Source organism: Lolium perenne, chromosome 4, assembly GCF_019359855.2.
Source record: "Lolium perenne isolate Kyuss_39 chromosome 4, Kyuss_2.0, whole genome shotgun sequence".
Classification (NCBI taxonomy): Eukaryota; Viridiplantae; Streptophyta; class Magnoliopsida; order Poales; family Poaceae; genus Lolium; species Lolium perenne.
Genome location: NC_067247.2, coordinates 180,876,648 through 180,948,484, shown reverse-complemented (window position 1 = coordinate 180,948,484; position 71,837 = coordinate 180,876,648). Strand labels below are relative to the sequence as shown.

At 45.9% G+C, this 71,837-nt stretch overlaps 4 protein-coding genes across 10 annotated transcripts in view; 1 reads left to right on the top strand and 3 right to left on the bottom strand.

Moving 5' to 3' along the window:
- Positions 1-41,238: 41,238 nt before the first annotated feature.
- LOC127294476 (uncharacterized) lies at positions 41,239-49,190 on the bottom strand. The gene is made up of 11 exons (XM_051324304.2): positions 48,968-49,190; positions 48,702-48,881; positions 48,417-48,548; positions 47,535-47,674; positions 46,480-46,569; positions 46,179-46,301; positions 45,322-45,471; positions 43,972-44,058; positions 42,048-42,218; positions 41,867-41,946; positions 41,239-41,705 (listed from the first exon to the last, which is right to left on the bottom strand). Exons 1-11 carry the CDS (start codon positions 49,128-49,130, stop codon positions 41,618-41,620), a joined length of 1,404 nt encoding a protein of 467 aa, XP_051180264.1. The 5' UTR covers positions 49,131-49,190; the 3' UTR covers positions 41,239-41,617.
- Positions 49,191-50,972: 1,782 nt separating this feature from the next.
- Positions 50,973-57,164, bottom strand: LOC127294477 (uncharacterized). Its single transcript, XM_051324305.2, has 11 exons — positions 56,903-57,164; positions 56,615-56,794; positions 56,323-56,454; positions 55,736-55,872; positions 54,787-54,876; positions 54,520-54,642; positions 53,759-53,908; positions 52,769-52,855; positions 51,770-51,940; positions 51,568-51,647; positions 50,973-51,332 (listed from the first exon to the last, which is right to left on the bottom strand). The coding sequence occupies exons 1-11, from the start codon at positions 57,051-57,053 to the stop codon at positions 51,245-51,247; spliced, it is 1,389 nt and encodes a 462-aa protein (XP_051180265.1). The 5' UTR covers positions 57,054-57,164; the 3' UTR covers positions 50,973-51,244.
- An 11,380-nt stretch (positions 57,165-68,544) lies between these two features.
- On the top strand, positions 68,545-69,350 carry LOC127347364 (AP2/ERF and B3 domain-containing transcription factor ARF14-like). Its single transcript, XM_051373556.1, has 2 exons — positions 68,545-68,940; positions 69,339-69,350. The coding sequence occupies exons 1-2, from the start codon at positions 68,545-68,547 to the stop codon at positions 69,348-69,350; spliced, it is 408 nt and encodes a 135-aa protein (XP_051229516.1).
- A 1,450-nt stretch (positions 69,351-70,800) lies between these two features.
- Positions 70,801-71,837, bottom strand: part of LOC127294474 (pentatricopeptide repeat-containing protein At1g43980, mitochondrial) — a 4,694-nt gene continuing 3,657 nt past the window's right edge. For 2 of the 7 annotated variants that reach the window (XM_051324300.1, XM_051324298.1), the window contains exons 2-3: positions 71,632-71,699; positions 70,801-71,201 (exon numbers count right to left, since the gene is read on the bottom strand). The gene's annotated coding sequence lies outside the window, so the exon portion shown is untranslated. The other 5 variants (XM_051324296.1, XM_051324295.1, XM_071818943.1 and 2 more) reach the window with 4 other exon arrangements.

Here is a 71,837-nt window from a genome sequence, read left to right as displayed (position 1 = left end):
TGCCGCCGCCGAGAACCAGGGAGCGTACGCCGGAACCACGTCGAAGCCGGCACAACGAGCACGAGCCTGAGCCCAGGAGGAGCCGGAACGCGGAACGTTAGCCGGAGCCCCGCCGAAGCCGGAACGACGGAGGAGACTATCACCAAGGTGAAGGTAGCCACCGGAGCCGGAGCGAGCCACGGGAAGATCGCCGGGAGTCAGAGGGCGGAAGCAAAAAATCTGACAGGCCCCCTCGCAGATCTCCCTCACCACCACCTAGTGGCGGAGGCGGAGGCGGAGGCGGTGGCCGGAGATCTCGTTCTCGCTCAAAAACCCCGGGCGGCGGCCCACGCGATGCCCGAGAACGCCTCAATGAGTACAGATCTGACTACATTGGCCCAAAATGCTTTGGCAGGATGATTCGAGAGGAACCAAAGCCAAGGATGAACCTCAAGCTACCCGGAAACCTGAAGAATTATGATGGCACGGAAAGGCCGGATACCTGGATTGAGGACTACTATAATGCAGTAACCTTCACCGGAGGAACCCCTAATATCGCCTGCCGCATGCTTCAGTTGTACCTTGTAGGTCCAGCCCGGATCTGGCTCAGTGACCTCGAGAAGAACTCCATCTTTTGCTGGTTTGACCTGAAGAACGCCTTCGAGAAACACTTCAGGGGCACCTACAAGAGACCTGCCACAACAAGCGACCTGCAGGCATGTATCCAGAAGAAGGGTGAAACATCGAGGAATTTCCTCACCCGATGGTTGGCATGCAGAAACGAGTGCGAGAACTTCGATAACCGCACAGCAATGCACGCCTTCATTGGTGGCTTGCAGAGAGGAGGACTGCTGCGGCACAAGCTGACCTGCTTGGTCAATGCAAATAAACTGACTTTGGATGACATGATCACCATCGCCAGTGATCATACTGCCGCCGATGACGATGCAGGCGGAGATCTAGCAGCTACAGCAACCCCCCTGCATCAGCAAAAGAAGAACCGTGACAACAGTAGCAGCAGCGGCACCAAGCGGAAAAACCCCCCTGATGACCAAAAGAGTGGCGGATCCGACTTGATCGCCATGGCCTTCCAGCGCGGAGGCCAAGGAGGCGGAAGAGGCCGCGGTGGCGGAGCTGGAAGGGGCCAGCAGCGTGGTGATGAGGTCACCGCTTCCGGAACCCGCGCCCCCCAAACTTATGAAGAGTACAGAGACATGCCCTGCCTGGCCCACCTGGATCCGGCTACAGGGAAGTCCACTCACACCAACCGCAATTGCAAGTGGGTCAATGATCTAAAATTTGACCAGGAAGCAGGATACAAGTGAGCCCGGAAGCACCGCCCACGCGTTAAAGGAGGCAAGGGCAAGAACAAGGACAAGGAGGAAGACAGTTCCGAGGCGATGGACGAGGATGACGCTTCGCCGGATCCCAAAGCCGGATCCACAGCTAAACCCAACCCCTTCAATAAAAAGAGTGCGGGCGCATACCACACTTTCCTTGGAACTCCAACAGTCCGTGCAAGCAAATCAGCTCTCCGGATCCTGAACGCCACAGTTCCCGCTGTGCCGCAGTATGTCAGGTGGTCGGAAACTCCGTGTACGTTTGATAGGCAGGATCATCCTACTGTCATTCCGAAAGAGTGCTACGCCTTGGTCGTAAGTCCCCACATCGATGGGTATGACTTCTCCAAGTGCCTTATGGACGGCGGAGCCAGCCTGAACATCATGTACCTGGAAACTCTGGAGCGGATGAACCTTACCAAGGAACAGCTAAAGCACAGCACCACTGAATTTCATGGTGTGGTTCCGGGTAAAAAGGCAAATTCCTTGGGCAGCATCAGACTTCCCGTGGCCTTCGGCGATGCAAATAATTTCCGCCAAGAGATGATCACGTTTGAGGTCATGCCCTTCAAGAGCTCCTACCACGTCATTTTCGGCAGGCCCACCTACCACAAGTTTCACGCAAGAGCGTGCTACATCTACAACAAACTCAAGATCCCGGGTCCAAAAGGTATGATTACCGTATCCGGCGACTACAAGAAGGCTCATGAATGCGAGTTAGGCGAAGCCGCCTTCGCAGAGTCTATGATATCTGGAGAGGAGCTGCAAGGCTACAGAGCCGCGGTGGATCCGACTGAGATGCAGACCACCAAGAAGCAGATCTCCGAACAGAAGACCTCGTTCAAGGCCGCGATAGAAACCAAGAAGCATGACCTCATCGTAGGAGACGCCTCCAAAGAGGTTTCAGTCGGAGCCAACATGGACCCCAAATAGGAAGACGTGCTCGTCGAGTTCCTTCGCGCTAACATGGATATCTTCGCATGGCAACCTTCTGACATGTCCGGAGTACCTAGGGAACTCGCCGAGCACTACCTCAACATAAATCCGGGGGCTAAACCGGTGAAGCAAGCTATGCGACGCTTTGGAGATAAGAAGCGCCGCGCCATAGGAATGGAACTAGCTAAATTACTAGAGGCAGGTTTTGTAGTAGAAGTTATCCATACTGATTGGGTCGCAAATCCCGTCCTTGTACCCAAAAAGAACACTGAAATACTAAGAATTTGCATCGATTACTCCGGCTTGAACAAGCATTGTCCGAAGGATCCGTTCCCCCTGCCGCGCATTGACCAAGTCATTGATTCGACGGCGGGGGCGGAACTTCTGTGTTTTCTTGACGCATATTCCGGGTATCATCAGATCCGGATGAAGGAGTCTGACCAAAAGGCGACATCGTTCATCACCACTTTCGGCACTTACTGCTATGTCACCATGCCTTTTGGTTTGAAAAATGCAGGTGCCACCTACCAACGTACGATGCAGCGATGCCTGAAGGACCAAATTTGCCGGAACGTGCACGCCTACGTCGACGACATCGCGGTCATGACTCGGAAAGGATCCGACTTGATCAGCGACCTCACAGAAACCTTCGAAAATCTCCATCGGTACAAGATGATGTTGAATCCGCTGAAATGCGTCTTTGGCGTGCCAGCCGGAAAACTCCTTGGCTTCATAGTCTCTCATAGAGGCATTGAGGTTAACCCGGAAAAAATCAAGGCAATCCTGTGTATAAAACGGCCAACTTGTCTCAAAGATGTGCAACGACTAACTGGTTGTGTCGCAGCAATCAGTAGGTTTGTTAGCCGTCTTGGCGAGAAGGCGCTACCTTTGTACAAACTGTTGAAGAAAACAGACAAATTCGTCTGGGATGACGCAGCAGATACGGCACTTCAGGGGCTGAAGGAAATACTCACCTCCCCACCTATCTTGGCGGCCCCAGTAGAGTCAGAGCCAATGCTCCTTTACCTAGCAGCCACCAACAAAGTCATCAGTCTCGTCATCGTGGTGGAGCGAAAGGAAGAAGGTCATGAGTATGACGTCCAAAGACCAGTCTATTACATTAGCGAGGTACTAACGGAGTCAAAGCAAAGATACCCTCACTTTCAGAAGCTTGCTTATGGAGTGTTCCTAGGCAGCCGGAAGCTGAGACACTACTTCCAAGAGCACACAGTAACAGTCGTGAGCAAGGCTCCGCTGTCAACAATTCTCAACAACGCTGACGCAACAGGACGCACAGCAAAATGGGGCATCGAGTTATCTGCCTTCGACATCGCTTACAAGCCTAGGACCGCGGTTAAATCCCAAGTCTTGGCAGATTTCGTCGCAGATTGGACAGAGGCTCCAGATGCAGATTTGGAGCCGGAACCAGAAACGTGGGTCATGCACTTCGACGGATCCAAGCAGCATCAAGGCTCAGGAGCCGGAGTCACCCTGAAGTCCCCTACCGGAGAAGAATTGTAGTATGTTCTGCAGATTCACTTTGAAGCTACAAACAACATGGCGGAATACGAGGCTCTACTACACGGTTTGCGCATCACTAAGGAAATTGGGATCAAGCACATAATTTGCTGCGGGGATTCCGACCTGGTGGCACAACAAGTAGCCGGAACCTGGAACGCCAGAAACTCCGTCATGGCGGCCTATAGAGATGAAGTTGACGAGATCGCCAAGTGCTTCCTCGGATACGAAGTCAAATACGTCAGACGCGACGATAACACAGCGGCAGATATGCTATCCAAGCTCGGATCCGGCAGAAAACCAATTCCGCCTGGTATTTTCCTAGAGCACCTACGGATACCCTCAGTCAAGGGCGCTAACCCGGAAAACCCAGAGGTGGCAGTATCTCCGGCAAAGGAAGTGATGGTTATCATTCCGGCCTGGACGCAGCCTTTCCTGGACTACCTCATTGATCAGAAGTTGCCAGAGGACGAGGTCCTCGCACGACAGATCATCAGACGAGCAAGATCCTACACAATAGTTGATGGACAGCTCTACAAACGAAGTGCAACCGGAGTTTTTCTCAAATGCGTCTCCAATCAAGATGGCATTGAAATCCTCAGAGAAATCCACGCAGGGGATTGCGGGCATCACGCCGCTCCCAGGTCCCTCGTTGCTAAAGCTTTTCGGCTTGGATTTTACTGGCTCACAGCTAAAGAAGATGCTGATAAGTTGGTAAAAACCTGCCGAGGTTGTCAGTACTACGCCACTCAACCAAATGCTCCGGCCCAAGAGCTGAAGACCATCCCTATCACCTGGCCGTTTGCGGTCTGGGGGCTCGATATGGTTGGTAAGTTAAAGAAATCATCTCCTGGCGGTTTTGAGTACCTCCTGGTCGCTATTGATAAATTCAGTAAATGGATCGAGGCAAAGCCAGTGAGAAAAGCCGATGGTGCTACGGCACTCAAATTTGTCTGCAGCCTCATGACAAGATTTGGCATCCCGCACAGCATAATCAGATAATGGTACTAACTTCGCCCAAGGAGAATTGAAGGATTACTGCCATGACGTTGGGATCCGACTAGACCTGGCATCAGTGGCTCATCCGCAGTCCAATGGTCAGGTCGAACGAGCCAACAGACTCCTCTTATCCGGAATAAAACCACGCCTTGAAGAACCGATGCGCCGCGCAGCCGGAGCTTGGGCTGAGGAGTTAGACTCCGTCTTGTGGAGTTTACGGACTACCCCCAACAGGTCAACAGGATTCACTCCGTTCTTCCTGGTATATGGATCCGAAGCTGTGCTCCCCTCCGACATCATCCACGATTCACCGCGAGTCTCCGCCTATGATGAAGAAACTGCTGACGAGGCCAGACAGCTATCTGTGGACCTGATCGAAGAAGCTCGGAACTTAGCAGACCAACGCTCCACCATTTACCAGCAGAAGCTCCGACGCTATCATAGTCGTCGAGTCCGGAATCGCTCGTTCATGGCCGGAGACCTAGTTCTCCGCCTTCGCCAGGTGAAAGACCACAAGTTGCAATCTCCATGGGAAGGACCCTTCGTCGTTAGCAAAGTGCTTCATAACGGATCATACTATCTTGTCGACTTCCGAGAGCTAAAGGATAGACCTGCCAATTGGCGCCGGAAACGCAAGAGGGAGGATCCGGGTGACATCTACGATGAAACAGAGCGTCCTTGGAACATTGCACAGCTACGTCCTTTCCACACTTAGCATAGATTTACATACTTTGTAACAGTTATACATGATCAATGAAATAAAGCTTTTGGTTCACTCTTTGAGTCTTTTACCTCCTTTACTTGTTCATTTTAGATCATGTATGTTGTCCGACTAAAACCGCAGAGCTGGATATTTCCGCCTAGGCGTGTATGAAAGTTGTGATTTCAAAATCGTCCTGTAGGACGTAAGCTTAAGTTTTCTGATGGAAATATTTTCAATTGCGAATTCGTGGATTCCTAGTAGCGACTTCTGGCACCTTGGCTGGGGGCTTGTTTCCGCGGTTATTGACGGATTGCCATTGGGCTTCGTCACCGCTGGCGAGCGTTTCCGGCTAAAGGTCTTCCGGCTCGCGGAAGGTGAAGCGAGTAAGCCGGAAAAAATAGAAATCAGCACTTTCTTTCCAACAAAACGAAACATGCAAATAATTTTAAAGGATTGCAGGATAAGTTGTTTCCGCACATGCATAATCGTTTCGTTCCTAGCTACTTAAAAATTTAAGTTATATTACAAACCCACTCCGGGGCCAAAATGATGCATCAGTTTTGATTGTTTCACAGGTGCTACTCGGAGGATTGGTCCTCATCAGAAGCAACGTAGGCGGAGCCATCGCCAGAATCATCACCGAAGTCTTCTTCCTCATGATCCGCGCTCGACCCGGAGCCTTCCTCAGCGAAATCATCTTCGGGAGGTCCTCTTCATCTTCATCCTCCGCGTCAGAGAATCCCGCGGGAAGATCATGCTTGTTGTACCAGAACGAGTGGTTAACTCGTCCGACAAAGAGCCGTTCATACCCCTGGGTCTCCACGAGAAGGAGCCTCATGTTGGTGCCCTTGGGGGCTCCGCGTGCGACATCAGCGAAGTTCATGGTTGGGAAGTGCGCTTTGCACGTCGCCAACACAAGGGAAGCAACTCCGCGGGCGGAAGATTCCTGCCAATCCTTGATGAGTTCCGGCACCTGCTTGATAAGTTTGGTCATGGTGTCGATCACCGTAGTTCCGGCTCTCTTCAGGGATAGCGATTTGGCGACTTTGCGACATGCTTCAAAGAGGTTATCAATAGAGCTCTGCGCCTCCTCGTACGCTTCAGTTCTCTTGAAGGTGGCATCTTTCATCCACTCAAAACCAAGGCTCGCTGCGAAAAATATGATCAGTTTTTTCCGCGAACAGAAGCACAAGTCTGGAGAGGTCGGAGTCGCAAAGAAAGAAAAAAGAGAGGTCCTTACGGAAGATAATCTTGTCAATTGCCTCCGCCTCCGCCTCGTAGTTCTTGTTTTTGGCGGCCAAGGTCTGCATTCTCTGCTGACTCCTTTTGAGCTTCTCAGCGAGATCCGATAGTTCTTGGGTATGCTTCTCCAAGAGTTCTTTTTTCCTTTTGGCCTCCTCCTCGGAGGATTCCTTCAGGAACTTCTTGAGGGATTCATTTTCCGCCTCAAGAACCTCGATCTTGGCGGAAAGGGAGTCGATGGAGGGGCGTTTGGCAATTTCATCTGGAACTCGGAATTTCAACAACAAAAGTTAATATAGTTACATTGACGATACTGGGGGCTCAGTCGGAGTTATTACCTTCAAAACCCTTGATGCGGGTCTCCAGCAGCGCAATGGCCTTCTGATTATCTGCGTCCCTGGTTTGAAGCAGCTCAATTTCTTGTCTCTGCTCCAGCACATGGGTGCGCAAATCTTCGTGCAGTTTCTGCGTGTTCTGTGAGAGCAGTTTAAGGATTAGACGGAAATTCAAACTTGTGGGGGCTGGACGGAAGTTAAAATGTTTAGCATGTGAAAAATTTGATTTTCCGCTACAATCTACAGTTCAAGACATTGGCTCATACATGTTACTCAGAAAAATGCATAAACCAATGCCTGGGGGCTGGTGTTACCTGACGGACATTCTTGTGCTTGGCGAAAAACACCTTGATGCCGCCCTCAAGCTCATTCAGCTCCTGCTCCTCCGTGTTCGCAGGTCCCCACACTTGCTCCATCATGGCGGAAATTTCCGTGTGGTGCTGTGAAAGGGAGACTTTTTGCAGAACTGGGAAGAAGTGGGGATGAGTCTGGGGCGTTCCGGTGGCGCCGCTCAAGAGGAGTTTCCGCTCAACTAGTTCAGGCGGAACTTCAGTGGAGGTAGCCGTGGGTTGCTCAGGCGGAGGTGCAGATGAGGAGGCGCCCTTGCCGGAATCGCCCTTGTCAAATTCGACAATTGGATCCTCCGGAAGGTCATCAATGTCCCTTGGGATCCGACTTGGCAGCGGAAGAGGCCTTGGGCGGAACCTCCACTTCTGGGGTAACTGGAATAGAAGCCGGAGATGGCTTGACCTTCTTCTTGGTGATCTTGGGGGCTTGGCTTCCGGAGCTTCTGCTGCAATAAAAAAATAAGGAGCATAAACAAGTTAGTGTATGTTAACTCACAGCAGCAAAAAGATCTTGTTACGGAAACCAAATGCTTACCCAGTTGGTATAAAGAATTGCTGGATGTTGGGTTGAGCGCAGTTGCTGGTATCGATAAGCTTGAGGCGTTTCTTCTCCGCCTCCAACTTACGGGTAGCCGCGATGCTGGGCGCTTCACGGGCACGTTTGGCTGCAGGGCTGGAGGGGGCAGCCTTCTTCCTCTTGGAAAGACGCAGAGCTTCGGGAGCTTCCGCCTCAGACGCGGCTTCCGGGTCGGTATTGCCGGTTTGCGGGGCCCGGAGGAGAGTTCCGAGTTCGCCTTTCTCGAGGGCTTCGAGCTTTGTTACCAAACCAAGACTTAGACAAAATTTAAGGTATGAAGGAATTGACAGGCACGTCAAGATAATGTACCGAGGTCCCGGAACCGTTGGTGTGGATGTCTTTGTTACACACGTGAACGTGAAGTTCACGCGGAATCTTGATGAGGAGCCGGATCCTCTTATCGATAGCGTCGGTGGAGAGGTTGTCTTTTGTGGCGCACATCGGATCGTCGCGCCCCGTGTAATGGAACATCAGGCGGTCCCGATGCTGAAGTGGTTGGATCCGCTTGGTGACCAAGACATGGTAAGATCCTTCCCCGATAGGCCCTCCTCCGTGAGCTTGCAGATCCGCCTAACAGCGCGGGTCAGCTGAGGTGACTCGGAGAGGTGAGGGCATTGCGTCTATGCCGGAGTTTCGCTGGCGGGGCTGTTCTTGAATAATGGCAAGTTCCTCTTGCTCGCTGGGTCGGAGAAGTCCTTCAGGTAGAAGAAGCCTCCGGACCAGTACCGCGCGGATTCGTGGCAGTCGGTATGGGGGTAGACGCGGCCGGGGCGGAGCATGAAGGTGATGGACCCGCATGTTGCCAACTCAGAGGTTTGGCGGATCTTCTCCTTCTTGACGGAGAAATAATATTGGAAAAGAGGGAGTTTGGGAATTGCCCGGAGATGGCCCTCGCAGAGAGTGACGTGGTTGCTGATCGCCAGGACGCTGTTTGGCGATATGTTGTGGGGCTGGAGCCCGTACGCCTTTAGGATTTCCGAGAAGAAATCCGATGGCGGAAAAGAAAAACCTCGCTCCACCAGCGCCTTAGTTACCACCATTTCGCCATCCTGAGGGGCTGGAGCTAGGGCACCCGGAACTGTTCGCCAGCTTCCGGGAAGCAGGAAACCTTCCGCTTCCAAGTTCTTCAGTTCTGTTTCAGTGGTGGTGCAGGGCCACCATTTCCCTTTGGCTTCAGAATCTCGCTGACGAGCTTTGGATTTCTTGGTGGCGATTTCTTCCGCTTTTTGTTCTGCCTGTTCCTCCCCGGAGGCTTTCTCCGGGTTAGCAGAGGTTCCTTCGGTGTCCTTACCGAAGTCCTTGGTCGGACCCAGGTGGACCGGGACGAAGGGAGGAGGGGCGGAGGAGATAGGGGTTGCCATGATTGGCTCGGAGGTTGGAGGCGGAGTCGCAGAAGACATCTGAAAATGAATCAGTGGCGGAAAACATGACTTAGTTGGATCCACATCGTCGTCCTAAAAATTCATCTCTACCAACTACGGCGCAAGGACGAAGCTTGAAGACTCACCGTAATGGTTTCCGCGGTGGTCGGAGTCGCCGGCGACGAGGTTTTTGCGCGGTGGCTCGCCGAAGTTAAGAACAGGATGAACTCGGTGCGGTGGTGAAGCAGCTCCGGCGAAACTCTGGCGGAATTCCGGCAGACTCTGGCATGGCGGGGAGAGGGCTCGACGGCGGCGCTGCGCAGAGAGGTGAAAAGGGGGGTGAATGAGATGATTAGGGGTCGACGGTGGATATTTATAGGCCGTGGGAGGAGATTCCTGTTCCGCATCCTGTGGTCGGAACGCAAGCGTCGCACCGTTTGATGTGCGACACGTGTCGAAACCCTAAACGGTAAAAATGGCTAAGGATAAGTTACCGCTCAAATCGCGCGAAAATGGCGCCAGAATTGGCGGAACCGTTTGAATCTTTTAAGGTTCCGGGTTGCAGCGCAAAGATAAATCAGATCCTTGTCCGCTGCAGGGGAGTAACCCGGAGACATGCTGTGCGCTGTCGATGGATGAAGTCCCGCGGGATGGGGAGATTTTCCGACTAAAGGTTGGGAAAGAAGAAAGTGTGAAGTTGGAGTTCATCAAGTTTCTCCGCGTAACCAACATTGCCGGAGACCATAAGGCGCTAGCAAGGCGGAAACAGGAGGTGAAACTCGGAGAACTCTGGGGGCTACTGTTGTGGGTATACTTCATGGGTGTACCATCGACAGTGCCTAGATCCGGCAAGCCCGGGTGGCCCATAGACGGTGATGTGGCATGTGGCCCATCGGGCGGCCCAGTTGCTGTTGATCATGAAGGATGAAGTCCGGCCCAGGATCAGTAAGCCGGATCCGCACCGACCTTCGGAGGAACCCGGATCCGAGGAGGCCCATGAGGAACCCGGATCCGGTACGACGTATATGGAAGGCGGATCCTTGACGTGCACGGCAAGACATTGTACCGTAGTTAGGCAATCTGTAATCCGGCTAGGACTCTCCATGTAAACCCTAGATCCGTGCGCCTTTATAAGCCGGATCCCGGGAGCCCTAGAGGCACAACCACAACTCATTGTAACAACGCGAAAGCACCCAGATAATTCCAGACAAGCAGCAGTAGGCCCTGTCCTCGTGCAGGTGTTCCGAAGCTGGGTAAATCGCGTACCACCGTCCCGTGTGCACTCCGCCCTATGGCCCCTACTTCTTCTCCCCCTCGTGAGGATCCCTCCTCCGAGGTACCGTCGAATAGGCAACGACAATGGTGTTCAAAGCATTCATACTAATAACATTGCCATTAGCATGCATATAAACTTCCATAGGTTTTTTTAATTTTCTCTTCAAACACCTCATGTCCTAACTCAAGATAAATACTATAAAGATCTCTAATATTTTTGTTGTTTTCCATTAAGCCTAACTAGTGAAAATAAAAACAAGAGACAAAAAGATATAATTGCAGAATCTAAAGGAGATACCTTCGAGCACTCACACACCGGCAAGAGTGCTAGGAAATAGCTTAGTAGTCGGGGGATGTGAATACCTTTTACCTTACCTCCCCGGCAACGGCGCCAGAAAATAGCTTGATGTCTACGCACGCTTCTATTCGTGTAGACAGTGTTGGGCCTCCAAGAGCAGAGGTTTGTAGAACAGCAGCAAGTTTCCCTTAAGTGAATCACCCAAGGTTTATCGAACTCAGGGAGGTAGAGGTCAGAGATATTCCTCTCAAGCAATCCTGCAATTAAGATACAAGAAGTTTCTTAGAAATCTCAACACACCTAATACACTTGTCAGATGTATAGGTGCACTAGTTCGGCGAAGAGATATTAAAACGCAGGTGGTATAGATGGTGGTAAACGGTAATTGCGATTTGAAGTAAATATTGCAGGAAGTAAAGATGCAGTAAAACAGTAAATAAGCGATGTTTGCAGTATTTAGAAACAAGGCCTAGGGATCCTACTTTCACTAGTGGCCACTCTCAACATTGCTATCATAATTGAATGTTAATATAAGCACTTCATCATACTACTCTCCTGTTGGATAAAGAACTCAAATTCATTGGGCAAGTGTGCAAAAGCACACCTCAAAGGCGTATTCCCAAGTACTAATAAACACCCCACACTGTCACCGTGAGCATTCATAGGAGGTACTAACACACCACAATTCATAAGGGAGTTACACACGGCGCACACACTGTCACCATTACACCGAGGTCACAGTAACTCCAAAGTTCACATAATAAAACACTTGAATAGCATATGACATCTAGATTGCAAAGCCTATGATCACATAGATGAACAAATAAATACTACTCTCAAACACTCTCTTGTTGGATAACAAACACCATTCATTGTGTAGGGCTACAAGAGCTCCCTCAAGCCGGAGTAAACAAGCTCCACAACATCCGGAGTTCATATTAAAGTAACCTCTAGAGTGCATAATAGACAAGAGTAACATCTACATATTCATAAAGATCACACCATGGGAGAGAGAGATGAACCACATAGCTACCGGTAGAGCCCTCAGCCTCGGGGGAGAACTACTCCCTCCTCATCATTGGAGACAGCAACGGCGATGAAGATGGCAGTGGTGTCGATGGAGATGACTCCGGGGGCAATTCCCCGTCCCGGCGGCGTGCCGGAACAGAGACTTCTGTCCCCCGAAATGGAGTTTCGCGATGGCGGCGGCGTCCCTAGAGTCTTTCTGGAGTTTCATCAATTCTTGTAGGGTTTTCACGTCACGAGAGATTATATAGGCGAAGAGGCGGCGCAAGGGGGTGCCTGGGGGGGCCCACCCCATAGGGCGGCGTGCCCCCCTCCTAGGTCGCGCCCCAGTGTGGTGTGGGGGCCCTGGGCCTCCTCTCCGGCTCCCCTTCAGTGTTCTGGTCCGTCTCGGTGAAATAAGGTGTTTGGCTTTTGTTTCGTTGAATTCCGAGAATATTGCCCGAACAGCCTTTCTGGAACCAAAAACAGCAGAAAACAGGAACTGGCACCTCGACATCTTGTTAATAGGTTAGTTCCGGAAAATGCATAAAATCACTATAAAGTGTGAGCAAAACATGTAGGTATTGTCATAAAACTAGCATGGAACATCAGAAATTATAGGTACGTTGGAGACGTATCAACGGACGATTTGAAAGGCCATACTGTTCCGTTGTCAGATGTTTTCTTAAAAAGGAATGATGAATTGAATGGTGAAGTTGACTTGAATCACCACTGAATGGTGGGAATGACACTAATGTTCCCACTTGAGTTAGTTAGCAAATGAAGAGTCTTTTACTAAATGCTTATGAACTAAAATTGGCTTTATGCAAATAAACCTAGAGCTTAGCAACCCCTCAATAAAATTGATAATACTTACACTAGTATTAGTTTGCGAGTACTTTAAAAGTACTCACGGCTGTGTCCCTGGATATTCAAATGGCCAGACTATGAAGAGGAGCAGCAGTACGAAGACGACGGCCAGCAGGACGTCTACAATAACTAGGAGCATCTTCTGACGTCAAGCGTTGCCTGTGGATTAGATAGTCCACTACTACTACGCTTCCGCTATGTAATATTTTCGTTGATCATTAGATCAACTATTTGTGTAATATTGGATCATGTGATCTATATTTGTAAGACGACTATGGTTTGTAATGAATGATGACTTATGATATCAACTGTTATGTCTCGCAACAACAATCTTCCTGGGATTGCGATGTATGGCATAATAGGCATCTGGTGTTGTGGGTATACTTCATGGGTGTACCATCGACAGTGCCTAGATCCGGCAAGCCCGGGTGGCCCATAGACGGTGATGTGGCATGCGGCCCATCGGGCGGCCCAGTTGCTGTTGCTCATGAAGGATGAAGTCCGGCGCAGGATCAGTAAGCCGGATCCGCACCGACCTTCGGAGGAACCCGGATCCGAGGAGGCCCATGAGGAACCCGGATCCGATACGACGTATATGGAAGGCGGATCCTTGACGTGCACGGCAAGACATTGTACCGTAGTTAGGCAATCTGTAATCCGGCTAGGACTCTCCATGTAAACCCTAGATCTGTGCGCCTTTATAAGCCGGATCCCGGGAGCCCTAGAGGCACAACCACAACTCATTGTAACAACGCGAAAGGACCCAGATAATCCTAGACAAGCAGCAGTAGGCCCTGTCCTCGTGCAGGTGTTCCGAAGCTGGGTAAATCGCGTACCACCGTCCCGTGTGCACTCCGCCCTATGGCCCCTACTTCTTCTCCCCATCGTGAGGATCCCTCTGATAACCCACAAGTATAGGGGATCGCAGCAGTCTTCGCGGGTAGTAAAACCCAATTTATTGATTCGACACAAGGGGAGACAAAGAATACTTGAAAGCCTTAACAACGGAGTTGTCAATTCAGTTGCACCTGGAAACAGACTTGCTCTCAAGAGTTTATCAGTAGTAACAGTTTTATAGCAGTAGCAGTAGTGAAATAACAGCAGCAGAGTAACAGAGACAGCAGTAGTGATTATAGTAAACAGCAGGATTAAAATACTGTAGGCACGGGGACGGATGAACGGGCGTTGCATGGATGAGAGAAACTCATGTAACAATCAAAGCAGGGGTATTTGCAGATAATAATAAAACGGTATCCAAGTACTAATCAATCAATAGGCATGTGTTCCATATATAGTCGTACGTGCTCGCAATGAGAAACTTGCACAACATCTTTTGTCCTACCAGCCGGTGGCAGCCGGGCCTCAAGGGAATCTACTGGATATTAAGGTACTCCTTTTAATAGAGTACCGGAGCAAAGCATTAACACTCCGTGAACACATGTGATCCTCACATCACTACCATCCCCTCCGGTTGTCCCGATTTCTGTCACTTCGGGGCCATTGGTTCCGGACAGCGACATGTGTATACAACTTGCAGGTAAGATCATAAACAACGAATATCTTCATGAATCAATAACATGTTCAGATCTGAGATCATGGCACTCGGGCCCTAGTGACAAGCATTAAGCATAACAAGTTGCAACAATATCATAAAAGTAACATCTACGGATACTAGGCACCATGCCCTAACAATCTTATGACTATTACATGACCAATCTCATCCAATCCCTACCATCCCCTTCAGCCTACAGCGGGGGAATTACTCACACATGGATGGGGGAAACATGGCTGGTCGATGGAGAGGCGTCGGTGGTGATGGTGGCGATGATCTCCTCCAATTCCCCGTCCCGACGGAGTGCCAGAACGGAGACTTCTGGCTCCCGAGACGGAGTTTCGCGACGTGGCGGCGTTCTGGAGGGTTTCTGGCGACTTCGACTTCTCTCCGTGCGTTTTTAGGTCGAGGCCGATAAGTAGTCCGAAGGAGGGCGTCAGAGGCCGGCCGAGGGGGCCACACGCTAGGGCCACGCGCCCCCCTCCTGGGCTGCGCCGCCCTAGGGTGTGGGGCCCTCGGGCCTCCACCTGACTTGCCCTTCTGGCTCCGTGAGTCTTCTGGAAAAATAGGACCTTTCGTATAAATTCCGAGGATTTTCCTGAAAGTTGGATTTCTGCACAAAAACGAGACACTAGAACAGTTCTGCTGAAAACAGCGTTAGTCCGCGTTAGTTGCATCCAAAATACACAAATTAGAGGCAAAACAATAGCAAAAGTGTTCGGGAAAGTATATACGTTTTGGACGTATCAACTCCCCCCAAGCTTAGCTTATTGCTTGTCCTCAAGCAATTCAGTTAACAACTGAGCGATAAAAGAACTTTCACGAACACATTTGTTCATATGATGTAAATATTCTCATGCTATGGCTAACACTTAGGCAGTTCATAATAAGATACATGCAAATAAGATCATCTAATAGCTATGTCAATCATGGAAAGGTACCAACAATTAATAATAAGCATCATGAATCATGTATATAAGCAGGATTGCAATGTTCATAAAAGAGTATGATAGAGTGGTATCTCGCTTGCCCATATTTGATCAGGAAAACATAAATGCTCAGGCACCTCTGAAGTTCATAGAAAGACTAGAAATAGTGATTGTCAAAGATAAAAGCATCAAAGTTATACCACAATCAATCATATTTTGAGACAAGCATATTATACTAAGAATGACAGTTGTGCTCTCAAGAAAGTGCTCAAAGAAAGGATGGAGACACAACATAAAAGTAAAAGATTGACCCTTCACAGAGGGAAGCAGGGATTAACATGCGCTAGAGCTTTTCATTTTTTTTAAACAGGAGTAAAATTGTTTTGAGAGGTGTTTGTTGTTGTCAACGAATGGTAATGGGTACACCAACTACCTCGCCAACCGGACTTCCAAGAGCGGCTCCCATGAAGGACGTTATCTCTACCAGCAAGGTAGATCATCCCTCTTCTCTTTTGTTTACACACGTATTTTAGTTTTATTATGGGTGACACTCCCCCCAACCTTTGCTTACACAAGCCATGGCTAACCGAATCCTCGGGTGCCTTCCATCCATCACATACCATGGAGGAGTGTCTATTTGCAAAATTAAGTTGCTTACTGATGGATCAGAGCAAAACATGTGAAGAGAATTATTAATGAAGTTTGATTAATCGGGGCTGGGAACCCCATTGCCAGCTCTTTTTGCAAAATTATTGGATAAGCGGATGTGCCACTAGTCCATAATGAAAGTCCGTCAAGAGTAAATGACAAGGTTGAAGGTTAAACACCACATACTTCCTCATGAGCTATGAAACATTAACACAAATTGAGAAGCATTTTGAAGGTTTTAAAGGTAGCGCATGAGAATTTACTTGGAATGGTTTGAAATGCCATGCATAGGTATTTATGGTGGACACTTTGGAACAACTTGGTTTTCAGAGGTTTGGAAGCACGAGCAGCGTTCCCGCTCAGTACAAGTGAAGGCTAGCAATAGACTAGGGAGCGACAAATCAAGAGAGCAATAACTGTCATAATCATGCTTGCGGCAAAATAGATTAACTGAGGCATAAAAGTGATACAAGAACTCTGAGGCAATGTAAATCATTGAGGCTTAATTGACTTTTGTTCAGTCATATGCATGCGTGAGCATGTGCCAAGTTAATTCAACCAAATTATTCAGAGGAGGATACCACAATATCATACCTATCTATGAATAAAACAATGCAAGCAAACATCCATGACATGTTACTCATATTAATAAATTGGAGCTAAACATGAGAGATCATGAACTACTAGACTTCCTTAAATGACATATACCTCACATGAACCAACTAAGCATGCTCACATGGATGAGTATATTTACAAAAATGAAAACAAATAGAGTTCATACCAGCCTCTCACCACAATCAGATTGTCGAATATCGTCATTATTGCCTTTCACTTGTGTAGCTTGGATAATATGAAATGAAAACCATGCTCCAGCCACCGAAGACCATAGAACTCATAAAGAACTTTACAAAACCAAAGAAGAATAGCAAATATTTTTGGTGTTTTCGAATTTGGACACAAGAACAAAAGGAAACAAGCAAACAAAGCAAAATCTTTTTTGGGTTTTCTTATAGCAAACTAGCAATAGCAATTAAAGCAAAATGAAAGCAAGAAACCAAAATAACAAATGGTAAAGAGAAACAACAGAAATATTTTTGGTCTTTTTGTGTTTTAGGAAAGAAACAAAACAAAAATAAGAGAATGAAGACTAGAAGAAACACATAAAAGCAGGATGACAGAAATCTGCCAAAACCTGGCAGCAGTACAGAAATCGATTTTTACAAAAATGTTCCGTTGCTCCGATCGAAAAGTGTTCAACTAATGAAAGTTAGATAACAACCTGGGGAACATGCACAAAAATTGGCAGCTCAAAATAACGTTCTGGCTGTGCGCACGAATTTTTTTAGTAACAGTCCAGAATCTGTTTTCAGGCAGCACTTCCCCAAATATCATCTCCCTCTCATTAGAAAACCACTCAAAGAAACTAAACAAGTATGTACAAGTATCCAGCAACCATAATATGCAAAGAATGAGTGATGCCGGTATACCTCCCCCCAAGCATAGGCTTTTGGCATAAGTGGAGATCAACCCCAACGAGGATCTGGGTTCCATGCCGGTGGATCGTACATGGAGTAGTCATAATAAGGTCCCGATGCAGAAGAAAAGCGTGGAGGCTCCTCATGCCCAACTTGTTGATGCGAAGAACTTGCTGCATCGGATGAAGAGTCGAGGTGTTCCTCGTCCTCCTCCGTGTTGTCCCTTGCATGATGGCCATCTCTCTCTATGTATGCATTAACTACACTTTCCGTGACTGACCAATCCTCCCTGGAATCAAGGTTAAACAGAGCAGGTGCAGGCAATCCTACTAATTTTTCAGTTTTCTTAGTTATTCTCCAAGATTTCTTGTAAAATATTATTCTGTAAAACAGGTTGCTCAAGTTAGACGAATCAGAAACAAATTCATGTTTAATCATGGATACTATGTCAAGTTTTTCTATGGGAAGTTGAATATCAAGATGGTGAGGTTCTGCACCATGCATAGCTAATAAACGAGAGGCGATGAGACCTCCACAAATTCCTCCCTTCTCACGGTTAGTAGCAAGTCTGTTGGCTATCAAAGCACCCAAGTTATAAGTCTTATCACCTTGTAATGCAGCAGCTAGAAAGGCTAAATCCTGGATAGATATTTTACTTCCATTCTTTCTTGCTAGAACGCACTTGGTGATGAAATAAGCAAAGTAGCGAATAGCTGGGAGTTGAATGCTACTGATTTTACCACCATCCTCTGAGAAGCTTCTTCCATGACAAATCATCTTGAAGAGGTCCAAGAACTCTTGCGGCGATCCCCTTATCTTCTCGCATGATCCCCATTGCGGAACTCTAATTGCTGCACAAAAATCATTGAATGGCAAGTTGACAGTTTTATTATAAATTTTGCACTGAACCATGGGGTTAGATCGCGACCAATTGAATTTAAAATCCCGCACTACAGACATAGTCAGTTTTGCATATTGGCATGGTTCACCATCAACGAAATCATCCAACCCTGCACGAGAGATTAGACTTTGAACATCTTGCAAGATCCCTGCACTTCTCATAAAATCCACGCACGGGTAGTAAGCGGGGTATACTCCTTCTTCACGGTGAACTCTCATAACCTGTTGTACCTCCAGTTCTTGTTGGTTGAGTTGGTGCCTACTCCCTTCCATTTTCTGAAATTTTTCAACAAACAATATAAAATTTGATTTGGTGACATATAATTGAGGGAAACTATCATAGGAACTTGCTAGAGTACTAATCATGCATCAAAACTAGTTTCTACCACTTAGAACAAGCATGCAAGCTCACTAACATGTTACCTACAGCAGCAAAATATTCAAGATATACTCCACCAAACAAAATTCTACTTGGATAGTCAGAGGAGCCACATACCGAAGAGCAAATGTGCCAAATTTCAGACAGAAATCTGGGCTGAGCAAAGAGATCGAGAAATCTAGAGCTCTTGAGCAAAAACGCGAGTGAGAGGAACCTGGTGCGAGTTTTTTCGGGAGAGAGAAGAATGTGGGAGGAAGAGATGCTGAAGTGGGGCAAAGGGGGACCCACACGCCAGGGTGGCGCGCCCCCCTTGCAGGCCGCGCCGGCCTGTGGGGTGCCACCCTGGGGTGCCCCACTGGTCATCCCCAGGTGATCCCAGGTGCCTCGTCAAAAAATAGGACCAACGGTATAATTTTTTTGAATTTTTGAAAACTTTGAAAAATGCACATTTCTGGGTATTAAGTTTATTATTACTAGCGAGGAAAAATTTTGAAATCTCTAATTAACTAAGGAACTTTGCAAAATAAAAGTGCTACAACAACTAGAGCAAATGGAGGAAGAAAGAGATGTTGTTTACCTCCTCTATGCATATAAAAAGTATTTGTTAACAAGGTTGATCAAGTCTTGCCACCAAATAAATTTTACATAGCATAAGAAGAAATAAACCTCAAATCAATCATGTTACCTTGAATTGTATTGATATGGATCCAATCACAAGAGTTTGATATTCTTCTTTAGGCTCATATATAGGACAATCAATGGTTCCAACTTTGATAGTTCTCACATTAGAAATAGTATTAACTCCACATGCTTTCTCAATCCTCTTGGGAAAATAAACAGTATGCTCCTTGTCATCAATATTGAAAGTAACTTTTCCTTTATTGCAATCAATAACAGCCCCTGCGGTGTTAAGAAAAGGTCTCCCAAGAATAATAGACATATTATCATCTTCAGGCATTTCCAACACAACAAAATCAGTTAATATCAAGCAGTTATTAGTAACTTGAACAGGAACATCCTCACATATACCAACAGGAATAGCAGTAGATTTATCAGCCATTTGCAAAGATATATCAGTAGGTATCAACTTATCTAAGTAAAGTCTCTTATAAAGAGAAAAAGGCATAACACTAACACCGGCTCCCAAGTCACATAGAGCAGTTTTAACATAATTATTCTTAATAGAACAAGGAATAGTAGGTGTACCTGGGTCGCCCAACTTCTTTGGAACTTTGCCATTGAAAGAGTAATTAGCAAGCATAGTGGAAATTTCCTCATTAGGAATTTTCCTTTTGTTAGACACAATATCTTTCATATACTTTGAATAAGGAGGCAATTTAATAGCATCAGTCAAAGGGATTTGCAAGAATAAAGGTTTCATCCAATCACAAAATTTATTATAGTGTTCTTCTTCCTTTGATTTTAGTTTCTTAGCAGGAAAAGGCATTTGCTTTTGAACCCAAGGTTCTCTTTCATTACCATGTTTCTCAGCAATAAAATATTCTTTAGTGTACTTTTTATTTTTAGCATGCTTTTCAGGTTCTTCTTCAACATCTTCTTTATCAGAAGCATCATTCTTATCATTATCTTTATCATGTTCATTACCACTTTCAGTTTCAGCATCAGAAATAGAAATACTATTAGGATCATTAACAGGTTCAGAGGATTCTACAACATTCTTATGTTTCTTTTTCTTTTTCTTAGATGGAGCACTAGTTTTAGTTCGTTGAGAATCTTGTTCAACTCTTTTGGGATGCCCCTCAGGATATAGAGGATCCTGGGTAGAAACACCACCTCTAGTTGTTACTTCATAAGCATGTTTTTCTTTAGAATTATTTCCCAACAAGTCATTTTGCACTTTAGTGAGTTGATCAATTTGAGTTTGAACCATATGAAAATGTTTAACAAGCATCTTAACATCATTGGAGGTTCTCTCTACAATATCATGCAATTCACTAATAGCTCGAGAATTTTCCATTAAATGATTCTCTACTCTCATATTAAAATTTTCTTGCTTAACAATATAATTATCAAACTCATCTAAGCATTGTGCAGGAGGTTTCGAATACGGAATATCTTCCCTAGTAAAGCGTTGAAGGGAGTTTACCTCAATCATGGATGAAGGGGGAATTATCTCACATAAATCTTCTATAGGAGGTAAATTCTTCACATCTTCAGGTTTAATACCCTTCTCCTTAAGAGACTTCTTGGCTTCCCTCATATCTTCATCATTTAATTTAATCATACCCCTCTTCTTCAGTATCGGTGTCGGGGTTGGTTCAGGTGTAGACCAATCATCATGATTCCGGCCTATTTTAGCCAATAATTCTTCAGCGTCGTCTGGAGTTCTTTTCCTGAAAACACAACCAGCACAACTATCCAGGTATGCCCTAGACTCAATGGTTAGTCCACTATAAAATATATCAAGTAAATCATGCTTTTCCAAATCATGATCAGGCCGAGCTCTAATAAGAGAGCAAAATCTCGCCCAAGCCTCAGGCAATTTCTCTCCATCTTCCTGGTCAAAATTATAAATTCTCTGCAAAGCAATATGTTGAGCACTAGCAGGAAAGTATTTACGGAAGAAAACATCAAGCAATTCTTTTGGACTTTTAATAGAATCAGGTGGCAAACTATTATACCAAGTTTTAGCGTCATCCTTTAATGAGAATGGAAAGATTTTAGCAACAAAGTAAGTACGCTTCTTAACATCATCAGAAAACAAGCTACTTAGAGTAGATAACTCAATCATGTGTTCAACAACACTTTCTTTTTCAGTACCACAAAAGGGTGTTTTCTCAACAATAGCTATATGAGATAGATCAAGAGAAAAATCATAATCTTTATCCTTAATGTTTATAGGAGATGTGGCAAATTTAGGATCAGGAGACAGTTTATATCTAACAGCATGTTCTGCAAGCAACTTTTTAATTTTTCTTGCATCAGTAGTAGCATTGCATTTTTCAATAAAATCATCATCAAGTTCCACATAATCTTCATCAGGATCATCACTAGAATAATCAAGTTCAGGTGAATTAACAGGTGTAGTAGCATTAGGAGTTTCAGTATTTTCAATTTGTCTAGACCTAGCAATTGTAGCATCTAGAAAAGATCCCAATGAACCACTATCATCAAGCACAGCAGAAGCATCATCAATATTATAAGAATTTTTAGATTCAGTAGAAGTACCAGCATGTGAAGCATGTGGCGGTGAAACAAGTTTATCAATCACAGATGGTGAATCAAGAGCAGCAGAGGTACTCAGAGTTGTACCTTTTCTTGTAGTGGATGGTAATATGGCGACTTTAGGATCGCGAGGTTTACCCATGATGGAGAATTTACAGCGAACAATATCAATCCAAGTGAACTTCCAAATAAAGCTATGCTCGCCGGCAACGGCGCCAGAAAACAGTCTTGATAACCCACAAGTATAGGGGATCGCAGCAGTCTTCGCGGGTAGTAAAACCCAATTTATTGATTCGACACAAGGGGAGACAAAGAATACTTGAAAGCCTTAACAACGGAGTTGTCAATTCAGTTGCACCTGGAAACAGACTTGCTCGCAAGAGTTTATCAGTAGTAACAGTTTTATAGCAGTAGCAGTAGTGAAATAACAGCAGCAGAGTAACAGAGACAGCAGTAGTGATTATAGTAAACAGCAGGATTAAAATACTGTAGGCACGGGGACGGATGAACGGGCATTGCATGGATGAGAGAAACTCATGTAACAATCAAAGCAGGGGTATTCGCAGATAATAATAAAACGGTATCCAAGTACTAATCAATCAATAGGCATGTGTTCCATATATAGTCGTACGTGCTCGCAATGAGAAACTTGCACAACATCTTTTGTCCTACCAGCCGGTGGCAGCCGGGCCTCAAGGGAATCTACTGGATATTAAGGTACTCCTTTTAATAGAGTACCGGAGCAAAGCATTAACACTCCGTGAACACATGTGATCCTCACATCACTACCATCCCCTCCGGTTGTCCCGATTTCTGTCACTTCGGGGCCATTGGTTCCGGACAGCGACATGTGTATACAACTTGCAGGTAAGATCATAAACAACGAATATCTTCATGAATCAATAACATGTTCAGATCTGAGATCATGGCACTCGGGCCCTAGTGACAAGCATTAAGCATAACAAGTTGCAACAATATCATAAAAGTAACATCTACGGATACTAGGCACCATGCCCTAACAATCTTATGACTATTACATGACCAATCTCATCCAATCCCTACCATCCCCTTCAGCCTACAGCGGGGGAATTACTCACACATGGATGGGGGAAACATGGCTGGTCGATGGAGAGGCGTCGGTGGTGATGGTGGCGATGATCTCCTCCAATTCCCCGTCCCGGCGGAGTGCCAGAACGGAGACTTCTGGCTCCCGAGACGGAGTTTCGCGACGTGGCGGCGTTCTGGAGGGTTTCTGGCGACTTCGACTTCTCTCCGTGCGTTTTTAGGTCGAGGCCGATAAGTAGTCCGAAGGAGGGCATCAGAGGCCGGCCGAGGGGGCCACACGCTAGGGCCGCGCCGCCCTAGGGTGTGGGGCCCTCGGGCCTCCACCTGACTTGCCCTTCTGGCTCCGTGAGTCTTCTGGAAAAATAGGACCTTTCGTATAAATTCCGAGGATTTTCCTGAAAGTTGGATTTCTGCACAAAAACGAGACACCAGAACAGTTCTGCTGAAAACAGCGTTAGTCCGCGTTAGTTGCATCCAAAATACACAAATTAGAGGCAAAACAATAGCAAAAGTGTTCGGGAAAGTAGATACGTTTTGGACGTATCACCCTCCTCCGAGGTACCGTCGAATAGGCAACGACAGTTGGCGCCCACCGTGGGGCCAGCGGCGTCTGGAGGCCGGAACCGGGAGGGTTCCGCCATGCGAAGCTACGGCGACACGATCTCGGTGGGGCGTGTTCTTTACGCTGGAAACTTTCCGATCGTCCCTCCGGACGAGTGCTGGATTCCGGCTAAGACCGCTCCCGTCAAGCTCTCCATCGTCCCAATAGGCGGCATCCACATCTTCATCGGCGAAACCGTCGACTCCGATGGGAACGCACTGGTAAGTAACGCTGACGTGACCGCCGCTGAGCAGGACGCAGTCGCGAAGATCCGATCTGAGTCGCAGGAACTTCTTAAGGAAGATTCCGCCTTAGATCTGGGAAACTCAAAGCCCACCCAATCCGCCCCTGAGCAGGAAATAAAGGTGGAAGACCAATGCAGATCCGCCTGGGTCTCCCAGGTGTTAGAGAAGCAAAGGTGTCACTTCATACACTTCATAGCCCATACCGCAGCGGCCGCCCCTCAAGAAGTCGGAGCAGGCCCCATGCAGGTAGAGGCACCGGAAAACAGCGACGCTCCGGATCAGCAGGAGGCTGTCAGAGAAAGCGACGCCCCGGGTGAAGAATCAATCCTGGGCAACCTCAGCCCAACCTCCGACGACACCCCCTCCATGGATACCGACGAGTTCGATCGCAGGGTGAAGGAATTCGGATACGGTGAACAGCCTGAAGTAGATTCCGCCCAGCCAAAGCAGGTTCTCGCAACCTTGGCCGCGCTGGATCAGCAGGAATCGGCAGATGGGCAAACCACTTTCGACCCACAACCATCTTACGAATGTACTCCGCTATCGCGGGAACGACCACGTCAGGAAATCCTGTCGCCAGAAGAACTGGTTCAGCAGGCAGGCATGGACGCAATAGCACATTCTGCGATCCTCAACAAACCAATAACCCCTGAGGAGGCTGCAGACCCGGAGGCTCTAGAAGCCAAAAGGCAAGAGATGCTGGCAACAGCCCAGAAAATCGCTGGAACCGCAGCAGCAATGCTGGATGAAAGGAAAGAAGCCGCGCAATTCGTGGAAGGGTTCCAGCAACGAGAACTTGAGGTTGACAAGCAACTCGTTAAAGTCAAGGAGCTTCAACAGCACTGGAGAGACAAGGTCACCGAGCTTCAGCAGGAGGTCGATCAAATCAGGCGGGAGGCTATTCCCCCTCGCAAGATCACTTTCGCGACCCCCACTGAGCAACAGCCACTTGCAACCCCAAAGGACAACATGAAAAAGGCTGCGGAGATCCTGAAAAAGAAGGATGAGGAGATTGACATCGCCTACGTTCGTACGCTTGTGGCTTCAGCAATGAAGCAGCAGAGTAAGGCAGATACTTTGCGCAGGTTGGAATCTAATCCGGATCACTGTATCTCTACCGCATAGAAGGACGCCCGCGTCAATCGCCACCCTGATGATGAATCGCGCACCGGATCCATGGAGCGCAGAAGAAAAACAAAGGAACACCCGAATCCAATCCCCATACCGTCAAAGACGCCTCCGTCAGATCCGGGGAAGGGAAAGGATGCAATGTACACTGGTAGGGATAAGTACCGGAACCCGTCACCTCCACCTAACGGGTACCCGCGTCCCCCGCCTCCTCGACGCCGCAGTCCAGTCGGAAACACCAGGCCCCATGGGGCCGGTGGAATCAACATCCGCGACATGCCGCCGCCGAGAACCAGGGAGCGTACGCAGGAACCACGTCGGAGCCGGCACAACAATCACGAGCCTGAACCCAGGAGGAGCAGGAACGCGGAACGTGAGCCGGAGCCCCGCCGAAGCCGGAACGACGGAGGAGACTATCACCAAGGTGAAGGTAGCCACCGGAGCCGGAGCGAGCCATGGGAAGATCGCCGGGAGTCAGAGGGCGGAAGCAAAAAATCTTACAGGCCCCCTCGCAGATCTCCCTCACCACCACCTAGTGGCGGAGGCGGAGGCGGTGGCCGGAGATCTCGTTCTCGCTCAAAAACCCCGGGCGGCGGCCCACGCGATGCCCGAGAACGCCTCAATGAGTACAGATCTGACTACATTGGTCCAAAATGCTTTGGCAGGATGATTCGAGAGGAACCAAAGCCAAGGATGAACCTCAAGCTACCCGGAAACCTGAAGAATTATGATGGCACGGAAAGGCCGGATACCTGGATTGAGGACTACTATAATGCAGTAACCTTCGCCGGAGGAACCCCTAATATCGCCTGCTGCATGCTTCAGTTGTACCTTGTAGGTCCAGCCCGGATCTGGCTCAGTGACCTCGAGAAGAACTCCATCTTTTGCTGGTTTGACCTGAAGAACGCCTTCGAGAAACACTTCAGGGGCACCTACAAGAGACCTGCCACAACAAGCGACCTGCAGGCATGTATCCAGAGGAAGGGTGAAACATCGAGGAATTTCCTCACCCGATGGTTGGCATGCAGAAACGAGTGCGAGAACGTCGATAACCGCACAGCAATGCACGCCTTCATTGGTGGCTTGCAGAGAGGAGGACTGTTGCGGCACAAGCTGACCTTCTTGGTCAATGCAAATAAACTGACTTTGGATGACATGATCACCATCGCCAGTGATCATACTGCCACCAATGACGACGCAGGCGGAGATCTAGCAGCTACAGCAATCCCCCTGCATCAGCAAAAGAAGAACCGTGACAACAGTAGCAGCACCGGCACCAAGCGGAAAACCCCCCCTGATGACCAAAAGAGTGGCGGATCCGACTTGATCACCATGGCCTTCCAGCGCGGAGGCCAAGGAGGCGGAAGAGGCCGCGGCTGCGGTGGCGGAGCTGGAAGGGGCCAGCAGCGTGGTGATGAGGTCACCGCTGCTGGAACCCGCGCCCCCCAAACTTATGAAGAGTACAGAGACATGCCCTGCCTGGCCCACCTGGATCCGGCTACAGGGAAGTCCACTCACACGAACCGCAACTCCAAGTGGGTCAATGATCTAAAATCTGACCCGGAAGCAGGATACAAGCGAGCCCGGAAGCACCGCCCACGCGGCAAAGGAGGCAAGGGCAAGAACAAGGACAAGGAGGAAGACAGTTCTGAGGCGATGGACGAGGATGACGCTTCGCCGGATCCCAAAGCCGGATCCGCAGCTAAACCCAACCCCTTCGATAAATAGATTGCGGGCGCATACCACACTTTCCTTGGAACTCCAACAGTCCGTGCAAGCAAATCAGCTCTCCGGATCCTGAACGCCACAGTTCCCGCTGTGCCGCAGTATGTCAGGTGGTCGGAAACTCCGTGTACGTTTGATAGGCAGGATCATCCTACTGTCATTCCAAAAGAGTGTTACGCCTTGGTCGTAAGTCCCCGCATCGATGGGTATGACTTCTCCAAGTGCCTTATGGACGGCGGAGCCAGCCTGAACATCATGTACCTGGAAACTCTGGAGCGGATGAACCTTACCAAGGAACAGCTAAAGCACAGCACCACTGAATTTCATGGTGTGGTTCCGGGTAAAAAAGGCAAATTCCTTGGGCAGCATCAGACTTCCCGTGGCCTTCGGCGATGCAAATAATTTCCGCCAAGAGATGATCACGTTTGAGGTCGTGCCCTTCAAGAGCTCCTACCACGTCATTTTTGGCAGGCCCACCTACCACAAGTTTCACGCAAGAGCGTGCTACATCTACAACAAACTCAAGATCCCGGGTCCAAAAGGTATGATTACCGTATCCGGCGACTACAAGAAGGCTCATGAATGCGAGTTAGGCGAAGCCGCCTTCGCAGAGTCTGTGATATCTGGAGAGGAGCTGCAAGGCTACAGAGCCGCGGTGGATCCGACTGAGATGCAGACCACCAAGAAGCAGATCTCCGAACAGAAGACCTCGTTCAAAGCCGCGATAGAAACCAAGAAGCACGACCTCATCGTAGGAGACGCCTCCAAACAGGTTTCAGTCGGAGCCAACATGGACCCCAAATAGGAAGACACGCTCGTCGAGTTCCTTCGCGCTAACATGGATATCTTCGCATGGCAACCTTCTGACATGTCCGGAGTACCTAGGGAACTAGCCGAGCACTACCTCAACATAAATCCGGGGGCTAAACCGGTGAAGCAAGCTATGCGACGCTTTGGAGATAAGAAGCGCCGCGCCATAGGAATGGAACTAGCTAAATTACTAGAGGCAGGTTTTGTAGTAGAAGTTATCCATACTGATTGGGTCGCAAATCCCGTCCTTGTACCCAAAAAGAACACTGAAATACTAAGAATGTGCATCGATTACTCCGGCTTGAACAAGCATTGTCCGAAGGATCCGTTCCCCCTGCCGCGCATTGACCAAGTCATTGATTCGACGGCGGGGGCGGAACTTCTGTGTTTTCTTGATGCATATTCCGGGTATCATCAGATCCGGATGAAGGAGTCTGACCAAAAGGCGACATCGTTCATCACCCCTTTCGGCACTTACTGCTATGTCACCATGCCTTTTGGTTTGAAAAATGCAGGTGCCACCTACCAACGTACGATGCAGCGATGCCTGAAGGACCAAATTGGCCGGAACGTGCACGCCTACGTCGACGACATCGCGGTCATGACTCGGAAAGGATCCGACTTGATCAGCGACCTCACAGAAACCTTCGAAAACCTCCGTCGGTACAAGATGATGTTGAATCCGCTGAAATGCGTCTTTGGCATGCCAGTCGGAAAACTCCTTGGCTTCATAGTCTCTCACAGAGGCATTGAGGTTAACCCGAAAAAAATCAAGGCAATCCGGTGTATAAAACGGCCAACTTGTCTCAAAGATGTGCAACGACTAACTGGTTGTGTCGCAGCAATCAGTAGGTTTGTTAGCCGTCTTGGCGAGAAGGCGCTACCTTTGTACAAATTGTTGAAAAAAACAGACAAATTCGACATCAACAGGACGCACAGCAAAATGGGGCATCGAGTTATCTGCCTTCGACATCGCTTACAAGCCTAGGACCACGGTTAAATCTCAAGTCTTGTCAGATTTCATCGCAGATTGGACAGAGGCTCCAGATGCAGATTTGGAGCCGGAACCAGAAACGTGGGTCATGCACTTCGACGGATCCAAGCAGCATCAAGGCTCAGGAGCCGGAGTCACCCTGAAGTGCCCTACTGGAGAAGAATTGCAGTACGTTCTGCAGATTCACTTCGAAGCTACAAACAACATGGCGGAATAAGAGGCTCTACTACACGGTCTGCGCATCGCTAAGGAAATTGGGATCAAGCACATAATTTGCTGTGGGGATTCCGACCTGGTGGCACAACAAGTAGCCGGAACCTGGAACGCTAGAAACTCCGTCATGGCGGCCTATAGAGATGCAGTTGACGAGATCGCCAAGTGCTTCCTCGGATACGAAGTCAAATACGTCAGACGCGACGATAACACAGCGGCAGATATGCTATCCAAGCTCGGATCTGGCAGAAAACCAATTCCGCCTGGTATTTTCCTAGAGCACCTACGGATACCCTCAGTCAAGGGCGCTAACCCGGAAAACCCAGAGGTGGCAGTATCTCCGGCAAAGGAAGTGATGGTTATCATTCCGGCCTGGACGCAGCCTTTCCTGGACTACCTCATTGATCAGAAGTTGCCAGAGGACGAGGTCCTCGCACGACAGATCATCAGACGAGCAAGATCCTACACAATAGTTGATGGACAGCTCTACAAACGAAGTGCAACCGGAGTTTTTCTCAAATGCGTCTCCAATCAAGATGGCATTGAAATCCTCAGAGAGATCCACGCAGGGGATTGCGGGCATCACGTCGCTCCCAGGTCCCTCATTGCTAAAGCTTTCCGGCTTGGATTTTACTGGCTCACAGCTAAAGAAGATGCTGATAAGTTGGTAAAAACCTGCCGAGGTTGCCAGTACTACGCCACTCAACCAAATGCTCCGGCCCAAGAGCTGAAGACCATCCCTATCACCTGGCCGTTTGCGGTCTGGGGGCTCGATATGGTTGGTAAGTTAAAGAAATCATCTCCTGGCGGTTTTGAGTACCTCCTGGTCGCTATTGATAAATTCAGTAAATGGATCGAGGCAAAGCCAGTGAGAAAAGCCGATGGTGCTACGGCACTCAAATTTGTCTGCAGCCTCGTGACAAGATTCAGCATCCCGCACAGCATAATCACAGATAATGGCACCAACTTCGCCCAAGGAGAATTGAAGGATTACTGCCATGACGTTGGGATCCGACTAGACCTGGCATCAGTGGCTCATCCGCAGTCCAATGGTCAGGTCGAACGAGCCAACGGACTCCTCTTATCTGGAATAAAACCACGCCTTGAAGAACCGTTGCGCCGCGCACCCGGAGCTTGGGCTGAGGAGTTAGACTCCGTCCTGTGGAGTTTACGGACTACCCCCAACAGGTCAACAGGATTCACTCCGTTCTTCCTGGTATACGGATCCGAAGCTGTGCTCCCCTCCGACATCATCCACGATTCACCTCGAGTCTCCACCTATGATGAAGAAACTGCTGACGAGGCCAGACAGCTATCTGTGGACCTGATCGAAGAAGCTCGGAACTTAGCAGACCAACGCTCCACCATTTACCAGCAGAAGCTCTGACGCTATCATAGTCGTCGAGTCCGGAATCGCTCGTTCATGGCCGGAGACCTAGTTCTCCGCCTTCGCCAGGTGAAAGACCACAAGTTGCAATCTCCATGGGAAGGACCCTTCGTCGTTAGCAAAGTGCTTCATAACGGATCATACTATCTTGTCGATTTCCGAGAGCTAAAGGATAGACCTGCCAATTGGCACCGGAAACACAAGAGGGAGGATACGGATGACATCTACGATGAAACAGAGCGTCCTTGGAACATTGCACAGCTACGTCCTTTCCACACTTAGCATAGATTTACATACTTTGTAACAGTTATACATGATCGATGAAATAAAGCTTTTGGTTCACTCTTTGAGTCTTTTACCTCCTTTACTTGTTCATTTTAGATCATGTATGTTGTCCGACTAAAACCGCAGAGCTGGATATTTCCGCCTAGGCGTGTATGAAAGTTGTGATTTTCAAAATCGTCCTGTAGGACGTAAGCTTAAGTTTTCTGATGGAAATATTTTCTGTTGCGAATTCGTGGATTCCTAGTAGCGACTTCCGGCACCTTGGCTGGGGGCTTGTTTCCGCGGTTATTGACGGATTGTCATTGGGCTTCGTCACCGCTGGCGAGCGTTTCCGGCTAAAGGTCTTCCGGCTCGCGGAAGGTCAAGCGAGTAAGCCGGAAAAAATAGAAATCAGCACTTGCCTTCCAACAAAATGAAACATGCAAATAATATTAAAGGATTGCAGGATAAGTTGTTTCCGCACATGCATAATCGTTTCGTTCCTAGCTACTTAAAAATTTAAGTTATATTACAAACCCACTCCGGGGCCAAAATGATGCATCAGTTTTGATTGTTTCACAGGTGCTACTTGGAGGATTGGTCCTCATCAGAAGCAACGTAGGCGGAGCCATCGCCAGAATCATCGCCGGAGTCTTCTTCCTCATGATCCGCGCTCGACCCGGAGCCTTCCTCAGCGAAATCATCTTCGGGGAGGTCCTCTTCATCTTCATCCTCCGCGTCAGAGAATCCCGCGGGAAGATCATGCTTGTTGTACCAGAACGAGTGGTTAACTCGTCCGACAAAGAGCCGTTCATACCCCTGGGTCTCCGCGAGAAGGAGCCTCATGTTGGTGCCCTTGGGGGCTCCGCGTGCGACATCAGCGAAGTTCATGGTTGGGAAGTGCGCTTTGCACGTCGCCAACACAAGGGAAGCAACTCCGCGGGCGGAAGATTCCTGCCAATCCTTGATGAGTTCCGGCACCTGCTTGATAAGTTTGGTCATGGTGTCGATCACCGTAGTTCCGGTTCTCTTCAGGGATAGCGATTTGGCGACTTTGCGACATGCTTCAAAGAGGTTATCAATAGAGCTCTGCGCCTCCTCGTACGCTTCAGTTCTCTTGAAGGTGGCATCTTTCATCCACTCAAAACCAAGGCTCGCTGCGAAAAATACGATCAGTTTTTTCCGCGAACAGAAGCACAAGTCTGGAGAGGTCGGAGTCGCAAAGAAAGAAAAAAGAGAGGTCCTTACGGAAGATAATCTTGTCAATTGCCTCCGCCTCCGCCTCGTAGTTCTTGTTTTTGGCGGCCAAGGTCTGCATTCTCTGCTGACTCCTTTTGAGCTTCTCAGCGAGATCCGACAGTTCTTGGGTATGCTTCTTCAAGAGTTCTTTTTTCCTTTTGGCCTCCTTCTCGGAGGATTCCTTCAGGAACTTCTTGAGGGATTCATTTTCCGCCTCAAGAACCTCGATCTTGGCGGAAAGGGAGTCGATGGATGGGCGTTTGGCAATTTCATCTGGAACTCGGAATTTCAACAACAAAAGTTAATATAGTTACATTGACGATACTGGGGGCTCAGTCGGAGTTATTACCTTCAAAACCCTTGATGCGGGTCTCCAGCAGCGCAATGGCCTTCTGATTATCTGCGTCCCTGGTTTGAAGCAGTTCAATTTCTTGTCTCTGCTCCAGCACATGGGTGCGCAAATCTTCGTGCAGTTTCCGCGTGTTCTGTGAGAGCAGTTTAAGGATTAGACGGAAATTCAAACTTGTGGGGGCTGGACGGAAGTTAAAATGTTTAGCATGTGAAAAATTTGATTTTCCGCTACAATCTACAGTTCAAGACATTGGCTCATACATGTTACTCGGAAAAATGCATAAATCAATGCCTGGGGGCTGGTGGTACCTGACGAACATTCTTGTGCTTGGCAAAAAACGCCTTGATGCCGCCCTCAAGCTCATTCAGCTCCTGCTCCTCCGTGTTCGCAGGTCCCCACACTTGCTCCATCATGGCGGAAATTTCCGTGTGGCGCTGTGAAAGGGAGACTTTTTGCAGAACTGGGAAGAAGTGGGGATGAGTCTGGGGCGTTCCGGTGGCGCCGCTCAAGAGGAGTTTCCGCTCAACTAGCTCAGGCGGAACTTCAGTGGAGGTAGCCGTGGGTTGCTCAAGCGGAGGTGCAGATGAGGAGGCGCCCTTGCCGGAATCGCCCTTGTCAGATTCGACAATTGGATCCTCCGGAAGGTCATCAATGTTGATGACGTCCTTGGGATCCGACTTGGCAGCGGAAGAGGCCTTGGGCGGAACCTCCACTTCTGGGGTAACTGGAATAGAAGCCGGAGACGGCTTGACCTTCTTCTTGGTGATCTTGGGGGCTTGGCTTCCGGAGCTTCTGCTGCAATAAAAAAATAAGGAGCATAAACAAGTTAGTGTATGTTAACTCACAGCAGCAAAAAGATCTTGTTACGGAAACCAAATGCTTACCCAGTTGGTATAAAGAATTGCTGGATGTTGGGTTGAGCGCGGTTGCTGGTATCGATAAGCTTGAGGCGTTTCTTCTCCGCCTCCAACTTACGGGTAGCCGCGATGCTGGGCGCTTCGCGGGCACGTTTGGCTGCAGGGCTGGAGGGGGCAGCCTTCTTCCTCTTGGAAAGACGCGGAGCTTCGGGAGCTTCCGCCTCAGACGCGGCTTCCGGGTCGGTATTGCCGGTTTGCGGGGCCCGGAGGAGAGTTCCGAGTTCGCCTTCCTCGAGGGCTTCGAGCTTTGTTACCGAACCAAGACTTAGACAAAATTTAAGGTATGAAGGAATTGACAGGCGCGTCAAGATAACGTACCGCAGTCCCGGAACCGTTGGTGTGGATGTCTTTGTTACACACGTGAACGTGAAGTTCACACGGAATTTTGATGAGGAGCCGGATCCTCTTATCGATGGCGTCAGCGGAGAGGTTGTCTTTTGTGGCGCGCATCGGATCGTCGCACCCCGTGTAATGGAACATCAGGCGGTCCCGATGCTGAAGTGGTTGGATCCGCTTGGTGAACCAAGACATGGTAAGATCCTTCCCCGACAGGCCCTCCTCCGTGAGCTTGCAGATCCGCCTAACAGCGCGGGTCAGCTGAGGTGACTCGGAGAGGTGAGGGCATTGCGTCCATGCCGGAGTTTCGCTGGCGGGGCTGTTCTTGAATAATGGCAAGTTCCTCTTGCTCGCTGGGTCGGAGATGTTTTTCAGGTAGAAGAAGCCTCCGGACCAGTACCGCGCGGATTCGTTGCGGTCGGTATGGGGGTAGACGCGGCCGGGGCGGAGCATGAAGGTGATGGACCCGCATGTTGCCAACTCAGAGGTTTGGCGGATCTTCTCCTTCTTGACGGAGAAATAATATTGGAAAAGAGGGAGTTCGGGAATTACACGGAGATGGCCCTCGCAGAGAGTGACGTGGTTGCTGATCGCCAGGACGCTGTTTGGCGATATGTTGTGGGGCTGGAGCCCGTACGCCTTTAGTATTTCCGAGAAGAAATCCGATGGCGGAAAAGAAAAACCTCGCTCCACCAGCGCCTTAGTTACCACCATTTCGCCATCCTGAGGGACTGGAGCTAGGGCACCCGGAACTGTTCGCCAGCTTCCGGGAAGCAGGAAACCTTCCGCTTCCAAGTTCTTCAGTTCCGGTTCAGTGGTGGTGCAGGGCCACCATTTCCCTTTGGCTTCAGAATCTCGCTGACGAGCTTTGGATTTCTTGGCGGTGATTTCTTCCGCTTTTTGTTCTGCCTGTTCCTCCCCGGAGGCTTTCTCCGGGTTAGCAGAGGTTCCTTCGGTGTCCTTACCGGAGTCCTTGGTCGGACCCAGGTGGACCGGGACGAAGGGAGGAGGGGCGGAGGAGATAGGGGTTGCCATGATTGGCTCGGAGGTTGGAGGCGGAGTCGCAGAAGACATCTGAAAATGAATCAGTGGCGGAAAACATGACTTAGTCGGATCCACATCGTCGTCCTAAAAATTCATCTCTACCAACTACGGCGCAAGGACGAAGCTCGAGGACTCACCGTAATGGTTTCCGCGGTGGTCGGAGTCGTCGGCGACGAGGTTTTTGCGCGGTGGCTCACCGAAGTTAAGAACATGATGAACTCGGTGCGGTGGTGAAGCAGCTCCGGCGAAACTCCGGCGGAATTCCGGCAGATTTCGGCACGGCGGGGAGAGGGCTCGACGGCGGTGCTGCGCAGAGAGGTGAAAAGGGGGGTGAATGAGAGGATTAGGGGTCGACGGTGGATATTTATAGGCCGTGGGAGGAGATTCATGTTCCGCATCCTGTGGTCGGAACGCAAGCGTCGCACCGTTGGATGTGCGACACGTGTCGAAACCCTAAACGGTAAAAATGGCTAAGGATAAGTTACCGCTCAAATCGCGCGAAAATGGCGCCAGAATTGGTGGAACCGTTTGAATCTTTTAAGGTTCCGGGTTGCAGCGCAAAGATAAATCAGATCCTTGTTCGCTGCAGGGGAGTAACCCGGAGACATGCTGTGCGCTGTCTATGGATGAAGTCCCGCAGGATGGGGAGATTTTCCGACTAAAGTTTGGGAAAGAAGAAAGTGTGAAGTTGGAGTTCATTAAGTTTCTCCGCGTAACCAACATTGCCGGAGACCATAAGGCGCTAGCAAGGCGGAAACAGGAGGTGAAACTCGGAGAACTCTGGGGGCTACTGTTGTGGGTATACTTCATGGGTGTACCATCGACAGTGCCTAGATCCGGCAAGCCCGGGTGGCCCATAGACGGTGATGTGGCATGCGGCCCATCGGGCGGCCCAGTTGCTGTTGATCATGAAGGATGAAGTCCGGCCCAGGATCAGTAAGCCGGATCCGCACCGACCTTCGGAGGAACCCGGATCCGAGGAGGCGCATGAGGAACCCGGATCCGGTACGACGTATATGGAAGGCGGATCCTTGACGTGCACGGCAAGATATTGTACCGTAGTTAGGCAATCTGTAATCCGGCTAGGACTCTCCATGTAAACCCTAGATCCGTGCGCCTTTATAAGCCGGATCCCGGGAGCCCTAGAGGCACAACCACAACTCATTGTAACAACGCGAAAACACCCAGATAATTCCAGACAAGCAGCAGTAGGCCCTGTCCTCGTGCAGGTGTTCCGAAGCTAGGTAAATCGCGTACCACCGTCCCGTGTGCACTCCGCCCTATGGCCCCTACTTCTTCTCCCCCTCGTGAGGATCCTCCTCCGAGGTACCGTCGAATAGGCAACGACATCTGGACTTAAAAATCCGGGTGTTGACAGCATCCCTGCATGCATGGGGTACCAGGGAACCCGGCGGAGTCTACATCTCCCGGCTGGAGCCTTCTGCACTCGCTGCACCCTAGGTTGAGGGGGTGAAAACCCCCTATCTTGGGATCCGATGGTCGAATCACGACGACGTGTAGTGCGGCCACAGCCGCGCTCCTCGTACCCATCCCGATGGGCCTCGAAGCGATGGGAGACGACCAATAAGACAGGTACTCGATCGGGAACAATCAGCGTCGCAAGATCGCGGCCGCCTGCCTCGTACTCCCGGACCATGTGCAGCCGCTTAGAGTTCGGGCGGGTGACCGTCGGGGTGGCGGGATCCATCGGCGATGGGGGCGAAGGAGGCGGGTGAGGCAAGGAGGCCATGGGGCGGCGGTTGATGGGACGGTCGCGTGTGTCAGTGAGGGAGTCAAGTGGAGACAAAGGGTGCATGACCGGTGACTGGAAGTGGTGAGAGAGGGCGAGAAAACGAGGTGGCTCCCGCGCAGCTCCACGTGTGTAACCGTTGCACACCCGCGTGCAAAATTTCACGACAACGGGACATGCCGGCTGAAAACGGCCGATTTATGCGTTCCTCCCAGGACTATCCTAGGGGTGATTTGAGACCGGTTGAACTACAACGCGAACCCTTATGTGCAACCAAACAACCCGTTTTTTCTGATCTGATGCAAGCCAAAGGGCGTTAAGGATACCAAACGCACCCTATGGTTTGCCGACCAGTCATCTTTCGCCGAGTGTCACGAAAAAACACTTGCGTATGCATGCCGACACTTGGCAAACTCCTAGATGCTGAAAATTGGTTGCCGCGTGACCGTGCAGTTGGCAAAGCGTGTTTTCGGATCTACGCCGAGTGCATGGATTATATCAAAACATGTACTTCTATCGAGTTCGATTGCTAGCTGTGATGTGAGGAAAAATATGACATACATAACTTAGTTGAGAAAAATGTGCAAGTAAAGACGGGCCTCTATATTTTACTTGGTATTAGCTAAGCATACGCCGTGTTGCTGCGAAATAATAAAATCATATGTACTCTCCATTTTAAAATAAGTGATTTAACTTTAACTTTATTTAGGTATTTATCTAAATATAGATGTATCTTAACGGAGTTTGTAGTTCTAGATCACGTGGTGACAAATTTCGCTTTTACATCTCCTTCATGCAACTACTTCTCCATCCTTTCTAATGCATTTGTTGGAAAAAAAAACTAACTATTGAATTGCATGCACTAACCAACTATTTCAAAAGCCCGAGTTGATGGAAAGATGTAGGCAATTTATTTCAACATTAACATATTCCCTATTTTTTCCAGTTCACGTGAGTATCCCTTGAGTACATTGACATCCACATATCAACACTCAATTTAATAGGAGAAAAAGCAGAGGACGCTCTGCCACAGACACCACCATCACCAAGTGCACCCTAGCACATATTATAAAGAAAAGATACCGAGTACATGTGGGGGGTGACGTGACGAACGCCTCCATGGAGACGTCGCCGATGAGTTTCGGCACGTCCCTCACCTACTTGGGTCACCGTCTGCGTGTGAAAATCAAGATTTGGATCAATCTTCCAATTAAGGTTGTAAGTTCAAAGGCTTTCTAACGGCAATTGGCATTTTCTTCTATTTCTATATAGGCATTCTAGAAGTGTATCCTTAAAAAAAGTATTTGAATACCGATAGAAAATCGTCCGCATTTTGTAATTTACATGGCAGCTGACGTCGAATGTATATGAGTTGGACATTGGCCTGTCGCGTGCATGTCAGCTATCTCTTCTTCCTCTCACCTCTTCTCGGTGTTCTTCCTTCCGCTTGTTCGACGCAATGTGTGATTGGAGTGTCCTGAAGTTGTTAATTAAGCAAGTTTGTGCCAATCAAGGCACGCAAAGATCAGCCCATCAGGCAATTACATTCTCTAAAAACTGTCAATCTCCATTACACGGAGTTGATCGATAGCTGCTTGCCTTGCCCGTCAACTTGCACCTAGATAGATCTTGGCAGCAGTACGACGACACGGCCCCACCAGCCAGCACCCGGCAATCAGGATTGGTCTGTATTGGGACTGGAACGAAGGATTTTGTCTAGGTTCACCGTACGGCGATGGCCATACCGCCGGCCTAGAGGTGTGACACGTCGACGTGGGCGTTCCTGGGGTACCCTACGCCGATGGCATCGCCGTCGCCTAAGTTCACCGTACGACGACGGCCATCATCAAGTCACCAATAGTTAAGACATGGCAATACTTCCCTTTTACAGGAGGACACGACCATATTAGGGCTTGGTGACCTACGAGCGAACCCGACTTCAATTGAAGTTGAAATCCGTTTGAATTTGGCTGGACTTTGTACTGCAGAAGAAATGTACACATAAAAACTTCTCCAAAGGTGAAACATAATCAAAACAAAAGTATAGAGAACAACAGAGGGCTCAGTGCTACTAATTATATTCAGTCCTGATTAAGCACACAGTTGATTATATATTTTTATTTCTTTTTCTTTTTGAGAATAATTTTGGGTATCTTTTCTTATAGACATAATTCCGGGTATCTTCGTTAAGTTAAGGAGATGTACAAGTAATCACAAAAGAAATACAAGTCCCCTCAGCCCGTGACCTTTGGAGTTCCCTTGGTATTTTGGATATCATCGACGAAGCGGCACAGGTTGATCATGCGGGATCAACAGTTCTAGAGTTTCTTCTTCGCCGCAAGGACAACACCTTCCAATCTGTCCACGTGATTGGTCTCAAGGAAACAATTTCAGTGGCCTACTGGTATCTATGGTGGGTTAGACGCTCCTAAACTCATAATAAGGATGTGCCGACCCTCCATCAGTGTTAGATGGCAATCATCTCTATTACAACTAATGCAACTTCTATAGCTAAACCACATGGTATTGGTAATGACACGATGGACCAGACCTGAACCTCATCACATCAAGCTCAATGTGGATGCCTCCTTCCACGCTGATGGGTGTGAGGGCGCGACTGGTGCGGTTCTCCTAAACTATAAAGGTCGTTTTATAGCTGCAGCTACTAAATGTTTACCAAATATTGCTATCAACTATGGCGATAGCAGTGAGAGAGGGATTAGAACTCTCTGGCGGAAGGTGATTCTTCAAAAGTGATTGATATGCGCAAAGGGGAACGAATCGGCTGCTATCATGGTTGATTGTGTAGACTTTTTTTGAAACTTTAACCAATATATTACGCAAACAGCAGGCCGACTCATTAAAAACCTTCCAGCCCCCTTAGGTACCCTGGAAGGAAAAAGAGTGCGTCTGGAACCTGCTGCCGCCAATCAAGTAATAGTTACATCATTTATGAGCATAGGAATAATAAAGCTAGGAGGCTCTACTAGCCAATTACAAGAATTCCTATCTGCATAACAAGCTCTGGCTAATTCATGAGCCACCTCATTTGCTTCTCTATGACAATGACCATACTCAACTCTTCCAATATGAGATGCCAAATCAACACAGTCTGCAAAAATTGCAGATTCTTCACCCCACCAGGCTTCATCACCATTGCATGCATTTATAGTCTACAGCGAATCAGATTCCATGATCACATGTGTACCTCCATAATGATTCACCAACGCAAGACCTTCTCTCATAGCCAACGCTTCAGCAGTAGCAGCCGATGAAATATTTGGGACATAAGTACTCGATGCCGCCAAGAATTTACCTTGTACATCCCGTATAACGGCTGAAACTGCACCAGCTCGATCATCACGGTAGAAGGAAGCATCCACATTAACTTTGATCTTCCCAACCTCAGGTTTCTTCCATCTTTGAGTCCCTCTTGGTATTTTAGAAAGTGCTTTTGCAGCATTAGATACAATGGAAAGGATGGACATCTTACACTGAAATATTGGGGGAACCTCCTCGCCATGCGTTCGTCGGTGTCGGATCCACCATAGGTACCAACAGGTAGCACATACAAGTTCCTTAAACCCCACCTCTGTGAATCCTGGCACATTGGCATTCAGACCTCGAATAAGATATTCCAGAATAGCCGAGCCAGACCGATCAGACAAAAGAGCCTCGTCAATACAGTCAGTCAACCCCAAAGAAATCCACAGTCCTCGAGCTGTATGACACTGAAACAGGAGGTGAGCCATATCTTTAGGTCCCTGCATACAGATGGGACATTGTCCAGAGGTACCAATATGGCGATTTACCAGGATAGATTTAAGCAGAATAATGCCATGCAGGGCTCGCCATACGAAGATCTTAATCTTGGCCGGGAGCTTTAGAGACCATAGCGTTTTCCAAACAGGGTTTAGGGCAGAATGTCCAGGGAGGGCCAACTGATTAGCCCTAGCTCCAAACGCATGCCGCCATTGAAGATAGTAACCAGATCTGACGGAGTAGCGTCCATTCCTATTGTAATTCCAGGCAATGAAGTCATCAAACCCATGATGATTCAAGGGGATTTCCAGAATGCGTTTCACATCAATATCAAAGAAGAGTGAATTTAAAAGATCAATGTCCCAGTAGCCCGTCGTCGGATCAATAAGATCTGCAACTTTAGTGTAGATGCCTGTCCCCCGTGGGGTAATGATCTTGCGGGTTACGCTGGATGGGATCCACGGGTCTGAATAAATGTGAACATTTTCGCCTGTACCAATTCTCCATATGTATCCCCTTTTAAACGTAGCAATCCCCGCCACAATACTTTGCCAAGTAAAAAAAGACCCAGCTTTAGGACCAGCCTTGAGAATATCACAGTGAGGAAAGTATTTTGCCTTCAAAACCGTCGCACATAGTGAATTAGGCTCCGTTGCAAGTCTCCAAACCTGCTTTGCTAACATGGCCAGGTTAAAGGAGTGGAAGTCCCTGAAGCCTAGTCCACCCTCGCGCTTAGGATAGCATAGTTTCCACCATGCCAACCAGTGCATCTTGTTACTATTTTCATCATCGCCCCACCAAAAGCTAGAGATAGCATCCATCATTTTTTTGCAAGTTCCCACAGGAATAAGAAACACTGACATTGCATAAACTGGAATGGCCTGGGCCACCGCTTTCAGCAAAATCTCCTTGCCCCCAGTGGACAGATGTTTCTCCTTCCACCCATTAATCCTCTGGATGATTCTTTCAACAAAATGCTCAAAACAATCACTTGTATCAGCCCCCACCAAAGCAGGCAGGCCCAAATATTTGTCAGAGATAGCTTCTGTATCAATATGTAGGGCCGCACATATTTCAGCTCTAACCAGGATGTATTCGGAGAGAAGAAGATACTTGACTTTGCTAGACTCACCAATTGTCCTGAATTAGCACAGTAAGTATCCAGAACATGTTGCAAGGAAGTTGCATTATTCGGCTTTCATTATTGTGTAGACTTGGTGTCTTCCATAGGTACCATGTGGTTTTTAATCAGTGCCCGAGGGAAGCAAATAAAGTTGCTCATGAGCTAGCTAAAGAGTGTTTTCAGATTCAAGTCTCTTGTAATTGGGTCGATGAGCCCCCTAGTTTTTTTATGAACCAACTTATAAACTATGTAACTAGTGATTAATAAAGCTTTTTGGTAAAACAACTTATAAACGATGTAACTATTTGTGGTGATTAATAAAGCTCGCATCAGAGTCTCGCTGTTTCCCTAAAACCTAAAAAAACAAGTCCAGATGGAATGTTTGTTAAGACAATTTTGGTAAATATTACTCCGTAGGAGTTTGGGCTAAACATTCCAAGGACTTCAACCATACATATACATTATAAGACCACATTACACGTATCAATTCCAGCAGAGATAGAAAGGATATTTGGCTTCACAGAGGCCCAAAACGAAGAACAGAAGGTCCAAGTCAATCTGACAATCCACTTACTTCAGAAATTGGTCAATGGGAAAACTCTTTCGTGCCAACGAAGCCATCAAAGTACGAAACAGCATTTGCCCCGAAAATCCCAATCGCAGAATCACAGATTCTCACGATTCAGTTGATGAGGATTAGCAAAAGGTCATCAAAGAACTAACATAACCTACTTGTCTCGTTCAAAGCCTCCAGCCACGCTCTACGGGGCAGCAAAACAGGGCACCTCCGTTTCTTCTGTGAGCAGTGCTAGTTTACAGTGCCTACTAGCTGGTGCTGATCCAGCAAATCTTTTCTGGTGCAACTGCCAGATGTCTTCAAGGATTCCAAGGCCTCTCTGCATATTTCAATTCGAGCTGTAAAGTATGGTGACTGTAGGCTGTTCTAGGCAAATGACCATGGTCAAGCAGTTGATTTTTTTTTTTTTTTGAATTTTTGGTCAAGCAATTATCACTAGACGATAGACTTGAATGTAGCCAAAAGGGGCAAGTAGGATACCGTAACCCTTCTTCGATCTCTGCGTTCCCTGGCTCCAATTTAACACCTTCAAGAAATGCACCACAAGCCTTTTCATAGTCCTGAAGACCAAAGTAAGTACGTAAATCAAAACATATTTGCTAAAAAAGAAGGGCAGAATTCCCGCAGAAACTATGGAACTGATCTAAGCATCCATTCCTACCTTCAGTAACATCAGAGCAGTTCCTTCACGATAGCAGGCCTTTGGCCAGCCAGGTCGCATCATCTTGCAAAGTTGAGCATCATTCAAGGCCTTCCTCGCATTACCAAAGCGAAGCCAACATAGGCTCCTATTTGAAAGCAAGGTCACATTACCAGGGTCAAGTCTCATTGCCTACAACAAGACAGAAGATTAACACAATGTTTTAGATTTGCCAGCATGAAGTGCTGGGTGAATCACTAAGCTATTTCAAACTTCATAAAATCTATGCAGTAAACAGAAGTCATCCATGACAAGATTTACTTATATAAGCATGTCAGAGGATAACTGTTCATACAAATCATAATCTGCTCTGGGTGCACAAAATATGAATCCATTGATAAATAGCTAACCAATACAGAGGTGCAGAAAAGACAACATCAGTGGATATTTGGAAAGACAAAATATAGCAACAAACTATATTAATTGTGTGAGTTCATTGGCAAAGCCTCCCGGAGAGTGAACTCATTTATGATTCTTATACTAGTCTTCCAACATTCTTAGAAACAGCCAGGAGCACCCAGCCTACCATTTACAGTTGAACAATCCAGGAGATACCTTAATTCACATGTCATTGCATGCTGTGAGCAAGATAATCCAATTAACTGGATCCACCCTGGACTTGGCAAGATTATCTAGAACATGCTTAAAGCTAACATAGGTTGTTCATTGATTGTGCATAATATAAAGAAGCGGAAATATTTTTGTACTTACACGCTGTTAAGGGGTATTAGTATTGGTCTAGGTCTCTATGAGTCCGTATTTGTCTAGGTTTACTATTTTTCGAGAAAACGCAAAGGACCTTTGCGTTTCATTGCATTGAAAAGATAGGGGTTTGTTAACATCCTCCTAGGAGGCAGAATACAGGCTAAAAACACCTCCTAGGTTTACTATTATTGTGCCTCAAGTCTTTTGTACTATATATTGTGGCCTTTGCCCCCCTGGTTATACAAGTTGCTGTTTGTGTAACACACCCATGCGTGTGGGTTTTTCCGTCACCGTACGTTTTGCTTTGAGATTCAAATAAAAGGAGTAGAGAGAGAGAGAGAGAGAGAGAGAGAGAGAGAGAGAGAGAGAGAGCTACTTTTCCATCTACCACGGTGAGCGGGAATCTTGAGGAATAAATCGACGGTGACGGAAACACCCACACCCATGCGTGTGTGTACTACAGATAAGAATCATTTCAAGGTCGCTTAGCCAATGGTGTTAACTTAAGTGCATACCAGGGTAACCAACAAAAGATGGCCAGACATCGGGGTATGTTGAGCAGAGGGGCTCCGACAAGAGAAGTGTAGATATTATTTAGACTAGTTTATCTTCTTCTTTGAAACAACTTACATGGGCATCCATTTATAAGGACTAGTTATACTGTCCCTGATGCAACTCCTACATTGACACAACTCACCTAAAAGAATCAACCTGGACAAAGATGCCTGATAAACCACTTGCACATATGAAATCTACTTACGAATTCAACAGACTCTATCTCTAAACCAACTCCAAAACCATTAATCTGTTATTCTTGGTGTCAGCTTCTTCCTGGATGGCTTACAGGTCAGCCACTGGTATTGGTCTCATCTTGCCCCTACAAGAATGTGCTGCTGCCTGAACTATGTTCACAACGATGAGTTGTATGCAATGGCAGTAACTCGCTCTAGCAGTAATCCAACTGCGTCGTCAATAACATAATTGCATTATAAGAGATAACAGAAATAGCAGCATAACAAAAAAAAGTCTTAGAGGCGCAACCTCTGTCCACGTCACAACATTACTACATCTGCAACACTCCACAAAGGAAAACAACAAACTGGACCAAAGGCATTATAGGTCCTTGTTCTGAACATCCAATATGTCCATAAACTTCAACAAACAAGAGGCAAAAACATACCTCGTCATAATTTTTTGTTGCAACAAGATAGTTCCCATTCTTGAACGCCTTGTGTGCTTTAGATTTAGCACTAGCAAGCATAGCTTCCTGAAACATTGGACAATCAAATAAAATAAAGATTTATATCACATGTAATCCCTTTCCCCACATGCTCAGTAGAAAGTATAGAATTAATAACTGAATGAAAACAGTAGTTCTAGCATCTACGAAGTGGCCATAGATATTAAAGTTCAATAAATATTTAACCTACTGTCTCTTGATAAAATAACAATAATGGGTCACTCTCAGCAGTTGACAGAATTGTTTGATTCTGTTTCATTTCCACACGTTTTTACTGGCATAGCAATCAACATCACTCCTAGAACCTGGTAATCTAGTTTGTTCCAGATTCACCCAATTTTGAAGTTCTAGGATTAATCAACATTACTGATTACCACACCTTGCATATGCTGCAAAGTCCACAACAACAATAAAGTCTTTAGTCCCAAGTAAAGGATAGCCCACCTCTAAAAGAACCACAGACCATGGATATGTTTGGTTTGTGCCCAAGTTTGCCCTACCAAAAGTTTGCCTAGCCAAAAATTTGGTTGAGGTTCGCTTGCCCATGGGTTGGCCAACATTGGCTAGAAAACGAACTAGAGTTGGCAAAAAGCATTGGCATATGAAGAGGTTGGTAACCATCCAAACAAAGACCAATTTTTTTTGTCATTGCCAAAATATCGATAAGGTAAGGTCACAATCCAAGCATGCCCCGTAATCTTATCATAAACACTATTGTTTCTCTTGTCCAATTCATTGCACTATTTTCTGTTAATCCTTAAATGCTCATCCTGGCCCAGATTGGTTCAAAATCAATACTGGTTAATCCTGGTTAGGTTAATACTTACAAAAAATAAAAGAGTTCACAACACACAACTGTCATCTTCTACTACACATGGGCATAAATGGTGAAAGACTTAACATGAAGTGTGGCATAGAAAACTCAGGTGAGGGCTATCGAGCTAGCAAGTTCAACATAACAGATAAAGGTAAATATTTAAAATTGTTTCAACTAAACCTTATTGCTCCCAAATGAATTAGGGTGCAATACATGTGACATATTTTCACTTCACTAGCTCATAGCTAACAAAGTCATTGCAGGAAGATAACTGGCATACTTGGCATTCCCAATGAATCAAATTCTTAGCCAGTAACTGTGATTCATTATAGGAAAGTGAAATGTATGGCTTCAACCACTCTTTTCAAGTTACAATTATGAATTGCAGAAACCCCAAATTAGGGAAATCTCATGGATAGCAGGCACACTCCAACGATTGATATAAACAAATATGATAATGTTCTATAACATACCTTCGCTGGGGGCACTGATATTGCATGCCTAATAACTCCATCGACACTCCAGTCACGCACATTAGACAAACGTGAAGTGAATGGAAATAGAATTTCGACATCTTCACGCCTACCAGAAAGTGCAACAATTTCTATAGGAGTGAACCCATACTGCCAAAACAACAAGCAAGATTAACTTCACTTAATATTTGGAATATGACAAAGCGGGCAGATACAAGGTATCTACACAAACATTGAGCAGACATGGTATAAACTTAAATACTAGAGATTAGGATAAATAAGTGGAGTGGTGTCTTCTAGTGTAGCAATGAGCACACAGAACATTGGCTTGCTGTCTAAGGTCAGTCAACCACCACTGAAGAACAAAACTGTTACTATACACAGTTATTACGTGATAATACTATCCCAATAACTTCCGGGATGAAGCAGATAAGAACTAAATATCTCTGATATTTGCAATTTCAGATTCAATTTTTCTCAAAACTGTCTTCTACATATCCAACAATCCAACGAGGTAGTTTGCAGATTCAAAGTTAGTCAAAGCTGGAGCTCCAAGGTAAGTTGTTCCTATCTAGCAGATAGCTTAGAACCATCACATACTCAGACGTCTCTCCATATAGTCAAATGGAATAGGGTAATGGATTTAAAATGTAGCTTTGTTGTTTCAAGTAATAAACAACATTTATAATGTAGTGTGCGAGGATAAATCTACACAGACCAAAAATACACAAAATAGATCAGCTAAATGAGCAAATTCATCAAGATATCTGTTTCGAAGTTTACATTTGAAGATGGAAAACCAACCAGAATATGCCATGTTACGTTATCCATGTAGAAGCAAGGACAAAAGAACTTACAGTGTTAGTAACATTAGCATCTGCACCAGCCAGAACCAAGCACTTAAGGATGTCAGTCAAGCCAGCAGTGGCCGCGATCATTAAGGGTGTCTCTTTACCAATACCATCCACATCAGCACCAGCCTAACAATACAAACAAGGGTCGTATACTTATATGCTTCATATGGACACACATACACATACAAATACCCATTGTTATAATAATTTCATGGAAGTTTGAGAAATTCAGTAAATGTAGCACTCTCTTTTCAAATTATCAAAGTAACCCGCAAGTTGACCTGTGAACAATGAGTTGACATACCTCAAGCAGGTGCTTAACACATTTCGTTGAGCGTGCGATAGTAGCAAGAACAAGAGCTGTATAATCAGTACCACTCAAAGCTATATTATGCTGTTGAGAGATAAAGAAATTAGAAATCCCATATAACTACAGTCAACATAAAAATTAAATAAGGAAGGGAGGGGTGTAGATATAACAATGTTACTGTGAGTAAAAACTTTTGTCGAAAATAAGAAATAGCATATTTAACATACAGAAACATTGTCAAGTAAACGCATTAGGCTCTTATGTCATATATAAAAAGGTGATGGATCTTTCGGACCCATATGGAAAATCCCTCACCAGTCACCACTCCCAAAAATGCATTGAAAGGAAAGAAGATCAAAAGAATGTGTTTCCAGCCCAGAAAAGTTAATGGAAATACAGAACAAAGCTAGAAATTAGCAGTAGTTGTGCATTAACGTTCAAGCGGTAACAAGAATACAGTAATGCTGCAAAGCAAGATCTTCAGCATCAACTGACTATAGTGACACTGCATCTAGACATTGCTAAGCATGTTAAACTTCAACTTGTCAGAATATGTCATGCAAGGACAGTAGAAACTAAAAGCGCTATGTACAGACGTGCAGTTCATATAGTTAGATATGCATACGGTAGAAAAAAGAAGCATGTGCACAGTCAGGTCTGTGGACTCAAACTGGTGGATATTTTAAATGTGCAATGAAATAAGAAAAGTCGCCGATGAAAAGGAGATTACAAGTTGATTTGTAGATTGGAAAAATGATATTGGTTCGAAAGAAATAGCGACACATCGCTCACACTACCAAGACACAATATTACTGAGACTGGTTTGGAAACTGGAGCAGGTGAAGAATCGTACTCCACATGATTCAAGCTTACAGTTAAAATGGATTAAAACACATGTGTAACACGTAAATCCAACTTCATGAAGAGAAAAAGCTCAAACAGGAGTTGCTGGATAGGGAAGCAATCGTATAAATAACTATTACTGTGGATGCTACTATTCTAAATAGGAAGCCAGTTCATCAAAAAGAGAAGATGATGGTGATGCTTACATCTGCACCGTGGTCCAACAAAATCTTCACAATATCATCCAGCCCACTAGAAGCAGCAATATGTAGTGCTGTCCCACCAAGATTTATTGCATTAACGTGAGCTCCTTTCAAGAGTAAGAGCTTTACTATTTCATAGTTTCCTGGATACAAAATACAAGATACATCATGAATTGACTATAGATACTTTGTTGTAGCTCCTTGTTTTTGCAGCAATTTGTTAATAGCAACCTATCTAATACTACCTCCATTCCTATGAAAAGGGTTTTTTTTCAAAAGTCTAGCTAAATAAAGTTTGACCAAGATTTTAGAAAAGATCATTAATATGTACAATCCAAAATCAACACCATCAGATGCATCATGAAATATATTTTCATATGATATCTATATAATATCATAGTTCTTATTAACTTTTTCAGAAAGTTTGGTCAAACTTTACTTAATTTGACTTTAAAAAAAAGGCCTTATTCGTTGGAACAGAGGGAGTATACGTTAGGAAGCCTTATTCGTTGGTATATATATGTATATTAGCAGACCTAAAGCTAGCCCACGAAATACAGTCAATAATTATGGCTTGGGAACTGATGGAGTACACAGAATTGGGACACAGAGGCCATGCTTGAACTTCAGAGCTTGGCTAAGCTAAATTAACGATGTCATTGAAATATACAAGGCCTGCTAGTCCTTTTTTCTGCGCAATATGATGCCTATATGGGAGAAAAAAAAAACTTTCACATACAGCATGCACTTTACTCCCTTTCTTCAGATGTTTGCCACTGTGGAGAATCCGTACATTATAGAAACAATTCCATGTCTCACCAATATATGGGTCCTCGTGGAGTACACAAGAGAAGAAGAGCACTTAAGCCCAGAGATTGATCATACCTACTTTGGAGGCGAAATGGAGAAGAGTACGCCCTTCTGTGTCGAGCTTCCCTGTGTTAGCACCTCGATCAAGGAAATAACGCACCAATTCAACATTCTGACGGGCCATAGCAGCCTCGATAGCAGTTGCGCCTGCAGGGAAACCAACGACAACGGGGAGAAGGCGAGAAACCTAATTAGCACAAATCCAGCCCATCAGACGAAACAGCTAACTCGGTCAGACAACTGAGCACCATGGAACTAAGCAAGGAAGGAAAGGAGAGGGATTGAAGGTGACGCACGCACCGAAGGGGCTCTCGACATCAACGTCCAATCCGAGGTCCTCGAGCAGGTAGCGGCAAACGGGCAGGCTCCCGCCGAGGGCGGCGAGGTGAATGAGGCGCATGCCGGAGCCGTCCATGACGGAGCCCATCTTCTCAGCGAGGCGGCGGCCTTCCGCGCCCCTGCCCAGAGCCCTCGCCGCCTCTGAAACGAAACGGATCGGCGCCTGCATCAGCACGGAAACACCAGAGAAATCGAAAGGAAGAAGAGGAGAAGGACGGCGCGCGTACGCTTGACTCGGCGGAGGTCGCCGCTGAAGGCCGCCATGAGGAAGGCCTTGTCGAAGGTAGGGTTGGAGGAGAAAGGGCTGGGTTCGCCGAAACCCGGAGGGATGTCGTTGAAGCGGTGGAGGTCGAAGGCCTGGGGAGGGTGGAGAGGCGGCTGCGGCGCCATGGCGACGGGGTTGGAGGTTGGTAAGGTTTATGCCAGGGGTTGGATGGGGGAGGCTGGCTGGGGAAGACGACGGTGCAAATGGAAGCCGAGCGGGCTAAGAATTTACTGTACAACGAGTGCAGTATTTTATTTTCTTGGGATTGGGAGGATGAATCTTTTTCTTCGAAAAGTGTATTTCGCACACGAGCATTAGTGCTCCTAATTTTTTTTAAAAAAAAATTTTGATTCTAGAAAGGTTAAAATTGAATATTCACATACATATAATAAACATTTCGAAGGTATGGTAGAAATATTGGAGAAAAATATATTGTATTTGAAGCTATACAAAAAAAGACAAATTGCTAAAAAATATCTACCCATATATGTAGCCACAATTTTTTTTTTCTTAAGCTCAAAATACAGTGCAATTTCTACCAAAAGTTCGCACGAATATTCAGGACATGTGTATGTATTCATGGAATAAATGTAACGATTTTTTGAAACGCAGATGTACAATTTTTTGGAACTAGGAGCACTGATGCTCATGCACACCAGATTTGTTTCGCTTTTTCTTTTGCTATAAGTTTGAGGACATCTTAAAATACAGGATTGCAATGCCACGTGAGTGTGGCAATTTGCAGCTCGAGCTAGATGGCTTTCAAAAATTTGAAAATAGCATTTTATAGTTTCCGAAAAAAAAGCAATACGAAAGACTAGGTATTTTGGGTTGTGCAAAATTCACGGATCCATGGATCCGAAAAAGGGAACAGTACAGATTTTGAAACCTCTAAAATTTATCAGAATTTGTCATTTTTATGTAGCCTCGAATATAATGTATTTCATCCTGAGATTTTGCACTGTGGTAGAGTACAGCATTACCTACATCGAGAACTTTTTTTCAGAATTTCTTGAAACTTTAAAATGTTGAATTCAAATTTTGTAAAAAAAATTGGGGGGGGGGGGGGGGGAATGTAGCTCGGGCTACATTTGGAGTTTCCGGTCCATTATGTTTCTATAAAATTTAATTGCCATAAAAAATTGGTTGATTCAATAACATGAAAAATAAAGGATTCCTACAATGAGGATTAAGGTTTCCTTTAAATGTAGTGCAATGCATATCAGAGAATACGTGATTCAATCCTATAAATCAAACAACCACCGTAGTAAAAAAAAAAAAAATTCTAAAGATTTACATCTATATTATTTTAAATAAGATTCATTTGAATCGTTGCTCTCCTCGCGAAGGCGGTTTCCACCGTTGCGCTCCTCGCCATGACATCGTGGAAATTAGATTCATACGTTTCGAGAAACTTTTATTTGCTTTCGAAACTATTTGCGGTTGTAATTGAATTGTACTCGGTTTATTGAGCTATACTTCAGATTTTAGTGTGCTTTTGTATTTCAGTTTCTATGTTTTTATTACTTTTATTTTAGTACATCGTGCTTATACTTTGGTTAATGTATTTTGTGCTTCCGTTTTAGCATACTTTGTACTTCGCTTTAGTATGCTTGTACTTGAAATACACTTGCACTTGCACTTTGTACTTCGATTAGTTTTCAAGAACAGGCAACCAATGGTTGCTTGCTTTTCCATTAAGATCTAGAAAAAGAGGGTTTTACAAAGCTTCTTACATGCAGCTAAGCTGCCCGCTACAGCAGCACCTAAAACTACTCCTCATGCCTGCTCGCTGTCTGTTTTGCTACATCCTAGAGTAATTAGCATAGTAATTAGAACTGAAATAGTTAGGGTATAGAATTTCATTCATCCGATTAGTTCATACCTTCATCTCTGGTACATCAGTGCATGACATGAGGATTATAAGCCAACACCAAAAACACAACTTACATTGGGTCTCACACAGCTTAACATAAAACTTTGCCAAAATGGATAATAAGCTCACTTCAGAAGTTCAGATGCTGTAAAGAAAATACAGTCACCTATCAAAGGAACCACAAAGAAAGTTCTGTACACAAAAAATTTGCCCCCATTACCAAAGCGGAGCCAGCATTCCAGTGAGGCGACGTGCTTCGTAGTTTCCAGGGTCCAGCTGATCATAGGGCATCTACCAATTAACCTAACCTACTTGTCTCGTCACACTATAAACAGTGCACCTCCCTTTCTTCTGTGAGTAGTGCTAGTTTACGGCATCAACTAGCCGGCGCTGATCCAGCATATCTTTTCCAGTGATACTGCCAGTTATCTTCAAGGATGCCAAGGCCTCCCTACACATTTCAGTTTGAACTGTGAATATCATGTCTATAGGCTGCTCTAAGGGAAAGATCATTGCAAGAAGGAATTTGCTTAATTTCATCGAGATTATCATTTGTTCTTCCAAAATTTGATTTAGGCCTTCTGCCTTCCTTTTAGTACAATGAGCAGAGCTCCTGACGGCCTTTCGAAAAAAGATTATCACTATACACTAGACTTGAATGTAGCCAAAAGAGACAAGTAGGATACCTTAACCCTTCTTCAATCTCTGTGTTCCCAGCCTCCAACTTAACACCTTCAAGAAATGCACCACATGCCTTTTCATAGTCCTGAAGACAAAGAGCTTGCACGTACATAAAGAATGGATTTTCCACAGAAAATGCGGAACTTGTGTACATCAAAACGGTTTTCCCACTGAAAATATAGATCTGATCTAAACAACTTATCGCACCTTCAGTAACATCAGAGCACTTCCTTCACGGTAGCAGGCCTTTGCCCAGCCAGGTCGCATCCTCCTGCAAGCTTGAGCATCCTCCAAGGCCTCCTTCCCATAACCGAAGCGAAGCCAGCATAGGCTCCTATTTGAGAGCAAGGTTGCATCACCAGGGTTGAGTTTCATTGCCTACAACACAGATGAAGCATCAAGCATCTACAATGTTTTAGATTTGCCAGCAAGGATGGCTGTGCTGGGTGAATCACTAAAACACTAATTAAATGTTTGCAGCAAAGATAAGTCATCAATGGCATGATTTACTTGCATAACCATGCCATAATCTGCACTGGATGTACAAAATATGAATCCGTTGACAAATACAGCTCAAACAAATAAAAACTAATACAGAGGAACAAAATGAGAAGATAAACTAAATGGCAATTCGAAAAGAAAAAGAGAGTGCATAAGTGTAGTGCGCATGTTCATTGGCAAAGCCTCTCGAAGTGTGAACCTCCTTATGATCTTATACCAGTTTTCCAGCATTAAAGAAGGCATGTAAGCAAGATATTCCAATTAGCTGGAGCTGGATCCAGCCCTGGACTTGAGAAGATTGTTTTGAGAACACGCATAGACTAATATAAGTTCATTGCCTTTTTCTTAATATAACAACATGCAAGAAAGACCGTTCATGGTAGCCTCGCAAATGATGTGAACCTAAGTACCTATGAGCATAACTAATTACAGAAGATAGCCAGACAACATGGCTTGAAAGAATTAGGGTTTGTGGAGCATCGGGATGCACATAAATTCCAATGAAAGAAGTTTAGACGATTTTTACACAAAGACTAGTCTATCTTCTTCCTTCTTTGAAACCACACACATGAGCATCCATTTATAAGGACTACTTAAGACCCATGAAGGGAACATAAAAACAATACTACAATGCACTATAGTCATTAAACTTGTTCTGAGTGGTCAATAAGTCCATAAACTATAATAAACAAGATGCAAATATACCTCATCATAAATTCTCACTGCAACAAGATAATTCCCACTCTTGAACGCCTGGTGTGCTTTGGATTTTGCACTAGCAAGCATAGTTTTCTGAAACGTTGAGACCAATGAAATGAAATAAAGATTCAGTATCACACGTAAACAATTATAATTAATATCTCTCTGACTCAACCCAATAGTTCTGCCATTTACGAAGTGGCCATGAATATTCAATCAAATATTAACCTCATGTCTCCCGATAAATTAAAATTAAAGGTCAATGTCAACAGTTAAAGAATTGTTCGATTAGATTCATTTCCACTGTTTCTACTAGCCTAACAATCAATTTCACTGATAGAACTGGGTATCTTGTTTTGTTTCACAGTCACATATTTTTGAAGTTCTACTAATCAACATTACTGATTGCCGCATTTTCCATCTGCTATGGAATCCACAATAAAACAATAAAGATTTAGTCCGAAGCAGGTTGGGATAAGCTACCGCTGCAGAAACCCACAGCCAATCCATTGTACGGAGTACATTATTTTACCTAAATTCTTAAATGCTCATCTCATCCTAACTTGGTTCAAAATCAAAAATGGGGTTAATCGTGCTTACTTTGATACTTACAACAATTAAAAAAAACTCAGAACACATAACTATCACCGTCCAAAACACACAGGCATGGCAACAGACCACATTCCATGCTGTATGTGACCGAATTAACATGCGATGTGCCATCCAACGGTCAAGTGATAAGGATTATCGAGTTGACCAGTTTAACAGAACAGATGAAGATAATATTTAAATTCTTTCAACTAACTCGTTTTGCTCCCAAATGAGTTAGCATGCAGTAGATGTGACCCATATTTTCTTCACTGGATCATAGCAAACAATACCATTCAGCAAGACTGCTGGCATACTTTGAATTGCACAAAACTTAGAAAAACTGTCACAGCGGCATGCACACTCAAACCATTAATATAAATATGATAATGATGTTTTATAAATTACCTTTGCTGGGCGCACTGATTTTACATGACGAATGACTCCATCAACACTCCAGTCACGCACATTACGAAGACGAGTAGAGACCGGAAATAGAATTTCAACATTTTCACGCCGACCAGAACGTGCAACAATTTCTAGAGGAGTGCGTCCATACTGCCAAGACAACAAACAAGATTAACTTCACTTAGTATTCGACAAAAGAAAATGATAAAGCAGGAGCATGCAAGGTATCTAGAGAACAACATATTTCTGTTAGGAAATGAACTTTAATACTCCCTCTGTCCCACCAGCTCCAGCATATTCTTCTAAACTTAAATACTTTACAGGAGCATGCAACATATAGGAAGGAGGGAGCATATTCTTCTAGTGTAGCAGTGAGCACACAGAACATGTGACCTGCTGCCGAAGATCAGGCAACCACCACTCAAGTATATGAAATCATCACATTACAATACTATCACAACAATTTGCAGGATGTTGAGTTAAAATAGGGTGTTGAATTAAAATGTAGCTTCTCTGTTTCATGTAAGAAACAACATATTTAATGTAGGGTAAATCAAAATGGACCAAGCATAGACAAAATAGACCTGCAAAATAAGCAAATTATTTTCATGATGTTTGTTTTGAAGTACACAACTTGAAGATGGAAAAAGAATAAGATATTTAGCAATAACCAGCTAAATGAACTGTATACTAGGGTATGTCCTGTCAGGTGTGAACGAGAGCATCCATGTATGTAGCAGCAAGGTAAGAAAAAGGCTTACAGTGTCAGTAACATTAGCATCTGCACCAGCCAGAACTAAGCACTTAAGGATGTCAGTTGAACCATCTATGGCAGCAATCATTAAGGGTGTATCTTTACCAATACCATCCACATCAGCGCCAGCCTAACAATGAGAAGCTTGGGTTATATGCTTCAGAAGAACAAACATATACATTTCAATTCGTCATTGGCAGAATCATTTTAGGGTAGTTACAGCAGTAACGTAACTGCACAGTAACCTGGAAGTTGATGTGTGAAGATTACATACCTCAAGCAGAAGTTTCACACATTTCAGCGAGCACGAGATAGTAGCAAGAACAAGAGCTGTATGATCAGTACCACTCAAAGCTAGCTTATGCTGTTGAGAGATGAAAAAATTAGGAGTCCCATATAACCACAGCCATCATAAAACTTAAAGAAGGAAGGGAGGGGTAAAGAGTTACTACAATAGAATAGATAGTATATATATAACCAAGTCATTGTGAGTAAAAGATTTTGTCAAACAAAAGAAATAAAATAAGTGACATAAATGAACATTACGAAAAGTAAACGAATAAGACTTTCATGTTATCTATGAAATGGTGATAATCCTTCTCATCAGTCTGGGAGCACTCCCAAAAATGCATATCAAAGAAAGGAAGATCAAAAGAGTAAGTTTCCAGCCCAGCGAAGTCAATGGCCAGACAAAAGCTAGTGCTAACAGTCATTGTACATTCCGGTCAAGCATGTTAAACTTGAAGTTGTCAGAGACTCAGAGTATGTTATGCAATGAGAAACTAAAAGCACTGTGTATGGTTTATAAAGTCAGATTATGCATATGCTAGAAAAAGTGCAAGTACGCTCAGGTCTCTGAACTCCACCTGCTCACTGATGGAACATGTGCAAAGGAACAAGAAAACTCAGCACTGAAAACGAGATTATAGGTCAGATTAGGGAAAATGGGATTGGCTTTTAAAAAGAGCAACAAGATTGCACATGTTACATGACACATATTACTGAGACTGTGGTTTGAAATGCAGCAGGTGAAGAGTTGTACTCCACCTGATTACAGGTTATAAGTTAGAACTTAGAAGGAATGAAAAACACAAGTGTAACGCACAAAGCCAGTGAGATGAAACATAAATAGGAAATAGCTACTGGATAGAGATCTTTATTTTTTGAGGAATTCAAAATAGCAAGCCAGTTCATAAAAAGGAAAATACAGGAGTATCCCTTACATCTGCATGGTGGTCCAACAAAACCTTCATAATATCATGCTGCCCATGAATAGCAGCAAGATGCAGTGCTGTCCCACCATGATTTAGTGAATTGGGGTTAGCGCCTTTGGAGAGTAAGAGCTCTACCATTTCAACTCCTGGGTACAAGATAGTACGAGATATATATGAGTCTACAATAAATACTTTGCTGTAACTCCTTTGCTGGAAACTAGAAGAGCGCATATCCAATCCAGCCCAGGAAATACAGAGTCAAGCCTAATTATGGGTTGGAATTGATGGAGCAAGCCGAATTCGGATACAAGGGCATGTTTATACTTGTGTGACTTGGCCAAACTAAATTAACGACGGCAGGGAAAAATAAAAGCCCAGCAAGTAATATGATTTCTATAGGGGAAAAAGGAAGAACTTTCACCAGCAAGCACCTTACTCACTTCAGATATTTGACACTGAAAGACTATCCAATCAGAAATTTGTACTCAATATCCAACTGTTATCCTCAAAAAGACGCAGTACACATGCAGAAGAACAGTTGCGAAAGGTGAGTGAGTTATGTGCAGTAGATACTTATGTGTACAGATCGATACTACCTTTTCCCGTCGCCAAATGGAGAGGGGTGTACCCATCATCGTTGAGCCTCTCTTTATCAGCGCCTTGATCAAGAAAGTAACGCACCAGTTCCATATTCCCAATGGCAACAGCAACGGTGAAAGGTGTTTCGCCTGTCAGGGACAAGGAAGCAGAGAAGCTTAGCACAGATTCAGCCCATCCAATCCAAGGAAACAAGTACTCCGAGCAGCTAGGATGATACGGTGCGGGAATGCGAGCTGCTTATTAGGCGAAGGAAATTAAAAGGAGAGGGCTTGAAGGCGGGCGACGCACCCATGAGGCCTACGTCATCGACATCCATCCGGAGGTCCTCGACTAGGTAGCGGCACATGGGCAGGCTGCCGCCGAGGACGGCGGAGTGCAGCAAGCCGTTGCCGAAGCCGTCCCTGACCGCCCCCAGCTTGTCGGCGAGGCGACGGCCCTCCGCCCCTCGGCCCACCGCCCTCGCCGCCCCTGAAGCGTAGGTAAAACGCATCGGCGCCAAAATTCAGCACGGGAATACTAGAAAAATGGGGGAAATGATGGGCGGCGGCGTGGAGAGGGGGTGCGTTACGGGCGTACTCTTGACTTGGCGGAGGTCGCCGTCGTAGACTGCATTGATGAAGCACTCGTCCAAGGCGGGGTTGGAGGAGAATCGGGTGGGCTCGTAGGGAGGGAGGGTGCCGTCGCGCTCGAAGGCGGCGAGAGGGGAGAGATGCGGCTGCCGCGCCATGGCGAAGGGCGAAGGGGTCGGTGGTGGGTAGGGTTTAAGCAAGCCAGGGGTTGGAGATGGGAGGCCGGAGGAGCGAGGGCAGTGGAGTGGAGTGGTGGCCGGGGAGGACGACGCGTGCTAGGACAAGATGGAAATGGAAACAGAGCAGCCTAGATTTTTTTTTTTCGAAATGGGGAAATACCACCCAGCTTGTGCATTCAAATTATAATTATGCACACGAACTTTTTTTATTAGATTATTCATAAAATCTTACAAAAATAATACAAAAGATCAACCTCGAAGCCACTTTACCTACAGTGGGATGAAGGTGGTGACAATACATGATAACCCACAAGTATAGGGGATCGCAACAGTCTTCGAGGGAAGTAAAACCCAAATTTATTGATTCGACACAACGGGAGGTAAAGAATACTTATAAGTCTTAACAACTGAGTTGTCAATTCAGCTGCACCTGGAAAAGCACTAGTAACAGGGGTGATGTGAAAATAGCAGTGATATGAGAGCAATAGTAACAAGAATACAAGAAGAAGAATAAAGAACACGATGGCAATGGCACCAGAAAATAGTTGATACTACTTCCAGTGACATGTAGAACAAGTATATGATGATGAGAGATGGACCGGGGTTTCCAGCTATCTACACTAGTGGTAACTCTCCAATAACAAGTGACAAGTGTTGGGTGAACAAATTACAGTTGGGCAATTGACAGGATTGAAATAGCGCTGTGTTTGGTTGCACTGAAACTAGGCATAGAATTGAAATTTGGGTCCAATTCCGCGCTTTCTGGCGTTTGGACTGCGCTCAGAATGTTCGCTCGGAATTAGAACAAATTTCCGCGCTCGGAATCCTCATGTGTAAAGAGCGGACCAACAATTCCGAGCTCGCTCCCTCGGAAAGGCACGGAAACAGTCCAGCGAAGCGAAGCGATACGTCTCTCCTATCTTCGCTTCTCTCCTCCCTTTTCGTCCATTCCCTCCTCGCGAGCTCCTCTCCTCCCTTCCCGTCCTCTCCAACTCCGGCAGCGGTGGCGGCGTGATGTCTACGTTCCCCCTCCTTTCCTGTAGACAGTGTTGGGCCTCCAAGAGCAGAGGTTTGTAGAACAGCAGCAAGTTTTCCCTTAAGTGGATCACCCAAGGTTTATCGAACTCAGGGAGGAAGAGGTCAAAGATATCCCTCTCATGCAACCCTGCAACCACAAAGCAAGAAGTCTCTTGTGTCCCCAACACACCTAATAGGTGCACTAGTTCGGCGAAGAGATAGTGAAATACAGGTGGTATGAATATATATGAGCAGTAGCAACGGTGCCAGAAAATAGCTTGCTGGCGTGTAGTTGATGGTGGTAGTATTGCAGCAGTAGTAACGCAAAGAAACAAGAAACAAGCAGTAGTAACGCAGCAGTATTTAGGAACAAGGCCTAGGGATTACACTTTCACTAGTGGACACTCTCAACATTGATCACATAACAGAATAGATAAATGCATACTCTACACTCTTGTTGGATGATGAACATATTGCGTAGGATTACACGAACCCTCAATGCCGGAGTTAACAAGCTCCACAATAATGCTCATATTTTAGTAACCTTTAGTGTAAGATAGATCAAAAGACTAAACCAAGTACTAACATAGCATGCACACTGTCACCTTCATGCATATGTAGGAGGAATAGATCACATCAATATTATCATAGCAATAGTTAACTTCGCAATCTACAAGAGATCATGATCATAGCATAAACCAAGTACTAACACGGTGCACACACTAGTCACCTTTACACCATGCAGGAGGAATAGAATACTTTAATAACATCACTAGAGTAGCACATAGATGAATTGTGATACAAAACTCATATGAATCTCAATCATGTAAAGCAGCTCATGAGATTATTGTATTGAGGTACATGGGAGAGAGATGAACCACATAGCTACAGCGAAGCCCTCAGCCTCGGGGATGGATTACTCCCTCCTCATCATGGAGGCAGCGATGGCGGTGAAGATGGCGGTGAAGACGGCGGTGGAGATGGCTCCGGGGGCAATTCCCCGTCCCGGCAGGGTGCCGAAACAGAGTTCTGTCCCCCGACTTGGAGTTTCGCGATGGCGGCGGCCCCCCTGGAGTCTTTCTGGAGTTTCGTCAATTGGTACTGCGTTTTTAGGTCGAAAGGGCTTTTATAGGCGAAGAGGCGGCGCAGGGGGGCACCTGGGGGCGCCACACCCTAGGCCGGCGCGGCCTAGGCCTGGCCCGCGCCGCCATGTGGTGTGGTGGCCCCCTGGCCCCTCTCCGACTCTTCTTCGGTGTTCTGGACGCTTCCGGGAAAAATAGGAGGTTTGGCGTTGATTTCGTCCAATTCCGAGAATATTGCCCGAACAGCCTTTCTGGAACCAAAAACAGCAGAAAACAGGAACTGGCACTATGGCATCTTGTTAATAGGTTAGTTCCGGAAAATGCATGAAAATGATATAAAGTGTGAACAAAACATGTTGGTATTGTCATAAAACAAGCATGGAACATCGGAAATTATAGATACGTTGGAGACGTATCAGCATCCCCAAGCTTAGTTCCTACTCGTCCTCGAGTAGGTAAACGATAAAAGATAATTTCTGAGGTGACATGCTACCAACATAATCTTAATCATACCATTGTAAAGCATATGAGATGAATGCAGCGATTCGAAACAATGTAAATGCAATGAGTAAACAAGTGAATCATATAGCAAAGACTTTTCATGAATAGTACTTTCGAGACAAGCATCAATAAGTCTTGCATAAGAGTTACTCATAAAGCAATAAATTCATAGTAGAGACATTGAAGCAACACAATGGAAGATTAAGTTTCAGCGGTTGCTTTCAACTTGTAACATGTATATCTCATGGATAGTTGTCAATGCAAAGCAATATAACAAATGCAATAAGCAAGTATATAAGAATCAATGCACAGTTCACACAAATGTTTGCTTCTTGAGGTGGAGAAAGATAGGTGAACTGACTCAACAATAAAAGTAAAAGAATGGTCCTTCAAAGAGGAAAGCATCGATTACTATATTTGTGCTAGAGCTTTGATTTTGAAAACATGAAACAATTTTGTCAACGGTAGTAATAAAGCATATGTATCATGTAAATTATATCTTACAAGTTGCAAGCCTCATGCATAGTATACTAATAGTGCCCGCACCTTGTCCTAATTAGCTTGGACTACCGGATCATCACAATGCACATGTTTTAACCAAGTGTCACAAAGGGGTACCTCTATGCCGCCTGTACAAAGGTCTAAGGAGAAAGCTCGCATTGGATTTCTCGCTATTGATTATTCTCAACTTAGACATCCATACCGGGACAACATAGACAACAGATAATGGACTCCTCTTTTATGCATAAGCATGTAACAACAATTAATAATTTTCTCATATGAGATTGAGGATATATGTCCAAAACTGAAACTTCCACCATGGATCATGGCTTTAGTTAGCGGCCCAATGTTCTTCTCTAACAATATGCATGCTTAACCATAGGGTGGTAGATCTCTCTTACTTCAGACAAGACGGACATGCATAGCAACTCACATGAAATTCAACAATGAATAGTTGATGGCGTCCCCAGTGAACATGGTTATCGCACAACAAGCAACTTAATAAGAGATAAAGTGCATAATTACATATTCAATACCACAATAGTTTTTAAGCTATTTGTCCCATGAGCTATATATTGCAAAGGTGAATGATGGAATTTTAAAGGTAGCACTCAAGCAATTTACTTTGGAATGGCGGAAAATACCATGTAGTAGGTAGGTATGGTGGACACAAATGGCATAGTGTTGTTTGGCTCAAGGATTTGGATGCATGAGAAGTATTCCCTCTCGATACAAGGTTTAGGCTAGCAAGGTTGTTTGAAGCAAACACAAGCACGAACTAGTACAGCAAAACTCACATAAAAGACATATTACAAGCATTATAAAACTATACATCGTCTTCCTTGTTGTTCAAACATCTTACTAGAAAATATCTAGACTCTAGAGAAACCACTCATGCAAACCCAAATTTTAACAAGCTCTATGTATTTCCTCACTAATGGGTGCAAGGTAAATGATGCAAGAGCTTAAACAAGAGCACAACAATTGCCAAGTATCACATTATTCAAGACATCACACCAATTTCTACATGTAGCATTTTCCAATTCCAACCATATAATAATTTAACGAAGCAGTTTCAACCTTCGCCATGAATATTATGAGCTAAGAACACATGTGTTCATACGAACCAGCGGAGCGTGTCTCTCTCCCACACAAGCATTTATTCAAACACAAACAAAAACAAAAGCATACAGACGCTCCAAGTAAAGCACATAAGATGTGACCGAATAAAAATATAGTTTCAAGAGAAGGAACCTGATAATTTGTCGATGAAGAAGGGGATGCCTTGGGCATCCCCAAGCTTAGACGCTTGAGTCTTCTTGAAATATGCAGGGATGAACCACCGGGGTATCCCCAAGCTTAGAGCTTTCACTCTTCTTGATCATAGTATATCATCCTCCTTTCTTGACCCTTGAAAACTTCCTCCACACCAAACTCGAAACAACTCATTAGAGGGTTAGTGCACAATAAAAATTAACATATTCAGAGGTGACACAATCATTCTTAACACTTCTGGACATTGCATAATGCTACTGGACATTAGTGGATCAAAGAAATTCATCCAACATAGCAAAAGAGGCAATGCGAAATAAAAGGCAGAATCTGTCAAAACAGAACAGTTCGTATTGACGAATTTTAAAATGGCACCAGACTTGCTCAAATGAAAATGCTCAAATTGAATGAAAGTTGCGTACATATCTGAGGATCATGCACGTAAATTGGCTTAATTTTCTGAGCTACCTACAGAGAGGTGGACCCAGATTCGTGACAGCAAAGAAATCTGGAACTGCGCAGTAATCCAAATCTAGTACTTACTTTTCTATCAACGGCTTTACTTGGCACAACAAAACACAAAACTAAGATAAGGAGAGGTTGCTACAGTAGTAAACAACTTCCAAGACACAAAATAAAAACAAAGTACTGTAGCAAAATAACACATGGGTTATCTCCCAAGAAGTTTTTTTCTTTATAGCCATTAAGATGGGCTTAGCAGTTTTAATAATCCATTCGCGGGAAATAGTATTTGAAGCAAAAGAGAGCTTCAAGAGGCAAATTCAAAACACATTTAAGTCTAACATGCTTCCTATGCATAGGAATCTTGTAAATAAACAAGTTCATGAAGAGCAAAGTAACAAGCATAGGAAGATTAAACAAGTGTAGCTTCAAAAATTTCAGCACATAGAGAGGTGTTTTAGTAACATGAAAATTTCTACAACCATATTTTCCTCTCTCATAGTAACTTTCAGTAGTGTCATGAGCAAACTCAACAATATAACTATCATATAAAGCATTCTTATCATGAGTCTCATGCATAAAATTATTACTCTCCACATAAGCATAATCAATTTTATTAGTAGTTGTAGTGGGAGCAAATTCAACAAAGTAGCTATCATTATTATTCTCATCAAGTGTTGGAGGCATAGTATAATCACAACAAAATTTACTCTCCATAGTAGGTGGCAACAAAAGATTACTATCATTATAATCATCATAAATAGGAGGTAAAGTATCATCAAAGAAAATTTTCTCCTCAATGCTTGGGGGACTAAAAATATCATGCTCATCAAAGCCAGCTTCCCCAAGCTTAGAATTTTCCATATCATTAGCAACAATGGTGTTCAAAGTGTTCATACTAATATCATTGCTACTAGCATGCAAATAAGGTTCCATAGGTTTTTTAATTTTCGTATTAAACCATTCATGTCTTGACTCAGGAAATAGAATAAAAAGCTCACAGATGTTTTCCATTATGCCTTACTAGTGTAAACAAGAAACAAAAAGTTGCAATTGCAGGATCTAAAGGAAATAGCTTCGAGTACTTACAACGACGGAGAATAGCTTAGTAGCCGAGATCCGGAGTGTGAGTACCTTTTACCTTTCCTCCCCGGCAACGGCGCCAGAAAAGTGCTTGATGTCTACGTTCCCCCTCCTTTCCTGTAGACAGTGTTGGGCCTCCAAGAGCAGAGGTTTGTAGAACAGCAGCAAGTTTTCCCTTAAGTGGATCACCCAAGGTTTATCGAACTCAGGGAGGAAGAGGTCAAAGATATCCCTCTCATGCAACCCTGCAACCACAAAGCAAGAAGTCTCTTGTGTCCCCAACACACCTAATAGGTGCACTAGTTCGGCGAAGAGATAGTGAAATACAGGTGGTATGAATATATATGAGCAGTAGCAACGGTGCCAGAAAATAGCTTGCTGGCGTGTAGTTGATGGTGGTAGTATTGCAGCAGTAGTAACGCAGAAACAAGAAACAAGCAGTAGTAACGCAGCAGTATTTAGGAACAAGGCCTAGGGATTACACTTTCACTAGTGGACACTCTCAACATTGATCACATAACAGAATAGATAAATGCATACTCTACACTCTTGTTGGATGATGAACATATTGCGTAGGATTACACGAAACCCTCAATGCCGGAGTTAACAAGCTCCACAATAATGCTCATATTTTAGTAACCTTTAGTGTAAGATAGATCAAAAGACTAAACCAAGTACTAACATAGCATGCACACTGTCACCTTCATGCATATGTAGGAGGAATAGATCACATCAATATTATCATAGCAATAGTTAACTTCGCAATCTACAAGAGATCATGATCATAGCATAAACCAAGTACTAACACGGTGCACACACTAGTCACCTTTACACCATGCAGGAGGAATAGAATACTTTAATAACATCACTAGAGTAGCACATAGATGAATTGTGATACAAAACTCATATGAATCTCAATCATGTAAAGCAGCTCATGAGATTATTGTATTGAGGTACATGGGAGAGAGATGAACCACATAGCTACAGCGAAGCCCTCAGCCTCGGGGATGGATTACTCCCTCCTCATCATGGAGGCAGCGATGGCGGTGAAGATGGCGGTGAAGACGGCGGTGGAGATGGCTCCGGGGGCAATTCCCCGTCCCGGCAGGGTGCCGAAACAGAGTTCTGTCCCCCGAATTGGAGTTTCGCGATGGCGGCGGCGCCCCTGGAGTCTTTCTGGAGTTTCGTCAATTGGTACTGCGTTTTTAGGTCGAAAGGGCTTTTATAGGCGAAGAGGCGGCGCAGGGGGGCACCTGGGGGCGCCACACCCTAGGCCGGCGCGGCCTAGGCCTGGCCCGCGCCGCCATGTGGTGTGGTGGCCCCCTGGCCCCTCTCCGACTCTTCTTCGGTGTTCTGGACGCTTCCGGGAAAAATAGGAGGTTTGGCGTTGATTTCGTCCAATTCCGAGAATATTGCCCGAACAGCCTTTCTGGAACCAAAAACAGCAGAAAACAGGAACTGGCACTGTGGCATCTTGTTAATAGGTTAGTTCCGGAAAATGCATGAAAATGATATAAAGTGTGAACAAAACATGTTGGTATTGTCATAAAACAAGCATGGAACATCGGAAATTATAGATACGTTGGAGACGTATCACGGCGCACAGCTTCGCCCTCCCTCCCATTCGCCCATCCCGCGCCTCCCCCTCGAACTTCTCGTCTCTGCCCGCGGGAGATCGAGGCGGTGGTGGTCAGAATCACATCTAGGCGGCGGCTACCAGGCGGAGCGTCGGGGCGGCCGGATCTCCTCCAGGAAAGTTCCCGGCGGCGGTGGTGCTGGTTGCAGGGGAGGACGGCGGCGGTTGCAAGGCCTGCGGCAGCGGTGGTTGGGGCACGGGCCCGCGGCGCCGATTGCAGGGAAGGACGGCGGCGGTTGCAGGGCCCCCGACGGCGGTGGTTGGGGCACGGTTGCAGGGGCCCCGGCAGTTGCAGGGCCCCTGGCGGCGGCGGTGCAGGGCCCCCGGCGGCGGTTGCAGGGAAATACCACAAATTCATTTCCATAGTGCAGTCCAAACAAGATTAGGAATTTGTACCACCATTTGATTCCAAAGGCAAATTCTAAGCACACCCAAACAACCGATTTGGAATTTTAGTCCAATTCATTTCCATCATGGATTTGGAATCTTTGCCCAATTCAATTCCAAGACCAAATTTTGTGCATCCAAACACAGCATAAGACAGAACATCAAGATTATTAATCATGTAGGCATGTTTTCCATATATAGTCGTACGTGCTCGCAATGAGAAACTTGCACAACATCTTTTGTCCTACCAGCCGGTGGCAGCCGGGCCTCTAGGGAATCTACTGGATATTAAGGTACTCCTTTTAATAGAGCACCGGAGCAAAGCATTAACACTCCGTGAAAACATGTGATCCTCATACCTAAGCCTTTCCCTCCAGTTGTCCCAATTTCTGTCACTTTGGGGCCTTTGGTTCCGGACATAGACATGTGCATACAACTTGTAGATACAATCTAAGCAATAAGTATAGAGCTTAAATCTAAGATCATGCCACTCGGGCCCTAGTGACAAGCATTAAGCATAACAAGATTGTAGCAACAATAACTTCACAAACTTTATAGATAGACTAATCATAATGTATCATCCATCGGATCCCAACAAACACAACACTGATTACATCAGATGAATCTCAATCATGTAAGGCAGCTCATGAGATCATTGTATTGAAGTACATGGGGGAGAGAATACCAACTAGCTACAGCTAGAACCCGTAGTCCATGGGGGAACTACTCACGGAGCATGATGGAGGTGATGGCGTTGATGGAGATGGCTTCCGGGGGCACTTCCCCGTCCCGGCAGGGTGCCGGAACAGAGACTTCTGTCCCCCGAATTGGAGTTTCGCGATGGCGGCGGCGCCCCTGGAGTCTTTCTGGAGTTTCGTCAATCCGTATCGCGTTTTTAGGTCGAAAGGGCTTAAATAGGCGGAGAGGCGGCGAAGGAGGGTGCCTGGCCCCCCCTCACAGTAGGCCGGTGCGGCCAGACCTGGGGCCGCGCCGCCTTATTGTGTGGTGGCCCCCTGGCCCCTCTCCGACTCTCCTTCGGTGTTCTGGATGCTTCCGGGAAAAATAAGATGTTGGGTCTTCGTTTCGTCGAATTCCGAGAATATTGCCTGAACAGCCTTTCTGGAACCAAAAACAGCAGAAAACAGGAACTGGCACTTCGGCATCTTGTTAATAGGTTAGTTCCGGAAAACGCCTAAAAACATTATAAAGTGCGAGCAAAACATGTAAGTATTGTCATAAAACAAGCATGGAACATCAGAAATTATGGATACGTTGGAGACGTATCAATACACCAACTCACATCATCCAAAAAATCAAATGCCTTCTCAAACCGTCCAATAGCAGGTGAGAAGCACATTCAGTCAAGCAGACTTTCAGCGCACGCCAACGCACACACCACAGAAGTTACTACCGCCGTCTTCCTCGACTCCATCTTCAAGATAGATCATCGCATTAACCTTGCAAGACTTGCCGTCGATGCCACCATGACGCCAGACGGCTCCACCATCATGCACGCATACATAATCCCGCATCCGTCGTCGATACCCTGCAGCACCATGCCACCGAGACACAGCGCCAACAATGTCGTAGATGAATACCACTCCACCAACATCTGTCAACATCCAGCAGCTGCTCCAAAAACGATGCCCCAAAAGGTAGAACGACACAGGTAGCGTCGCCATCGTCCTATCCGGGAGACCCAGATCTAGGGTTTCCCCTGGAGCAGCACGAGTGGGTAGATGCATGTTGCGACGGCGATGCCTTCAAGAAGGTAATGACGCGTAACATCGCTATCGCCCGCCATGACCAGGGTCGGAGCACGATTTTCACCGACAGTCGCACATCTCCAACTCGCCGAGTGGAGTGACAAGACAAGCAAAGACGATGCCTTCGACAAGGTAACGACGCCAAGCGACGCCGCCATCGTCCGCCAAGCCCGAGAGCGAAGAACGGTTTTCACCGGCTGCCCCGTCACCCTAAACTCGTCGTCGACTGGATCTTCACCGCCGGAGATCTGTGTGGGATCCCAAGATTCCCCACCCCAGATCCCAACGAGGCCGTCTACCTCCGGGGAGGAGGTCGCCACCGCCATGCCCCGGGCCGCCGCCCCGGCTCCCATGTGATGCAGACGGAGCATCCCATCGCGTGGAGGAGAAGGCGCAGCAGCCGGCCGCCTCCAGGCCCCAAGGGCCAAGATCTGGTCACGCCACCACCGCCGCCGCCTCGCCTTCCGACCACCGACGCCACGCACCACCACCACAAGAGAGATCAGGAGCGCCGCCCCCACCCCCCATGATCGCGACCATCTGAAACCCCCGCCACCGCCATGCCGCGCGGGCTTTGCCCGGCGACACCTCCGGCGGCGGCAGCGGCGAGGCGAGGGAGGGGATGGAGGGGGGCGGGGGGCGGTGAGGAGGACTCCCCGGAGTGGCGCGGCGTCGCCACCCGGAGGAGGGTTAGGTCGAGGGAGGGTTAGGCCACCCGCAGCGTAGATTTCTTGTATATGAGTATTTTATTTTCTTGGGAATAAAAAAACATTACCAGTGTAGATTTTTTTTCCGAAACACATACGCCCACCTCTACCAAGATACACATGCACACCCTACCTCTACGAGCACCTTCGAGAAACCGAGTCCAAAAAAAATTCAGCGGGTTTTGAGATTAGCAAAGTTACCACGGGCATCTTGCTGTCAATGGGAACATCCTCCCCTGAAAAATATTTCTTGTTTCTAAAGAGACACCAAAGTGTTAAATCTAAGATTTAAATTCTAATATGCTCGGGTGTCACAGCTCTCCTAACCATCCAAACATATGGATTATCGACCAGTGTAGAAACTTACGAGAGCGTCATTTTTTGTCAGCAAGGCTAATTATTAATTTTATGCACTGGTATGTCTTAGTCATATTTATTCCAGTTCTTCTATAATTCACCCAATTTAGACATGGATACATTCCCGGATGCGACTCCAACCATTTCTTTTCTGGTTATGTTGGTGATATTAAAGTTTATGGAGCATCCTTTTAGGAAAATCCAGTGATACTAATTTTCCTATATATACGGATATGCTAGAAATGAAACGCTTGATTTTTGTTATGTCAAGCCATGGATTTGCCTCGTCATCCGTGCTGTTACGACAGTTACAAGTGAGTTAGGAATTTTTCTACTGTAGTTGTGTGTGGTTGTCCTTGGGATTTTCCTAGTTGCAGGTGAGTTGCAACTAAAAAAATTCTAGTAGCACGTAGATGCAGTTGAGATTTTTTTGTTGCACGTGAGTTCCAACGAAGATTTGTTTAGTTAAAAGTGGGTTGTAACCCCTAGAATTTGTTTTAAGATTCTAGCCGACTTAGAGCATCTCCAACAGGCGCGGTAAAACGCGCGCGCGGCACGGAAAAACACGACGCGCGAACGCGCCAACGACCTGAACTCTCCATGCGCCACTTCATCCCTGCGCTGCTCCGTCTCTCTCCCCGTCTTTTTCTCTCTCCCGCCGACGGTCCGCCTCCGCACCGACGCTCCTCCTCCGCGCCGATGATGCCTCCGCGCCGCCGCCCCTCCTCCGACTACCACGGCGTTCGGGCGTGGCCGAGCGGCCGGTTCGACGCGGAAATCCGCTCCGACGACGAGCGGATCCGCCTCGGCATGTTTGATACGGCGCACGAGGTGGCGCGGGCGTACGACGCCGTCGCCTGGCGACTGGACCGCTCCCGCCGCACCATGAACTTTCATGATGTGTTCACGCGGGAGCAGGCGGAGATGCTCGCGCCGCCGGTGATCACTCGCGAGCAGCAGCGCCGACAGCGGGAGTTGGAGCAGCGCCTCCTCATTGCCGAGCGCGACGAGGCAATGCGCCTCGAGTGGGCACGCTGCTTCCCCGAAGACGTCGCCGCCACGGAAGCCTTCTACGCGCAGAAGGAGGAGGAGAAGGCGGCGAAGGCGAAGAAGAAAGCCAGCCGCGACAAGCGTCGCGCCGAGTCCGCGGCGAGGAAGGCGGCGAGGGCCGAGAAGGCGGCGAAGGCGAAGAAGAAAGCCAGCCGCGACAAGCGCCGCGCCGAGTCCGTGGCGAGGAAGGCGGCGAGGGCCGAGAAGGCGGCGAGGAAGGAGGAGGAAAAGAAGAACGGCGCAGGGCCGTCCACCATCGTCCTCTCCTCCTCCTCCTCCTTCGAGTGGACGACGACGCCGGTGTCGGAGACGACTCCGAGCACCCACTCCTCGGACTTCGACTGGGAGTCGGACGAGTAGTTTGCACTTTTAATATATTCGTCCTCTATGTTGCGCTGTATCGTTGAACTTTTAATATATTCGTATTTTCCAAATTTTCATAGTTGTTTGATTAATTTTGAAATGAACGGTCGAATTTAGCAGTTTGCGCCGCGCGCTGCAAAATAGAGCCTCCGGCGGAGGTGTTTTTTTCCCACACCAACGCGCGCTGCAAAATGAAGCATCCGGCGGGGAAAATTCGGTATCACGCATGCCAGCGGTTTACAGCGCGGCGAAACAGAGGTTTAGCGCGCCGGCTTTTTACGCGCCTGTTGGAGATGCTCTTATGAGTTACACATAAGTTGAAACTAAAACTTGATGACGTCACGTCACATGTATTAGATTTAGTTAAGTCGTCGCTTGAGATATAGAACGTTTCCTACTATATAAAATAGTCGTGAGAAGATAAGACATTCATACTCCATAGAAGTGGAACATTTGTTGCACATCAGCTCGGTGCTTCTAGTTTTCAAAATATTTAAAAAATATGTATTTTATTTTAAAAAATTGTCATATTTATTTTATGAATACATACACATGTCCTGAATACTCGTGTGAAGTTTTCGTAGAAATTGCATTGTATTTTGAGCTACATAAAAATACAAATTTGTAGCTACGTATAGGAGTAGATATTTGTCTGAATTTTGTCTTTTTTGTAGCTTAAAATATAACATATTTCTCTCCAAAATTCCTACCGTACCTTGGAAATGTTTATATGTACGTGGATATTTAATTTCAAATTTTTTGGAGCCCTAAAGATATGATTTTTAAAATCCATGTGACAAACACACTTTTCGCATAGAAGTATGCTATAATATAGAAAATTGTCGTTGCCTCCAAAAAAAATGGCATGGACTTAGACGAAAATGGTGAATGGAACCTGGGTGCGCGCGCACCCGTTTACGAAAAGTTCAAAAAAATGCTATTCAAAAGTTTCCAAAAAATGTCAAGTAAATTTTTGCATGTAGATATTATGTTGATACTTACTCGTGTGTGTTTTCACGAAAAAATACCATTGTGTGTGACCTACACAAAAATGACAAAATGCAAATTCCCATTCCTATAAATAGTACAAATTCCTGTTCACTATTCTCATTTGGACATTTTGTTATTTTTATCTAGGACACACACAATAGTATTTTTTCGTGAAAACTCACACGAGTAAGTATCAACATAATATGTACATGCAAAATTTTACTTCATATTTTTTTGAAACTTTTAAATAACATTTTTTTGAACTTTTCGTAAACGGGTGCGCGCGTACCCAGGTTCTATTCCTCCGGGTCGTGGACTTAGACTGATAATTTAGCAAAACACTGAATATTCTCCAAAACAAGCCACTGCTAACACACCCTGTCTTCATACAGAAATATCGACTTAGCTTCCGACCTTCCGTACATTCAGTCTAGCCTGTGGAGTTTATTTCTTCACATCCCAGTCACAGGAAAAGATGCACGTTTAGGCACGAAACCGGCTAAGTCAGATTTAACATTGATATAGGAATCTAGTACTGACGAACATCACAACTGTTAAAGGGATAAAATCTGAAAAATTATGCTATGCTAAGGATATACACGGCACCAATCTTCGCGACGGCAAGCATGTCTATACTGGCCATGCTACGATTCTTTTACCTAATTTTCTAGAGTTATTTCAAAACACAAGTAATGTCCTTAGAAAGATTGACAGGACCAACCATCTTGGCCGTGCCAACAATGTGCCCACTGGCCACTGCCACTAGCCTGATAAATCAGATCTCAGATCAAATAACTGAACTGCAATCAATCACAAACATATCTGGAAAAGGAGCTTGAATACGCCAGAGTACTCCAGCTGCTCTTAGTATTCTGTCAGCATCCTGTTTCCCTCCTTTTCACTCCAGGCCGCACCTCCACACCTGAGTTCTCTTCTGGTCAAGCGTCAGCAAACTAATCATCACATGTGAGAGCATTAGGCATACAAACAAATGAAAGCATATGAGAGAACTTATATCCTGAGATACTTGATGTGTTTGGAAAAAATTAAAGAGTACCAAAACTGCTGAAGGTTTAAATACTACATGCAGAAAAACAGGTTAAATCTGAACATAAACTTCTCTCAGATATATGTTACAAAATGTACGACAAAACAAAGTTATGTAAGTGAGCACCTAGTATACAACTATAATGTCAGAAATTTGTTTGCACACAATCAACTGGACCAGTTAACAAAACATGTTGAAAATATATTCAACCAAACAATATAGAATTAGATTTGCCATCGAGGTAAGAGAACTCAATACTTGTTTTCATAATTTTTATCTGTCGGTAAGTTGCAAATCTGATTCATAAAAGAAATAAAACTCATCAGATGTTGTACCGATAGTGAGAAAACCAAAATTGATATTCTCCATTCTGGTCCTTTGCTTCAATAGGCGTCCACATCCCCTGTATCACAGCATGGAAGAAGTTAGAAAAATGGTGAGCTATACTTACATAAGAACTGTGAAAGACTAATCCAATCAAAGAAAAAATATGAATAGGAATACAGACGAAAAGGTGCACCATGTAAAGGTTTCTGGTCCA

Bases quoted from the DNA above. Each gene is read 5' to 3' on its own strand.
- LOC127294476 (XM_051324304.2), bottom strand. From the start codon at position 49,130: ATGGCGCCGCAGCCGCCTCTCCACCCTCCCCAGGCCTTCGACCTCCAC. The intron at 47,675-48,416 runs GTATGATCAATC...TTTTGTATCCAG, and splicing joins CCATTTCGCCTCCAAAGTAG to GAAACTATGAAATAGTAAAG. The intron at 45,472-46,178 runs GTAAGTTCTTTT...TTGTTTTGGCAG, and splicing joins ATGCTAATGTTACTAACACT to TATGGGTTCACTCCTATAGA.
- LOC127294477 (XM_051324305.2), bottom strand. From the start codon at position 57,053: ATGGCGCGGCAGCCGCATCTCTCCCCTCTCGCCGCCTTCGAGCGCGAC. The intron at 56,795-56,902 runs GTACGCCCGTAA...CCTACGCTTCAG, and splicing joins CGACCTCCGCCAAGTCAAGA to GGGCGGCGAGGGCGGTGGGC. The intron at 56,455-56,614 runs GTGCGTCGCCCG...TGTCCCTGACAG, and splicing joins CGATGACGTAGGCCTCATGG to GCGAAACACCTTTCACCGTT.
- LOC127347364 (XM_051373556.1), top strand. From the start codon at position 68,545: ATGATGCCTCCGCGCCGCCGCCCCTCCTCCGACTACCACGGCGTTCGG.